Genomic DNA, 72,089 nt, shown 5'->3' on the forward strand with positions numbered 1-72,089 from the left:
ATAGTAAAAACAAAGAAGGGCATGACATAATAAAGGGGTCAATACAACAAGAACCTAAGTTTTTATACACCCAACATAGAAGAACCTAAATAAAGCAATTATTAATTGAAGCAAAGGGAGAAATTGACAAGTATATAGTAATAGCAGGGGACTTTAACACGCTACATGTCCGTGTGTCAGTGATCATCCAATTATCAAGGAAACATTGGCCCTGAGTGACGAACAAGATGGACTTTTTGGATAGAATGTTCTGTATATAAACAATGTATATTAAGTGCACCTGGAACATTCTCCAGGACAGATGATAGGCCACAAAACAAGACTACACCTAAGATTGAGACCTCAAACTTTTCTGAGCACAAAAAAAGTCTGAAAGTAGAAAGTTATCTGAAAATCAGGAAATACACAAAATATGTGAAGATTAAATATGCTACTAAACCAAGGAGTCCAAGAAGAAATCAAGAGTCAAATACCATTAAGTGGAAAAAGACCAAAACCTATGGGATACAGCAAAAGCAGCTTCAAGAGGGAAATTCATAGCCATAAGTACTATTTCAAGGAATAGGAAATAAAACCTCAACCTAACTTTACACCTCAAGGAACAAGATGAAGTCAATATCTAAAAGTAAACATCCAAGCAGAAGTAAAACTAGGAATAGAAAATACCAGTGAAACCAAGAGCTTTTTCTATTCGAAGAAATAAAAATTAACACCTTTAGCTAAACTCCAAAACCAACAAACAAAAAAGTTTCAAAATGGCAAAAATTACAACCCACACCAAAGTACAAAGGATCATAAGAGGTCACTATGAAAAGTTATATAGTAACAAACTGAACATTCTAGGAGAGAAGGAGATTCCTAGAAACCTACCCACTTCCAGGACTGAATCAGAGAATTTGAGTAGACCAGTTACTAATAAGGGGACTGAAATGAGTCATCAAAAACCTTCTAACAAAAGATGCCCAGGAGCAGAAGTCTTTTTGGGTGAAATTTCCCTGAACATTCAGAAAGTTAATGTTTCTTAAATGCTTCCAAAAAAGAGGAGCATTTCCAAACTTATAGGAGGCCAGAATTACGACAAAAACTGGACATAGATGTTAAGTACAGTTCACTATCCCTGTGATCATAGGTGCCAAACTCCTCAGATTAGTGACCAAGCCCAACAATGCATTACAGGGATACAAGGATGCATCCCAACGATATAAGGAACCAGGGTTCTACATCCACAAGTCAGTTTGATAGACCACTAGCAAAATTAAGGATAACAAATTGTATCTCAGTAGATGCAGAAAAAGCATTTTATAGAATTCAACATCTGTTCGTAAGAACAAATCGGGTATAAAGGGAAAATGCAGCCCATATAGCACAAGCATACAGTAAACTTACTCACTGAGGAGCCCTAAAGTTTTCCTCCAAGAGCACCAAGACAAGGATGCCATGCTCTACTTTTAAACATAGAATTTTAAGTTCCCCAGCCCAAGCAATGAGGCAAGAAAGAGCACCCGGATTAGGAAGTAAAATTCACTATTTACAGAGGACGTGGTGTTTTATCTAGAAAATCCTAAGGACTCGGTCCAAAAAAAAAAAAAAAAAAAGTGTTCAAGGAACACTCAGTAAAGTTGCAGGATACAATGGCAATATGCAATAACCCTCTGCGTTTCTATGCACTGAAATGATCAGCAACTAATCCCCCTTACAACTGCATAGAAAATACCTAAGAAAAATAGATAAGGGAAAATACATTTATAGAAGAATATGTATATTTATTGAAAAAAATCTGGGTATAAGTGGACCCAAGCAGTTCAAACCTATTATTCAAGGGTCAACTCTATTTGGGAAGTGTAGCAGATGCAGTCAGCACCCCACCCTCAAATCCCTCAGATCCGAACACCTCAGAACCTGCGAGACAATGTCCAGAGAGTTGCTACGCCTACAACCCATTAAGCCAGAAATGCAAAGAAATTAATGTCCATCTCACCCCAAAGCAGCTCTCAACCAATAACTTTCAGAAGTTGGAATATAAATACCCTAGCTTCCTCGCACATTAGGTGGGGGTAATTCTGAGGTATATTTTTCATGGTTTCCCAGCATTTTCCCTCTGGATTAAGGTCCAGTCACCCACTGAGGTAGCTGACTTAATGCACCCTTTGTACAAAGTTTTAGTTATAAAGGATCAATAAATTCTGGAGATTTAATGTACAGCATGGTGACTGTAGTTAATAATGTGATGTTATACTTGAAGCCTGTTGAGAGTAAATCTTTAATGTTCTCACCAAAAAAAAAAAAAAAAGCTATGAGAGAGGTGCCTGGCTGGCTCAGTCAGAGTGCCATGCAGCTCTTGATCTTGGGGTCATGGGTTTGGGTCCGGAGTTGGATGTAGAGATTACTTAAATACACTTAAAAAAAAAATGACATGAGATTATGGATGTTAATTAGCTTGATTGTGGTAATCATTTTACAATGTATACATATATGAAAACATCTGTACACCCTAAATACACGCAATTTTTATTTATCAACTATACCTCAATAAAGCTGGAGAAAAAAAAATAAAAGAATATATAACAAGGAGATGGAAGACATTACCCCAAGCTTTTTAAGACTGATGAAACTGGAGTAACAAATGAAGTTCTTACGTGCTCATGGGTTGCAAGAATCTCCTTCATGCTGTCTGCCCCACCCAGAACAGTCTAAGCTTCTAAGATTCAGTGCAATTCCTCCTACAATCTCAGTGGCATTTTTCACAAAATAGATCCTAAGATTTGTGTGGAAGCACAGAAGATAGGGAACAGCCAGAACAATCTTAAAGCTGGAGGCATCATGCTCCCGGACTTAAAACTTGATGACAAAACTGTCCTGAGACAGGAACTATACTAGAATTGGCCTGAAACACACTGCTCAATGGCGTACAGGGCCCAGAAAGAAACCCACGCGTTCACAGTCGGTTTCCAACCAAGGAAACAAAGTACAACTGGGAAGGAGCACTTCAGTGAACGATGCTACGAACACTGGACAGCCACGTGCAGGGGGAGGTGACCGGCCCAGTGTTAGACAACACACGAAATTGTTCCAAGTGGATTAGAGCCCTAAAACCATACAACTCCCTGAAGAATACAGATGGTAAACTCCTTGATGGCGGTTTGGCCAGGGTTTTTGTTTTTGTTTTCTCATTTGGTGCCAAAGGCAATAACAAAAATGAGTGGGATCACATCCAACAAAAGCTGTGCACAAAGACGACTCCATCCTAAAAAGGCAAACCACTGAATGGACAGGAAATAATTTACCAGTCCTATCTGACAGGGTTAGTATCAGAAACACGTACAACTCCTAACATGTAGCAGGAGATTAAAAGTGGGCAGAGTGTCTGCATATTTTCCCCTAAAAGCCACACATAGATGGCGACAGGTACCCTGGGAAAGGGCTCACTGTTACTAACCAAGAAAACCAATCAAAACCACAAAGAGGTAGCACCCCTCTTAGACCACCCAAGGGACAGGAAACAAGAGCTGGAGATTGGTAGAAAAAGGACCTTGTGAGCTGCTGTTGAAAATGTAATTTGTGCAGCCCCTAGGAAACACAATATTGAGCCCCCCCCCAAAAAAAGACCGCCTCCAGCATGTTCACCTCTAGGTATCTGAAAATGAAAGCATGAATGAGAAGTAGGCACCTCCGTTTCACTGCAAGTCTCCAGTAGCAAGACCTAGCAACAGCCTGAACGTCCCCTGGTGGATAAGTGGGTAGAAGTGTATCTATGTATACATGCCAAAGTTTTTCAATAAAGGAAACCTTCCCATTTGACACGGCCTGATCTAGAGGGCGTGAAGTCAGAACAAGGCAGATAGCAGATCTAACTCCTGTTAAGCAGCAGCTCCTAAATACAGACTACATTGGGGGTCACCAGCAGTAGAGGCAGGAGAAAGCTAAAGGGCTTCTTCCAGTTCTAAGGTACAGAGATGCCACAGACAGCAGGATCTGTATTGCAAGGTGCTGGGAATAGATCTTAAAAGCCCAGATCACCAGGAATATGTATGGGGATGAACCTGAACGGGACTATCTTTTTTCTCAACGTAGACACTGATTGTGTTGTAGAGATACAAACCCGTGCAGGTCCGTTATACCTCAGAAGAGGACCCGTGACAGGGAGACAAGATTGTTGAAAATCCTGTATCTCAGACATACACAAATTCAGTGGAATGAGGCATTAATGTTAACCAAGTTTTCTTCTCCTTCAGAAGGTATAGAAGGGCATATGCACAGGCCAAGGTCACAGGTTAAAAAAAAAAGCCAAAATATTTGGGTTTGAGAATGTTGGTATCATCTCTCCCATTTTTCTTTTTAAGAGCAGCAAGAGGGACAGAGGAAGAGGAAGAGAAAATCCTAAGTGGGCTCCAGGCCCAGGGCAAAGCCCCACATTTCACTCAATCCCACAACCCTGAGATCATGACCTAAGCTAAAATCAAGAGCTGGCCGCTTAACCAAAGGCGCCACCCAGATGCACGCCCCCGCCCCCATGCTTGTTCTACTAGTACAGTATTTCAAGAAGCATGTACCTGAGTTCAGCATCACCAGACGTGCACTGCAAGGAAACTACTACTTTACACAAAACAAACCCAAGAAAAGCTTCTTGTAAGGTGTAAAGAGATACAGCCTAATGAGAAAATCAGCAAAGTGATTTGAAATTGTGACCACTCATGGCCCCAGGAGAACATAGCCAGGATTATTTCCCAGTGAGGATGGTAGAACCCAGTTCTGCTGGGCACCGACTCAGCTTCGCAGTGTTGTTTGTCCAGACTCCCTCACTCTGTCAACAAACTCTCAAAATGCCAGGACAGGACACCAGCAGTTCAAACAAATCATGGGTCCACAGTGTCCAATTACCCCTAACATGGAGCATTTGTCAAGTGACAAGTTACCAAGACCTTGGTTTTAAGTTTTCTAAGTTCCTATGAACAAGGGGATTATACCATGAGAATTCATAGCAATCATGGAGAGAATAAGACTGATTACTTCCAAGTATTTTAAGTTTGTGTGATGGTGCGGTCGCTTCAAATTCCAAATATATAAAGGCAACTAGCTCACATATCAATGAAAATTCCCATCTTCAAGCTATCAGAGTAATTAAGGGAAAAAGTCCTGTACAGTATCACAAGAGAAGGGAAGAAAAAACCAGTGTCGATCTATAATCGCAATATTAGGACAATCTACACATTCCAGAAGAAAAAAAAAAAGATCCAATAGGACATTTATGGGAAATCCATGTTTGGCCCAAGGAAAACATAACTGCAGATTACGTTCCCCCTTTCAAAAAAAGTCTCCCCTACGCCCCCTATAAGCCCACTTAGTAAATAGGTCCACCAGCATGTCTGATCCTGGTCCTGCCCTGAGCCGTGCAACGCTGTCCGAGCCTGTGACTGCGGCGGTCGGCGGCGGTGGGGGAGGCTCGCGGTCTCCCCAGTACTCAGCCCGTGGAACTCCTGTGGGCATGTCGTTTCTCTGCTCTTTGCTGGCAGCTGTCAGACTTGCACTTCCGCGGCAGCCGGCAGCACGTTATTGTTCCCCAGGAAAGGAGCGGCACATCGGACATTGCGAGCTCTGACCCACTGCTTTAATTAGCATTTTGTTTTTTCGTTTTTACAGAAATGTGAGAGGACAGCCGATCTTCCCCCCACCCCCCCCATTCTGGCTTGCAGGTAGCATTCGAAACTAGGTGTGGAGCCAAATTAATGGAAACCGTGACTCCTGGATGATGAAGGTATTTGTAAAGGGTGGCATTTTAAGATTCTGACAAAGCATGAAGTCAAATTTCCCTGGACACAATATGAAAAGAAACTCATCTGGACAAGATAGAGAGGCTAGATAGATTCTTAGTTTGCCAGTTTTTAAATGCCTCCTGGAATGGTCTACTGCTTTTCATAATTAAGTCCATTACACATGGTACTAACAAAGAGCTCGCTCAACACAGCGGACACCACATCGGTGCCCCGTGTCTACCAGGTAGCACCCATGTTACCCTGGTCTTCGATCCAAGCGTACCCACAGCTCTGCCTTTGAAGGAGCAGACTCCGTTTTCATCATTCTAGCAAAACAGCGGTGACGTGATGCGGCAGGAAGAGGGCACATTGCCTTGTAGCCCGGATGAGAACCACCACTTTTCCTCCTTCAGATCACTCTAAGTTGGCAAAAGCCAATCCCAGCAGCCTAAGTTTAGGAGGATCCGTTATTACCAAGATCTTTTAATTTGCAGCGAGTTTCTTCGAGCTAACCAATACCTCCGGCCCCCACTTGATGAGATGTGAGAACAGAGGAGCAAGAAGGCTAATGGTTTTGGTCCCATTAGGACATCGGCATTAGTGGGGAGCAATTCTAGAAGTAATTGACTATACTTTACCGGCATCAGGAGGGGGTCATCTTGAAGACCCATCGTGCCCCGGGTTAGTGCCGATATCATTCATCTTCTCGCTGTGTGCCCATGTGTTGTGTTTTCATTCCTCGGAGGCATTCAGCACTGGAGACTGAAAGCACAGCAAAAGACCCATCTCGGAGGGTCGGTTACCACTGCTGACAATTTACTGTTCACCCCCTGCTCAGGCGGGGAAGCCAAGTAGGTGGTTTCCATCTTGACATGGTTTAGGATTATTATCATGAAAGGCTCATATTGCCTCCGGTGCTGTGTAACTTAGCGACCCCAGTGTTTCCAGTAAAGCTTTTTACTGTTGATAGAGATTAATTCATACGATGCACCTAAGGTTTAGAGTAGGAGGAACAGGACACAATGTGGAGTTCCAGAAGCTTTTGGTTTCAAAAAACCTGGAAAATTCTGAGTTCCCATGTACTCCGCAACCCATCACTGAAGACGTTATATTACGGTATATTTGTCACAAGTAGGAAATGAACATTGATAAAGTCTTTACCAACATCCATAGTGGCTTCCTATCTCGCTCCCCAAGAATCTCACGACGGACACATTACACTTAGGCATCCTCTTCCTAAGCTGTTCTCGGGGGTGAGTTCCCACGCTCTGGGTTCCGAGGGCCACGCCAGTTTCGCCGAGTGCTGCTCAGGTACATGGTAAACCATCATTCACAGAAGTCGGAGGTCTCAGACTCCATTAAAGACTTCTGGAAGCCCAGAGAAAGGGCCCTTTAATCACCAGGGGACAGGAGGTCACCAGGACTGGTCACTGTGTGGACCCGGCCAGGGCCTTGGTGGTCACTGTTCCCCCCTGCATTTCTCTTTCCAAAGAACCTCCCACCCCCACCCCCGCCTCGCCTGGCTGAGGGGCCGTTCCCACAGGGTATAGATCGCTGCACGGGCTCCGCATCGGTGCTACAACGGCTTATCTACAACCCTTAGAACTCGCGGATTCTGACATTCTACTACAGTTCTGGATCTAGCTGCCCAGATTATTCCAGATTTGCCAAGATTCCACTTGGCTACCTTGCCCCATGGACCTATTTAATGCCTTTTAGCGCTTTTCCTGACCCTGCAGGAGGCTCTGTCCAGCACGTGTATGCTCCCTTCTCCAGTGTCAGGGCCCATCGTTTCTGAAAGAACCCCAGGATCCTTGGATCAGAGAATGGTACTGGGGAGGGCACGGACTGCCTGGAGCACTGGGTGTGGTGCATAAACAGTCTTGGAACACTGACCCAACAAAACAAAGTGTACGGAGGTCTGAGCCCTGAATGGGCTCCCTGCTCCTGGGTGTTGCTTCTAGGTCTTGTCAACGGACCGGACAATCGATCTGTTCTCATCCCGGGACATTCGAGTGCCGCGGAGTACTTTGTAACAGGCACAGTAAGCAGAAGGACCGCATACTGAGCTCTCCAACTCCGATATGGTCCACGCATCATATAGGGGTCCTTTACAGAGGGAGTTTTCACCATCACCGGGCCTGCTCCCTGGGGACAGATCGGCAAGATACCCGAGCTTAGAGTCCCGTGGCTGCCCTGGGCATATCCCGCCATATCTGACATTACTTAAACGAGCACCTCCCCCACAAGCTTTCACGGAGGTCGGTTCAAACACAGCACACGTTTGTGTAAGCTTCCGCCCCAGGCTTCAGTCCGTTCTGGGACTCCCCAAACTCTCGGGTCATTTTTCCAGACAAGAAACCTGTGTACCAGGCAGCCACAAGGACAGTGACATGTAGGCTATCGTCACAGCCCACTTCAAACATGCTCTATGCTGTATCATCAGAAATGGAGCTAAGACCAGACTTTCCTATACCCACTGTTGCAGGACCCCCTCAAGCCAGTCGAAGGGCCGAGTGTCTCAGGGTGGACGAGGCCTGATCGGGTTCTGTCTGTAGAACACAGCAACACAGTAACTGGGAATCCCCAAGGGGGTGAAGGACCCATGCGTGGAGAATTCCATACAAAAACAGGCATGGAGAACACACATGGACGACAACACACGTGGAAAGCAATTCTGTGCTCCAGGATTAGAACACTGTCCCGGTATCCGTATTACCCAACGTGATTTTTACAGTCAATGCAATCCCTACACAAAATTCCAATAGCATCTTTCAGAAATACAACAATCCTGGAGTTTGTATAGAACCCAAATGACCCTTACGCATAGATCAAGACAAAGGAGGTGGCATCATGCCCCCCGATACCAACCTGCATTATGAAGCTTCAGTCAGTGGTATAGGTATCAGCATAAACCAGAGCTCTGGAACAGAGACCCCAGAAATAAACCCACATTACTCGATTTTAGGAGAAAGGAGCCAGGAACACACCATGAGGAAGACTCAACAGATGAAGTGGCAGACTCTGGCCAAGGGCAAATGCAAGAGGACCATGATTACAGCACATGCAAAAATGAAGTCAAACTGGGTAACAAATGAGACTACATCCAAGTATAAAGATCCGGCACAGCAGAGTAAAAAAAGGCAACCTACAGAACGGGAATATTTGAAGACCTTATCTGATAAGGGGTTAATAGCCAAAACGTGTACAGAACTACAGCTCAACAGCAGAGTCGGATTTAAAATGAGCAGAGGGACGCCTGGGTGGCTCAGTGAAGTATCTGCCTTTGGCTCAGGTCATGATCTCGGGGTCCCGGGCTCGAGTCTGGCATGGTGTTGGGCTCCCTGTTCGGTGGGGAGTCTGCTTCTCCCTCCCTTCTTCCTGCTCATGCTGTTCCCATCTTTAAGAAAATAGAAGTCTAAAGTGGGCAGAGGACCTCCTAAGCCTTTTCCCAGAGACCTACAAACGGCCAATACTTACATGAAAAGACGCACAAAAATCACTAATGAGGAAGACGCAAGTCAACCACAATGAGAGATCACTGGGTCAATAGCTAGAATCAAGTGGTAAAATGCAGGCAAGTTAAGGAAAAAGGACCCCCTCACGCACTGCTGGTGGGAACCACCGTCGGTACAGCCACCACGGAAAACCACGTGGAGGTGACTTAACAGTCCAACAGTTCCACTAACAGGTATTCAAGAAAAATAAAGCTTGACCTACACACCCCCATATTCTCATGTACAACAGCCAACATCCAGAAATAACGTAAGCATCTGCTAGGTGAATGGACAAAGACGTGGCGTACACACATCAGAACACTCAGCCGCAAAAACCAGACATCGGTGACATGGGGGACTGTGAAGACATCACGTGAAAGGTGTTCAAGATCGTATCATCTCAATTATACGTGGGACCTAAAATACGTTGGGCAGGGAACAAACCCCAAACTCCAGACTGGTGTTGCCATACACGGGGGCTGGGAGAAATGGCTAAAGGGAGTCAAAAGGCACAATTTGAAATAAGTGTGGCTTTACAGAGGTCATGGGGATGCAGCGTGCAGCACAGTAACTACAGTTACGGTGTTATCTGAAATTCGGTAGATTCAAGTTGTCACGATGTCAGGTCCGTTATTAACCAAACTGATTGTGATTCAAGTATCAGATCGTTGTGCTGAACACCTGAAATGGATATCCTAGGTCAGTTACACCTCAAAAAGTCATTTTTAAACTACAAAACATCAACAGCAATTATCCTCAATGCAACTTTAGTGATTTTCTTCACGCTCTATTTTTACTAATTTTTTATGTCACCAAAAGCTATTTTAAGATAGCCCTTTATGTCAAAAATCCCAAATATAAAGACAGTAACTTGAAAGGGATTAATGCTAACTCGTTTAAAAAATGGAATTACCCATACTAACTTCAGAAGCAGACTGTAAAACATGGAAAGTTAGGGACAAAGTGGGACTTCCTAATCATGAAAAGGTCAACTAACATTCCCAAAGGTTTATGCACCCGAGAGCTCCAAAATACACGGGAGAAAAACCATCAGGACCAAAAGAAACAGGCTCCTCCACTCTCCCAGCTGGAGACTTGAACACATAACCAACAGGTTTCACAAAAATGAAGTTGGCCTCATGAGAACAAGGGGAGGAGTCCCTAGGATCGTCCCGATGGCTTACAATTACTTAAGCATAACTTGCCCAGTCTATCAGAACCTCAGGGAACTAGTCTTTAATGCTACCAAAAAAGCTAGCATGTAATAGGCATCATTCCTGGGATTTGGGAACATAATTCCAGATCAATGCTTTCCTGCATAGCAAGTTGGTTGTACCCAATTCTAGAATATCTAGCAGGAAACTGGGAAGGGAGGTGAAGCCTAGACCTTAGAAGGCAGGCCAACATGAAGTCCCTCTGGGGACGCTCCTGTAGACCTAATTAGTCCCAGGAGTGTCCCATTACTCAAGAAGCCAATGCAGATGGAGAAGGCAGGCTGTGGCCAAGGCTTCACTGACCAGCAGGGCGGGTGTGACCAGACCTCAAACGTTTCTCCAGCAGTCCGGGGACCAAGCACAGGAGGTGATGGGGAAAGTCCCTCTGTGCATACCCATGGTGATGGGAACCTTCTAGAACTGGAGGTAGTGGACATGTAGCCTTGCAAGTTTAAGGGGTGCTAGGGGACAGGATACAAGTTTGTGTTACCTTCACTGAGACAGTCACTGGACACCTTTTACTTTATGTAGCTTCTTCACAGGGAGAATACGAAAGCTCCACTTCAGCTCGCAGAGCAGCAGAGCTCTTGCCCATGTCCAGGACGGTACATGTAAGCCAACCCTGGGCCCGAGACTAGAATCTTAACCACAAAGTCCTTCCTTGAAGGTCCATCTTGGAGACAAGGGGGTGGGGGGCACGGCGCGGGAGCTGGTAGGTTTTACACGGAGCTTAGCTTTGTGCTGGTAACTGAAGTCATTTTCCTCATAGGGTTAAGTGGCACGTGAAGGGTAACTTCTTGGTTCAGAGCAAACCGCCCATATACATCAGTGGAGACGTGGGGGGGGGGGCAGAAACTGGGAGGGGTGAGAGCCCCAGCTCCTTGTCCGCAGGCTTCCTCCAGGTCTGAAACTAGGTACACTGGCCAGTTACTGAAGGGAGCCCAAAGGTAGCACCCCAGGCTGTGGAGCTCCGGGCTTTGGTCAGCCCAGAGCGTCCCTCTCACCCCTATGCACACAGGCTCTCAGATCCTCGACTGTCCCACACTCTGCCCCAAGCCTTAATTACTCCATGCTTAGAGGAACCTGAGCTCTTAGAACTCACCCCACCTTTCTCTAAACTCCGGACATGCAGTTTTGAGCAGGATTGGCTTTTTTCCTGCTTAGATGGGCCTCTACATTTCAGAGGACAAGGGCAAGTCGATAGAATAGGCAGTTAACTATAGGGCTTCCGACAAATTTCGAGTAAATCAAACGCCAGAGGCTGGAACCAGAGAATAAATGCGGGGAAGGGGCACGGGTCAGCAGGGCCCTGAGCTCAGGAGGGTCTGGTTTTCAGCAAGGCCCACCGGAGTCGCCTGCGGGGCCCTAATGACCCATTTCCTTCGCCTGTGCCCGGGTCGTCCCAGCGCTTCAGAGGCTCCACCTGGGGTCCCACACCCGGGGGCAGGCCTGAGGCTCTCCATTAACTAGGAGGAAGGGAGCAGGGGTGGGAGAGAAGGGGGGGCACCCCGGAGTGCGTCCAACAACGCCGCCCAGAAGTAGACCGCGGGTACCGTACCGGGTTCCAGGGCCCCGGGCGTCCGCACAGCGCCGCGGGCCTGCGGACGCTGCAGCAGGGGCGGAGCGACGCGGCTGGAGCGTCTCTGCCTCAGTATCCCCCGCATCCGAGGTTCCCAGCCCGGGAGGGAGGAGCGGGGGCGCCAGCTTAGCGGGAAAGCCGGAGGGGCAGACAGGTCGGGAGCGAGCGAGCAGCCCGGGGCCGGGGAGAGGAAGCGAAGCGCCCAGTCACAGGGGCAGGCGCGAACCGTAACTCCCAGCCCCGGGAGCTTCCTGGGCTCACGTCCTGCCCGGGGGTTGTGTCCGCGTTTTGGGGCGACGGTCTCCACCTGAGGAAGTCACGAGACTCCGGGGTAAGCGCTTGAGGGTTTGCGAGGCCGCCCCAGTGCAGTTCCCGGGTAGGGGCTTCGCCAAGGACCCGCGGGAAGTTCCCCCGTCGGGGCTGCAGAGCGGGGAGACCAAAGGCACAGGAAGACCCTCGGGCCCCTCACCGGGGCTGGTGCTCCCGGCCTGGGCGCCCCCCACCCCGCGCCTTGGAGCCGTGCAAGGCCCCCACTGTGGACCACACGGACCCGGGGCGTCAGCTGGAGAACCCCCTGCTCCAGCCCAGCCCCTGTGGGGCTTCCCGGCCACAGGCCCCCCGAAGTCTAGGTGGCTGGAGAGGCAGGAGCGAGACCCGCTCAGAGAGGCCTGGGCAAGGCTGCATCCAGCCCCCGACCAGCCGTCCTCTCCGCACGCTGGGGGCCTGGTTCATCCTGGGAGAGACCCGCTCGGCACCGGCTTCGCTTTTATCAGCGTCCGCACGCGCCCCGGGGCCCCGCCCGCCCCGCGCTCACGTCCACGGCCCCGCGCTGCGGCCCCCGCCACCTGCGGGCAGTTCGGACTCGGTGCGCGCGGGGCGCGAGCCTTCCCTCCGCGGTGCGGCCGGTCTGAAGGCGGCTCTGGTTCAGAGGAAACCACATCCCTCGAAACCCTACGAAGTTCGTCTTCGACACCCATTCTCCTGAGAATGGCACACACTGAAACTTAAAAAATTAATCAGGGATATGGGCGGTGTGTTCCCAATAAAGTCGGTCTGACCCCAGAATCCTCCCCAGAAACGTGGGTATGAGGGAGCCCCCGGCCGCCGGGGAAGGCCAGCGGGCGGGCTGGAACGCACGGGGGTGGTGACATTTCGCCTGGCACAGGACGAATCTGCAGGTTACTGTCACCTCGAGAACCGAGGACATTTAATTATGCGCGAATGTGGGTAAATCATGTTCATAGTGTGTCAGACTAAAGCCACGGCTTCTTGTAGGCACTTAAACGTACTCCCCTGACCCTGGTAGTGTTGGTTAATCCGGTTGTTGGGGACTTGTTGATTCCGTCACCTGGTACCACTCTGCAGCTTTTCTAGAAGGCTCCGATGAGGGAACATGTGAGAAGTGTATATGGCTTTTTACTCATTAGTCTGTTTTTTTCTTTTATAACCTGGTCTGAAGGTCATACTGTGCAATTTAGGGGTAAACACCTTAATCTAGCTCTTTGGATACCCTCATTCTACAGAAATAGAGGTAAGACTCGGCCATTTCCAAGAAAAGCAGTAAACACGGTGTAGTGCTTCCTAAAGCACATGACACTTAACTGGAACGTGGGGCAGGATGGTCGGCACCTGGGAGCTTGGCTTGGAGCCAGCCCGGGAGGCAGGCAGGGCTGGGCCCTGGAGGACCGGCCCTGCGAAGGGGCACATGCTGACTCTGTGGGCCGCCCGTCCTCCACACTCACCTACAAAATAGGATCTGAATCGAGGATTTTGTGAGGATTGAGTGAGGGACTTTTGAAACGTGTGTGTCCATAAAACATCCCTAAAACAGCATCACAAAAGTCGATACGTATTTCATCTTGACAGATAGGAAGACAGTGACTCAGGAGCTAAGGCCATTTTCAAGGTCACGCAAGAAGATGACAGTGGACATTCACCAGGCATGGGCACCTCCAAAGCCTGACTCTTCCACACCTTACGGCTGCTTCCGACCTTGCCCAGATTCTACCCTCGAATGTCTGTACACGTCGGAAAGTTCCAAAGTTTGGGCGTAGTGATAACACAGCACATGGCTCCCGTCATAAAAAAGAACACTTTTACTTTGATTTTCTCCTGCTACACAGAATAACATTTTTTTCCTCCACAATGACAATTTTAAAGGTGACTATGTGTGGGAGAGTAATTTGAAAGATAATATCAGCGTCTGGAGGTTCAAACGTAGCAATTATGCATGCAGTACTTTTTAAGAAACTCTGAATATGAGGATAATATTGGCAGCAAATCTATCTCCCTGACATTGCTTTGTAAGTGTTGGAGTTGCCCTGTACAGTAGCCTCTAGTAGAGGACGACCCTGTTTTCTAAGTGCGAACATCTGAGTGGTCAGATGGGGAGCCCGGGGTCCCAGTGCTCTGCTCAGCCCCACCCTTGGACGTGGAGCTTCTACAAACACCGTTGGGTGTGAGCATGTCACATGCAAAGTTTGCCACCTTGCTGAGCTACCACGATCCCTCATCCCTGGTATTTCCCAGGGCTGATTAGCAATTATCGCAGCCTTTAATTAATTAATACAGGTTGTTCTGGTCAAGGGACTTCACTTTTTAAATTCCCCCCAGTGAAGGGATATTCAGTCCCTTCAAGGTCATGCTGACAATTCATGTGACGATTACGTCCAAGCGCAGGCAGCAACTTGGCAAAAACAGCAGGAGAGCTGTGGCCAGGATATACGGGAGGGTATACCAAGCTGGCCCTCGCCTTCGGGTGTGATGAAGCCATGGGCTAATTTCTATAAAGTCGCCTCTCAAAACCCCATTTTTAAAATATTTTCCATGAAAAGACCAGGAAACAACATCGGGACTTCAAACAATATCCCTTTTTACCATAAACAAGCAATTATCTTTTGTGATTTTTTCCCAAACATGAGATAAAAATATCCGGATAATCAAAATGTTCAAAAGCCCCGAGCCGACGACCCCACCTCTTTTTTCCAGATCATGTGCCGTCGAAAGACGCTTCCTCCTGCAGTTTTCAGTTGGCAGTCGTTGCACAGTGTACTGGCTCGCGGTGACTTAGACTCGTACGTCCCAGCTGTGGTCATTAAGAACCTCATGACCCCACTGTTTCAGTTGCTAAGTTGAGTTACGTAAAACACTTAGAGAAAACATGTTAAGAGGCACGTTCTTAAATGAATTTTTAATCTTTGTTGTATTTGAGTCTCGATTTACTGCAAAAAGCAGTGACATTTTCAGATTTTTAAGTTTACCAGTGAGTAGTCGGCCGACAGACACAAAACCCCATGCTCGAAAGTCTTGCAAAGACTGGAATCTTTTTTTTTTTAACTTCTCACCAGTTGAGCTATGGTGAACGCTGCTTTCTTTATTACCATTTTTGCTTAAGTGGCCAGATCTGGATGCTTTTCATGATTAAATCTGATTTGTGAGCAGAGCCTGCCTTGTTAGTGTAGCTGTCACGGACCGCTGCCAGGGGGGCCACGTGGGAGTGAAACCCCCCAGCAGTGGCCTGAGGCCGGTCAGTACCACCAACGCTCAGAAGCCGCCACACCTGCTTTCCATCCATCCTGACTAACAAGCCCAAAGCAAAGACACAAGGGGTAGAAAACAAACTAACCATTACCAGCTGGTACTTGCAGATGTCAGAACGAACGGTTGTCATGGGTGGGGGGGGGGACACCTGAATTCTAGATAACTTGCAAATGTGTGTGCTGAGAGTCTGGAGCTTTCCTCTCTTCATGATGTTGGGACCGAGAGGCTTGTATTCTCAACACGCAACAGGTGACCACGGTTTCTGAAGGGAGAGACGCAAAATTTATAAAAGCAAGTTGAACGGTCAAAGTAAGTGCTTTTCGTGTTTCAGGAACTTTGTGTATCCCTGACCCAGTCTCTAGAGATAAATGAGTTTCCATGTCTCCTCTTTGATTAGGGTTTGGAACAGGCCAATTTGCTTTGGAAGAGCCACGAGCAACGGCACCCACTGTCTCCCCAGCTGCGAGGGCCGGCGTTCATTATCTGAGGGAACAATGACATGCGGAAGCGACAGGGCTGCGTTAAAAATGCTCACAGCCGTATCTGCTGCTCACATTTCAATATTTTCTCAATTGAGACAGACCTTCAGAGGGAGAGACAGGAAGGCACGGTATCGACCGGTCTTATTTTGCAGCTCACAAACCGGTTTGCTTGCCAGGGCAACGGACATTCTCTGAAATAAGGTGTTTTGCTCAACAAAACGTGCTCAATAATATCACAGGATCTATTGAAGGAACAGCATGAACCCAAGGGAAGAAACAGCAGAGGGTTAAATAAGACCAGACTGATTAATTACACACTGGTGATTCCTTACAGGTTTGAGTCCAGAAAATAGAAATCTTCCAGAAATAGTTTCGTTGGATTCTGTGATTCTCTTAGATGGACAGGGCTACTTCAGCTCATACTTTATTCTGTTCCAGAAGGGAAGAATTGGTGACGGTAGAAACTGTGCGCGTGCGCCTGTGTGTGTGCATCTCCGCGGGGTGTGTGAGTGTGCACGAGTGTGTGTGTGAACGTGTGTGTGTGCACGTCTGCGTGCAAGCACCCATAATTGCATACTTGTTCGTGAAAAACAAGAAATATGCTCCCGTTCTAGAAGTCTTTAAAACCCCAGTGTCCAGACTACATTACAGCCGCTCATAAACAACCGACTAAAATTAGTTTTCACAAATCCATTTTCACAGGAAAAGTGAAGAGGAAACAGTATTGAGAAGGTTTTTAAAAAAAGTGAAGGAAGTGTTCATGGGGAAAATCCAGAAAGTTAAAAGACATTGGGACTAAGAGGAGCCGAATATTTCTATTTTTACTTCATGGCTTCATGTTGAAAGGCTGTCTCTTCTGGGAAGCCTTCCAGGATTACCGCCTTTGAAAGAGCAAACTCCTCACTCAGCACGACTTCTTTATTTGCCTTCCTCCCCATCATCACTTTCTGGCTGCAGACAATCGTTTTTGTTTTGTTCTGTTTTCAGATGGTTGGTGGTCCGTCTTGCCCCCCAGAAGCCAACTAGGAGATGCGTCCTTTTCATCACGGTGTCTCTAGACTCAGGAGAGCCAGAAACATACTAACTCCATGAAATGAGGAAGAGTAACTGGTACAAGCCCAAACATCCTTCTACAGATTCGTATCTACAACCGAGGGAGCGTCGTTTTCCACGTGTGAACAAACAAAGCATGGAAACTTCCTGTCTCTGCTAAAAATACATCTGCCACTTATAAATGCTGTAAATCTCACACCAATTATTTTTGGTACTTGTCACTGACCAAGGGTTAAATTGAAAGCATGGATTCACCAGGGTCCCCCATTACTTTTAGGGGAAAAGCAATTTCATCATTTTGGTGGTGGCTTTGCAATGGGAATTTGCATGTCCTTGTTAAAACCCAAGACACATGGAGACCAGCTTGGAGAAGTTCCATGAGCGGACGAGAGTTTAGTCACACCAAGTTTAATTTTGCTTATTTTGCAAGTCTAACTTGACCTGGGTCACCCGTTGTTCATGCCACTGGAAATCATATGCCAAACTGAGATTGTTTCCCAAGGCAGGTCTAAGGTAACCGCCAACCGACTCCCTGTCATTTAAGAACACTCTTACATTGTGACCCGTCACTGTGAAGACAGCACCATTTCTGCCTGCTGTGCGCCTGAGCTGTGCGTGACCGTGTATACCCCGGGCCCGTTCCAGGTGTGACTGCAGCGTTCGCCAGCTGCCTGTGTGGGGTGTGCGCCGCGAACCCGCACACATTAGCCCCGCCCTGAGTCACTGGTGTTCCTTCTGTCTTTGCTGGACTTTTGCACCTTTTTAAGCTACTTTCAGTTACTGATTTTTCCTTAAATCTGAACATGCAATTACTACCATTTATACCATCTCAAAAATAGAGAACTAAGCCCACTAAGTCCATTATTTTTTAGAAGAATGAGTCATTGGTAATCAGGATGCCATGACAGAAAGTATGTATAGGAATTTTACCAAAGAACTCTTATTTTCCTACATTATAGTACAGCTAGAAAGAATTTGGTCTGTCCCTCTATTTTGTTTCCATAACATTTGACTTAACTAACCATTTAAAACCTTTTTGAAACTGAGATCATTAAGGAATCAATATCTAATGCTGAAAGGAAGTACAAGTGTTAAGTTGACTTGAACATTGTAATTAAATCCTTTAAAGACTACTTTAATAAAATATAATAAAGTGATGATGATGATGATATAAGCTAACAGCACGTGTAGGATCTCTGCCCCACACTACCTTTTTCTCATGCTTGTTATGTGCCTGTGTTTACATAGGAGCCTCTGTCCCTGGGTGTGTCCGTGTCTGTCTGTGTGTGTATGTCACTGTGTGTGTGCACATGATCTGAGACTATCTGCTAAGGTTAAATCTTAAAGTCATGGGTTCTAAGGAATCTGGCTTAATAAGGGCTTCCAGAAGGCAACATTATAGAATGTTGGTTTATATTCTCCTCTACAACATTTATGGTACTCATTACTGCTCTTGGAGTTTAGTTCTGAAAACTGAATTTGGTGAGGATCTCCCATTCTTGCCTAACTGGATACTCCTGGTCTCCTGAATAGGCCACCCTTACCGCAACGGATCAGAAATACTACTTTATCCAGGCGTCATCTCTGGATTATTCTGGATTATTATAATCATCATCTCGGGATTATTCCGTGTCCTGGTACAATCCATCATACCACAAAGGTACAACACGTTCTCACTCTGTCATTCTTCTCCTCCTGAAACAGGACGGAGACCTCCAAAGAAGAAGAAACAGAAACAAGCGGGAAAGGAACAGGAGGAAGCGACGAGGGCCTGCATTTCTTGAGAACCTATTCTCAGCCAGAATTTTTGCTGAGTGAAACACAACTCCACGAAGTTAAGGTGTTTTCTCCATCCTCAGCGGGATCAGCCACTGAATTACAATCATTTTTTCTTCCCCCGCGGAAGATTAGTATGTGGTAGGTGGCTGTGGTAGAGTAAGTTTTAGGTTTCTAGCGAGAATGCCTGAGTTCCAAAAGGGCCTCCCCCCTGCCCCTAGGTAGAGCTTCAGTGAGGCCCGGATAAGATGTCTTATATGTGTGCATAAGAGCAAGAAATTTCCATATGGGAATGGGTAGCCATGCATTTTTCGTTTTAAAGATGACCAAATATGTGTATTACATTCCCATTTTAAACGTCACTGAGATTAATATATATTTTTTTAATTTTGTGAACATACTCATGCGTTCTACACATTGAGTTTAAATGCTGCACATGAGCTGGGCCCCAGTGACTCTTTTTTTTTTTTTTTTTTAATATGGAATGCTTCACAGATTTGCGTGTCATCCTTGTGCAGGGGCCGGTCCGGGCTAATCTTCTCTGCATCGTTACAATTTTAGTATACGTGCTGCCGAAGCGAGCACCCCAGTGACTCTTGATGGGGCGCTAGACTGGGCTCCATCTGAGGAAAGAGAGGGCATGTGGAAGGAGATTAAACCAAGCTGAGCAAACAGGTCCCACGGTAGGACCCCCTTTCCCAATGCATCTGAGCAGGTAGTTAAAAGCTTCAGGATTGGGGAGAGGAATAGCCAGGAAGACCTATCATCACTCTGTAATGCGCCATAAATGCTAAAAATAGAAACCTTAATTCAAAACGTGAGTTCAAATTTACATGTAAATACATTCTATAATATAAAATAATCCTATCACACATCTGACATATATTACTCCGTCTAAATTATTTATATTTTGTGCACAAACAGTCCATATTCATAAATATCATATTTGGATTGATTTATTTTTGTCTTTATACACAGTCTGTTCTCTGAGCTCCAGGCTTTTAATTAATCTGGATTTCGGGTATAAATTCTTTGTGCCTTGATTAATACCAAACAGGCTTTATTTAATTAAAGAGACAGACTGGTGAAAGACATTTTAATCAAAAATTTCATATGCATACAGTACATCTGTATTTAATACTTGCAAAGGAAAAAACCTGATTTATTGTATTTATTTTTTAAATGTTTTGAATAAAGCGATAGTTCCGGTGATGAATGCCTTTGTGTACCTACTTCGTCTTGAAGCCGTCGGCACCGAGGAGAGGAAGAACGTGGAGACCCAGAGAACGTCTCTGACATCGTGACACGCCGGATGAGGTGTTCCGGCATATCTCGAAGGAAGACAAGAAAACAGACTTTCTGGAGGCTTTCTTTGTCGGTACCGGGCACCTGGGTTCAGACCCCCTGAGGGCTGCTGCTCTTCATAACAGGTGGGCGAGCAAGTGGAACGGAATCCTAAAGCATTAGAAGCTCATGTTTTTAGAAATTTCTGATATATGCTCCCAAAAATGGGCCTCCTTTTGGAAAGTTGTGCAGTGCACGCACGGCCCGCTGTCACTGGACATGGTCGACGGTGGTCAGCAAGGCAACATTTCATCTCACGGAAATGCCCGACTCTATGGCTGGTGGCATCTCAGGGCCGAAGGCAGGGGACAGTCACAGCTCACAGGAGCTGTGAGCCGTCAAGGGAACTTTCTGCTAACAGCTCACAAGGTACGTCCCTCGCAGCGAAAAGCAGGGAGCTCCTGAGAGCAGTGGTTCGTGCTCGTGGTAGCTGTGTGGAGGGAACGCTTTCTGGCGCTCTGTGCTAGAAGACCCTTAGACTTGAAAACTCCAGCCTTGACCAACATGGCCACGTTTCTCCATGGTGCCTCCTCGCCAGGGGAGGTGGCCACCCAAGACCTAGGACAGGGAACTGAGGAAGATCAGGTAACAGAAATATACTAGATTTTAAAAAATAGTTTCCTCGGGGCATCTGGGGGACTCAGTTGGTTTTAGCTTCTGCCTTCAGCTCAGGGCCGGGTCCTGGGGTCCTGGGGTCGAGTCCTATATCGGGGTCCCTGCTGAGCTCAGTGGGGAGTCCGCTTCTCCGCCTCCCTCTCCCCCTGCTCCTGTTCTCTCTCTCTCTGTCTCAAATAAATAAAATTAAAAAAAAAAACAATTTTTTTAATGAATTAACTTAGATTAGCTATATGATAGTTGGGGAGACACCAAAACAAATCAACCTGAAATTTAAGAAATGAGAGCTCTAATGGCCAGGTTTAAGACCCCTGTCCCTGTGAAGGCATGGTATCTTCTGTAAAACCGAACTCAGAGCAGTGTAGAAAGTATCAAAGCAGCATTGCCTTGCAACTTGCAGACCTAAGTTGAAACAACCATGTGAATGTCAAACTCGACCTACTTCCTTCGCGTAAACATGTATTTTATTGTCTTTGACCATAGACCGCTCTTGAAACAGCTTCTGTATTTCTTCCCTAGTCCTGTTTTAAGGGAAACCCAAATTGGGTGTGGCAGTCCCTCCCCAGCTACACAGGTGAAGGCACCGCAAGGACCAGGAACAGTGCAGATCTGTCTGTCACCCCTTGCGTCGTGGACGGTGTGGACAGTTGCCAGGAGCAAACCCTCCAGGACAGTCCGTGGACAGTGACGTACGAGTCTCTAAACGGAACCCCGGTGCTGAAGCTTGTTATACGGTAGAAGGTGTGGTTTGGGGAAAGGGAATGGCTCTCGGCAGCTCAAAGTCTGCAAGTCCTTCCTGGTCTGTCCCTTCCATGGGTGTGTGCGTGTCGTGCGTGTGTGTACTTCCCGCCCCACAGCTGTTTTGTCCGATTCCGCAAGGTGCTTGCTCAAGCACTTACCCCTCATTAGACTAATTCATCCTTCATGGAGAAGTAATTATTTCCAAAATCAAAATTCTGAGGGAATTCCAGAGAAAAGAAACCACTTAGGACTCAAATATTTATAAAGCACTGGAAAAGATGAAGCCAGTTGTGTGAAATTACAGGAATTAAAATATTTGTGTAAAGCTTCTTTCTTTGTGAGTTTAATGTACTCAGGGAGTATCGGTGTTGCATCCTGAGTAGCATCAAGATGAAATAAAAAGAAAAGGAGATACAAGACTTTTGCCATTTTCTGTGGATTTTCTATGTGAAAATGTGAATTACTGGGACATAAAATATCAATAAAATCTCGTTTTTCTGTACAAATGTTGAAATAAAGGATATCTATGTATTTTTCATTGATGAAGATGGCACAGTTTCTAATCTGGCGATTAAAATGTTTCCTCTATTTCTGTGCCTTCTCTATGGCCATACAGTAGTACTTTGGCTCGTGAACTGAAATATTCACTCCATTATGCTTACGTTTCTCTCTGGCTGGTGTGATTTGCCTTTAAATTTGTTGTCCGAAGAAGGAGGAACTATCTGATTGTGTTTCAGGAGCAAGAAAGGCGATGAGCCATGGGAAAGTGTGCAGCTCTGTGTCTGTCTCGCTGAGCCGCGTATCGTTATCAACACTTTGGGCTGTCTGGCTGGAAGAGAAAATCTGACATGCGCCAACTAAAACAATATTTAATGTTTCCACATAACGACGTTGGGATAAATGCCTTCTGTGGTGGGTTCCATGCATCGAATCTCAGGTTGATTTTCCCAGATGTTCCCAAGGAGCTTCTGCAGCTCCCAACAGGGGCTCCGTGTTCAGGGCAGGAGCAGAGGGATGAGTGCAGTGGTACCCGTCCCGTCCGTCCCTGCGCATCAAAGGAAAGCTTCCCCGGAAACCGCCATCAGACACGCACTAGGCTCGTGCTCTGGGCTGGGTCTCGTGGGTGGGCATCCAGCTGTAAACGAGACTGGAGAGTCAGCGTCCACCTTCTCTGTCCTTCGTCACGGGGACGTGAAGGGCTTGGGGGCTGGAGGAGAATCGGCGCTCTGGACAACAGACTTTGCCTCGCGAGCCCTGATGCAGCAGGGCCAGGACCTCCACGACGCCCCACTGAAGAGGCAGAGAAATGGCAGAGCACAGTCGGTGCTGGGATCCGAGGCAAAGGGCTGTGGGGTTTCCCCACCATGAAGTCCTCGACAGACGCGGGTTCTGCTCTCTGGGAGGAATGCCTCGTCCGTCTTCCTCTGGGGCCTTCAGGAGGAGCCTTCCCTCTCATCCTCCGCGGCCGCCTCCTGGGAAGGCTTGGGAATTGTGCCCAGCTTGGGCAAGACGCACGAAAGGTGTGGATGCAGGGGTTATCTTAAGTCTCAAATAGGTAAAAGTGTTATTCCTTGAGGCTTTTAATGTCCCTGGCAAGTTTTGCCTTCAAAATTTTATATATTTGATTCACTGCAGGTGTCAGTCCCCACACCCAGCATGTACCCTAGAAACATGTTGGCTCTGCTTCAGGTCAGCACTTGGGACCCCACGTGTTAACGTTCTGGCTGGAGGATCACGGTCCAAGCCTCGGTGTGTCTGGATGCAGGGCTGGGTCCTTCCCACATATCGTGTCCTCTGCGTGAGTTCTCACGTCCTAGACACTGATCTCTGGAGTCTCTGCTTGCAGATGAGCCTGTCTCTGGAGTCTCTGCTTGCAGATGAGCCTGTCTCCTGGAAGTCCAGAAAACACACAAGCAGAGGACTTGGATTCTTTTGATGATTTCCGCCATCCTGGGCAGGTCAGTGGGACCCCGGTCCGTATGCATTGTCAGAGGGAGCATTTCTGTCCATGCCTGCCACTGCACGATGCAGTCTCCATCTCTTTAACTTTTAACTCCAGAATAACCTCAACCTCACTTTTTTTTTTTTTAAGATTTTATTTATTGATTTGACAGAGAGAGACAGATCACAAGTCAGCAGAGAGGCAGGCAGAGAGAGAGGAGGAAGCAGGTTCCCTGCTGAGCAGAGAGCCCGATACAAGGCTTGATCCCAGGACCCTGTTGATCATGACCCGAGCTGAAGGCAGAGGCTTAACCCACTGAACCATCCAGGTGCCCCAAGCTCACATTTTAAAGAAGTTTTCTTATTACAGCACACTCCCCTTTTATGTTTCAATTCTGTGCTCATCAGGGTAACAAATTCTGGTTCTTGAAATAAATGAGCCCCAGACACAACCATACTCCTGGCTTGCATCAAAATCCCATGGGAGCTGGCTGGGACTCGGGGGCTTGCCCGCACCAGTGCTTGGTAACCGGGTACGTTGTGTGTTGTCTCTTCAATCACCCGCACCTTCACAAGATTCCATGGAACCTTTGCCTCTACGATCTCTCACCGTATTCGTGAGGCTTGGGGCAGGAGGAATGTCCATATACTCTACATCTAAATATTGAAAGTTATGAATCAAGATAACTAACTGTCCTGCGTCTTCTTATTCCCCTACCTGGACAGACACACAGCTAGAACGTTTTAAAGGACAGATTTAAATGCAAATTCTCTGACCCCTTCCATTTCCATGCCAAAATGTGGCCACGAATGGGGGACCAGCCCTTGGCCCCAGTACCCGGTCCTCACCTCTGCACCCAGCCCAGGCTCCCCTTCTCTCCCCATGTCCCTAGATTTGATCAGCATCACAAAGGGCCATGTCGCCAGTATGCTCACATTCAGGTTTGAGCACGCGCAGTCCCCTGTGCCTGCTCCCAGCACTGTCTCTGATCCCCAGATCCCGGCCCCGAGTGTGGCTGCTGGCCCCTCGTTGTGCCTCCAGAAAATGCACTGGAGGAGAAAGAGGCCGCTGCGGGTCCTGCAAATGTGCCCCGGTCTCAGGGCAGGAAATGCCAGGGCTCCAGCCCCCGGCAGTGACTTTGCTTCACGTAGAAGCAATTATCTGCAAAGGAGCCTGACTGGGAGTCTTTACAGCCGGGCCCTCGGGGTCTGTGGTGGTTTAGGGAGGACACACAGGTACACGGAGCGTGCAATGTCCCTGGGCATCTGGAGGAGAGGGACCTCCTGGCAGCATCCCTCACTTCCACTTCTGCTTCCACCGTGACTCAGCCACGCGGCCTGACCCCGCTGAGGGGATGCCCGGGAAGCCTGTTCTCTCTCTGTGCCCAGAGGGCGGAGGACCAGGCCGGCTGCACACACAGGATGTCCCGATCTCATGGGGCCAGGCCAACGGCCCGCCCTGCCATGCTGTTAGAAGGGTGGCGTTTGAGGCAAATGAAAGTCCTCGAGTGGAAACGCCACAAGGAAGCACTGGACAAGAGCGTGTGCTGCCCCGTGTGCCCCACTGCTGGGTGTGCTCCCGCCACCACCGTCGCCGCTACTGCTGGGTTTTTGAGTTGTTTTGTTTAAGACTTTATCTATTTTTTTGACAGAGAGACAGTGAGAGAGAGCAGGAGAGAGAGGTCAGAGGGAGAAGCCGACTCCACAGAACTGGAAGCCCAGTGCAGGCCTCGATCGCGTGACTCTGGGATCGTGACCTGAGCCAGCCGGGCGCCCTATTATGGGATTTTTAAGAGACTTTCCTTCACTACCTGTCTTAGCTTGGGCTGCTATAACGGAATGCCGTTGCCTACGGGGCTTGCGAACAAGGGATGTCATCCCTCCCCAACCTGAAGGTGAGCCCAGGATTCGGGCACCGGCAGACGCAGGGTCTGGGGAGGCTGACAGACAGCGTCTTCTCGCCGCGTCCTCGCAGGCTGGGAGGGGCGAGGGGCTCCCGCTGTCTCTCTCACGGGGACGCTAATCGCATCATGGGGTCCTGCCCTCCTGACCTCCGCGCCTCCCAAAAACCCCACCTCCTCATGCCGCCGGCTCGGGGGTCAATTCCAACACGGGAATTTGGAGGCACACATAGGCAGACCACAGCAATTCCCAAGTCACATTTTACTGAATTTTAGAGTTTTCTTGAAGCTCTCCTTTCTTACCATTTAGATACAACTCACAGCATGAACCCTAACACCGTGAGTGTGTATGTGAGTCTCTGCGGATCTACGTACACAGATGCAACATATGACCGTGTTCGTAGAATCTCCCGCATCAGGAAATCAACATGTGTGCACCTGGAGAATGGATGTTTGTGCTTTGACTTTTACTGCCATGTGAATTGATTCTATCTGACCTTGGCGTGTTAGATGTCATCCTCCCAAGAATTTCTGTGCTGGGGCAACGGACGGGGGGTGGGAAGTGCACTGACCACGCACTCGGGAGCCCAGGTCCACAGAGGCGGCTCTGCAGAGTCCACAGCCAGAGTCGGAAGTCCAACACACACTCAGGGCAGCGGGTCCTGGGCTCCTCGAGAGCCTCCGGGAGGGCGAGTGGGGTTTTCACGGTGGAGACGTCGTGGCCCACACGCAGGCCTGGGAGGGATGGAAAAGGAGGTAGTTGTGCAGCCAGAGGTGAGAGTGGCGTTGTTGTAATCTCCCAGAGGACCTCCCGGCGCACGACGCTCCTGTCCAAACAAAGAGTCTTAACACACTGTTTAACCAGAAGGATTGTGTCTGCTCTTACCTCAGGCAGGGACCAGAGCTCAAGCAGCCTGACAACCATGGTCCAAACAGCTTCAGGCCCCACCAGCCCCACGTGGCTTCCTTCCCGGGTCGTGGTCGGGAGGAGACTGCGGGAAACGGCAGCAGGAGCTCCCAGCCTGTGTCCGGCGCTGTCCAACCCCGCCACGTGTGTCTGTGCATCCCACCATCACGGTCAGGTCTGTGACCACGGCGATCTTACCCCCACCACGGCGCAGACTCGATGCCCCGGGCATCCTGCTGCTGAAATGTTCCCGCCACACGGCTGTACCCTCCAGAAATGCACTCAGCACCTGCCGTAAGCTCCAATCCGACGTCAGGCCACGAAAATGCCCTGCGCCCTGTGCTCACCGCCGTTGAGAACTCCGTGCTCAGATCAGAGAGGCCAAGGCTCCTCATCGTCACCCTCCATGGTTAAGGAATGCGGAAACGGCTTGAAAGTCGTGTCTACGCCTAAAGGGAGTAAGGTGTGAACGGCGGCCCGGGCGGGAGAGGAAGAGAGGGAGCTGAGCGCCGTGGGCTGACTCAGACGGCCGCGTGACGGGCGCTGCCATTCACGTCTGGACCTAACACGGGGACACACGGCAGCCGGCACAGCTTCACTGAGATTGTGTGTGTGTGTGTTCATGTGCGTGTGCGTGTGCATGTGCGTGTAGAGGTGGGGCAGGATTACAGGTTATGTCCTGACGGGGGTTCTCTAGTGTGGAGAAAAAACAGACGACACAAACAGGGAACTGTCTCACAGCCGTGTTTGCGATGACCCACCGTGGATGCAGGGCTCGGTGCTGGACCGGAGTAGAGTCGCTTCCAGCATCCAGACGGAAATGGCAGCGCGTGTAGACAGGTGAATGGAAAGCCTCTGAAAGGCATTTCTGCTCGCTCTGTTTTCTGAATGAGGATCTCGGAGCTGAGCAGCCGGCGGTGAGGACACGGAGAGATGCTGGGAGTGAACCGACCGGATGGAGTGTGGCCGCAGGCTCCACGGTGGGCCGGCAGCCACGGGTGGGATGGGAGACCCCTGCGTCGACGCTGGGGTTCCCTCCAGCCATGGGCACACCCAGGCCTGGGGTAGGTGGGGAGTGAGCTCTTCTCGGCGGCGGGGCTGGTTGGTGTGGACGGGACGGTGGGCGCGTGTGCGTGTGGGAGAGCGGAGACGCAGCAGGGGAGTGTGAGGAGAGGCGTGAGTCTCACTGAGCCAGAGGGGAAGGGTAAGAGGGAGCCGGAAGGGTGGGGCTCCACATTGCCAAGGTCATCCGGGTCACATGGAGACATTAGGGAGCGGCTGTAACGTCCCATGACATGTGCAGGCGGGAAAGGAGGCTATGGCACCTGGGACGTGCCCCCACCGCCCCCTGTGCCTCCCCCATGCCTGGTGGCCACGCCACGGAGAACCCCACAGAGAGCGGCCGGGGAAGACGTGGAGCGGAGGGAACAGCAGGTTCGGCGGCCCAGAGCACATGCTCCCACATTGCCCCGTGAGTAAGACACGTGTGTTTACACGATAAAGAGCTCTGTGTGCTTGCACAGGTCGATGCATGTCTGGGTCTACTCCCACCAACAGCACATGCCCAGCGCTCGGACACAGACGATACAAAATGTCGCCGAAGAGCCTGGGGTCTCCTTTCGTCATCCGATGGGAGGAGGTGCGCGCGGCCTTGAAGTCATTCCTGATGTGCGCGGACGGTCTGCAGGTGTGGCCGGGCCAGGGACACTGCCCCTTCCGGGCCCCACCCCACAGTGGTCCCTGTGGGCTCTGGTGTCCCTCATGGGGTAAACGTGCAGTGGGGGGACACGATGCAAGACGGGCACCTCAGCGGTCGCCGGTGCTCACTGTTCCGGGACTGAGAGTCAGCGGCCTGCGGCGCGTGTGCCAGCAGCCAGAGGGGGGAGTGAGGAGGAGGGGTGGGGGGGCAGGGGCCAGAGAGCGGGGGGGGCACAGGGAGGGGCAGGCAGTGGGTACGGAGGATCAGAGAGGGGGCAGAAGGGCGGGCTCTGGGTGCACCAGCTCCGTGGTCTCCGCCTTCTGCAGGGAGACCCAGTGTCCCCAGGGTGAAGGCCGTCTTTACTCCGAGACAGAGAAACTGTTCCCCTGTCACTTGCCGTCACAGGAGTCCTACGAATGCAGCCCATTTACTAAGGAAACAAAAACAAAGGTGTCACAACACTCAGAAAAGAAAAATCATCTCAGAGATTTAAGCCCTCTTAAATCAGAGCAGATAGCTGGCTGATGAAAATGAAACATCAGTTTCTAAAAATTCATTTTTATGAAGACAGTGTTAAGGTTCTCCCAGTGTCTCTTGACATTCCCGTGAGGCCAGGGCCTGCGCGGGCTGAGCCGGACCCCAGCGCCGAGTTCCCGCGTCGGTGCTCACGAAGGTGCAGCTGGCCCTCGAGAGCCAGCACAGGCCGTCGCCACAGGTAGACACGCGCACGCCCAGCGTCCAGCCCGCACGCAGGTGCACACACATCCCCGGGAAATGTGTGAGGGGTTCGGGTTCCTGGGGAGCCCAGAGAACGGTGTTCCCTGAGGCCTTTCAGAACCTTCTGGCAAGGAAGTCGGTGGGCCGTGTAGCCAATGGAAGCAGGTGTAAGCATGGATCTGTACATCCCCAGACGGGGGCATCCAGACCAGCACCGCAGGACACCAATAGCTAAGCCGCGTCATCTCCTCCCTGGCCAGCGGCCGGCCCCAGGATGCCGGACGCCCCTGCAGGAGCAGTGTGCACTGAGGGCTCATTTTTCTGTGTCCACTGATGGCATCAGGAGGTGCCCAGCTCTCTGCACAGGCTCTTCTGGGTGTGTCTGCGGGGGTGCATCAGTGGATTCAGTAAAGCAGACCCCCTCCCCCATGCAGGGGCTTCATCCCGTCCACTGCCGGCCTGGACAGAACCAAGGAGAGGCAGGAGGGACTTGCGCACGTGCACACACACACACACACACACACACACAGCCTTCTGCGCAACCACGTGCACTGGGACTTATGCCATCGGCTGGCCCGGATCTCGGGCCTTCAGCCAGGAGCAGTCACACCACTGGCGTTCTGGGGTCTCCAGCCTGCCCAGGGAACCTTGCTAGAAAAACATTCTGGCTCTCCTGAGCGTATGACACAGGATATTTACCCCACACTCGGACAGGTGTCACCTCAAGAGTCCGGCCAAGGAAAGGAGCTGGTGTGTCCGGGAGCCTGCACTAGGCACACAGACGTCGGAATCTCGTGGGCCTTCTCGGTAACACCCCCTTCTCACGCAGAAGGAAAAATGACCAAACATGCACTTACTTAATTGCAAGGAAAGGCCCCAGGAAAGGTGTTCCTGTGAGAGTTCACCCCTCCGGGGAGTTTCACGGTCTGTGTCGCACACCTCCGAGGTTTTGCATGCGGTTCCTTCATTTCCTCCCTGCTCTGACTTTGTTGGGATGAATGACATTTCCCCTTGGGCGGGGTTTGGTTTGAGTATTGCCGTAACCTAACCCACTTCACTGCAAGGATTGTTGGAGTCTCTTCATGGAATACTTTGATTAAACAGTTCCTACTCTTTGGACTGAAATGCAACAGAAAAAATCAGACTTCCTATTTCTGAGTAATCATAATACCAACAACAGTAATGGTGAGAAAAACGCTCCTGTTGCAGGAAACTCGGAAAGCCATAGCGTTACCTCCCGGGGGTTGCACACGCCTCCCCCCACGTGTGCAGAGATGCCGCCCTGGGATTTCGGGGTGCCGCTGATGCCGGAAGGTTCGCATCCTGGGCTCACATAGCAGGAACTCCACTCTGTCAGCGGGATCCCGCCTGCTGCCCAGGGTGTCGCTGCATCAGGAAATGGTGTCGGAAGAGCCACTCTGTGTCGCGGCTTGTCATTCGGATTACCCGTGTATTGAAGTGACATGTCCCCCAACTATAATGAAAGGCCACAGGCTGAGTGGCTCAAGCCCTAGACAGTGATTTCTCACAGCTCCGAAGGCTGGGAAGTCCTAGGTCAAGGTGCCTGCAGATTCGGGTCCCGGCGAGACCGTCTCCCCAGCGTGCAGGCGGCTGGCTTCCCGCTGCGACCTCAGTCCAAGAGGAGAGTGAGCGCCAGCCTCGTCCTCGTCTTCCAGGGCCGCCAACCCATCGTGGGGGCCCTGCCTTCATGGCTTCGCCCAATCCTACACTCCTGCCAGCAGACGCCCCTCCAAACCCCATCACGGGGTAGGGGTTAGACTCCCACACAGGAATCTCGGCGCTGGGGAATCGCGCTCTCAGCCTAAAACAAGTGAGATCGCACTTTCCTCTTACGGATTTTAGTGGTAGATTTGGAGAGGACAATTTGGAGGTTCTGCAAGCCTGCCCTGGGTGATTACAATATGCCCTTGGCACTCGGTGCTAACCTCGAGGTATCGGCATGCACGGTAAACCGCCTGCTGTGTTCGGGAACCGAGAACAAACGGGGTTTGCGTCCGGGTGCCCAGGAAGCGGGGTCACCACAGACTGCTGTCCAGCAGGGCGAGGAGGTGTCCTGTGCCCCGAGGAAAACCCAGCACAACTCCTCGGGCTGAGGGAAAGCAGAATTCAGGATCACAAGCACCGTTTCCGAAGCGGGAGTCGGTGCTAACGGACTCTGGCTGAGTGATGGGGACGATCCGCGGGAGGCTTCGCAGGCACCAGACAAACCCTAAGGCCTTTAAAATAACCATCTGGTGCTCGCTTCGGCAGCACATATACTAAAATAACCATCTGAACGCACTACGGAGATTAAAAACAAACACAGGGTTGACTTTCCAAACCTGAGCATAACCGGCCAAGCCAGTCCCTCCCGTGTGGACACTGGGCTGCAGATTTGAGAAGAAACCGTGAGCCGGGCTTCATCAGTTTTCTTGGTCTCCTGTGGCTTTTCTCAATTCTGGAAATTCAGTTTAAGCACAGTGTATACGACCACAATGTCTTCATCTGCACAGCCGCGGGGGTGGTCCCCGGTCTGGGCTCCCGTGAGCAGAGCTGCCGGGAGCACGGGCGCGCAGAGCCTTCCGGGTGCTGACGCCCCTTCTGCGGGATGTGCGCCCCGTCGTGCGATTGCTGGGCCGTAGGGCGGCTCTGGTTTTAACGTTCTGTGGACGCTCCGTACTGGTTTCCAGAGGGCCGGCCCCAGCTTGCATTCCCAGCAGCAGGGCAGGAGGTTCCCCTTTCTCCACGTCCTCACCGGCACCTGTCGTTTCCTTAGTAATAGCCGTTGGGACTGGGGTGAGGGGCTCTATCTGCAACGCAGCGGTGCTCAGCCTGCTGCTAACACTGTCGCGAACACGGCTCGTCTGCAGCCGCACAAACGGGCCTGGAGGATGTCATGCTAAGTGACACAAGTCAGGCACGAAAGAAAAAAGAAAGAAGTGCTCTCAACCTGGCATCTAAAAACTCAAATCCAAGGAAGCAGGGCAGGAAGGCTGGTTACTAGGGCGAGGAGGCGGGATATGGGGAGGTGGGCACGAGTTTCCAGCTCTGCAGGATGAGGGAGCCCAGGGATCTCACGCACAACAGCAGGACGGCAGCTGGCAATCCTGTACCGAAAGCTGGAAATGTCAGGTGCGCTCAACCCATACACAAGAAGTGTATGTCAGTGCATCACGCTGTACACTTAACTCTACAGCTTTTATTGAAAAGTGAAATGCAGTGAGCATCTGCCTTCAGCTCAGGTCATGATCTCAGGGTCCTGGGATCGAGTCCCATGTCGGGCTCCCTGCTCAGCAGAGAGCCTGCCTCTTTCTCTCTCCCTCTGCCCCTTCCTCCTGCTCACTCTCCCCTCTCTGTCTCTCCAGATAAATAAATAAAATCTTTTAAAAAAATAAAATATAATAGAGCAATTTTACAAGGGCAACAGAAAAAGAAAATAAAAGTGTTAATAGCTAAACAATTAACTACATTTTAAATGCATTCCTTGGTCCTTTGATAGCAATAATTTGTTTTAGTTTAGATTACATTTTCCAATTTAATGGAGAAGAAAATTCAGATTTTGCAAGGGCAACGTATGTTGATGATATTCCTGAAGAATCTTGCCAGGATTTCAGGGGAGAAGAGAAATTACACATATCAAAGCAATCCACGTTTCCTTGAGTGGAAATCCTGGGGAGAGCTTTCCTTTCGTATTTGTCTCTACTCGTGGCTGTGCAGATCGGAGTCTCCTGATGTAATCAGAGCTATTCTGCGTCAGTGTCCCGGAGCGAGCAGAAGTCACAGGAGCAGCCCTGGACGAGGGTGTGCGGAGGGTGGTGGCGCTTCCCGGCCCTGCCTCTCCCTCGAGTCACTCCCCTGCCCAAACTTGCGCAGCCCAGCCGTAACTGCGTGAGTTACGCCTCCGGCCCCGCTTCTGTGTGGAGCTCCAGATGCACGTCCTGTTACAAACTCAACATTCCCGTCTGGACTTGGGCAGAAGCTTCAGATCCGCGCGCTCCGAAGGGAAGCTCTCTCCTCTTTTCCGCTTGCTCTGCCCCATTGTTAGCGTCCTGGTTCTTCGAGTTCGACCTTTACATTCCCTGAGCCTCCCCCACCCCAAACAAAAATCTGTTTTCTTTCTTTCTCTCACAATCTTTCAGGAAAGACTCTTTTGCTTGCTCTTCAGCATACGCCCAGAATCTGGTCACTGATCTAAACGCCACCGTCCTGTGTCAGCGGAGGGGCTGCAGCAGCTTCTCCGGACGGTCCTTCTCCCGCTGACCACGCATTCTCTCCAGACAGCAGCCAGGGTGGTCACAATGGCCCCCATGTTGTCTTCAGGATGGACCAGTGGCCGCCCGGGTCACCTTGCCCTGCCGACTGTCCTCAGAGCCCATCTCCTGGTGCTCTTGTGTGCCCTGCTTCCCTGCTGTTCCTCAAACACACCAGAACTTTTCCCTCCGGCCTGCCTGTGTGGCTGGGCTGTGTCCTGTTCCAGGAACCCCTCCCTCCAGATGTCCAGTGGTTGATTCCCTTCTCTTCCTTAAATCTTTCAAGTCACAACTTCCCAGGAGTCCCATGCTAACCATTCTACTTAATATGAAGATGTTCCTTTTCCCAACGCTACATCCCTAATCCTTCCAACTTTACTCTGCTTTAATTTTGCATGACACTTCGACTGTTCTAACATCGTTTACAAGTGACGTATCGATCACATGCAGCATCCGTTACATGTCTGCCCTCCTAAAATACAACGTTCTTGGAGAGCTCAGGCCTTTTATGATAATTTCACCAATACTGCTCAAATGCTTAAGACAACGTTCAGCACACTGGAGGAGCTCAGCAAATATATTTGTAGAAGAGGATTGGCAAAATGAGCGAATGAGTGGATTTGTCTAGAATTAGCGGTCTCACTCAGATGACTTCTCTTTCTTCCAAGTAAAGAAAGAAATAAAAAAAATATAATTAACTGAAAACACGTTTAGGCTTAACAAAATAGTTAGGTAAGCGATTTGAAAATTTTAAGGAAAATACAATAAAAACGTAGGTTTTTACAGCCCACTCCCATATTTAGTATGGCCCCATGTTCACAAGCTCTAAACGTCATAAGGAAAATTTTAGATTGGTTAAACCATGAGGAGGTGTCGTGGCGCGACCACGTCGAGGTTTGGATGACCTGAAGTAGGGGCAAGCTTCAACATTAACAACCACACATAGAACTTTAAAATTCTGTTGGTGCGGCTAAATCCTCAACCCATAAACATCCGTAATTATGGTTGAACCTAACCTCAATCTACCATCTTTAACTCTGGTATTCATTTAGGAGTTTTTCAATAAGCTTCGTGTTTTAGAATAGTTTTATATCTATTTAATTAATTTATTTAGTAGGATTAAATAATCCTATTTATTTAATAGGATTATTGTGGCTATATTATGGAGTCTTCATGTACCCTACAGCCAGGTTCCTCTGTTGTTAACATCTTATGTTAGCAGGTACACCTGCTAAAATTAGGTAACAAAAATTAATATATTATTATTCAATGATGTTAGTGATTTATTCAAATTACCTCTGTTCATTCATAATTTCCCTTTTCTGTCCCTGGTTCCCACCCAGGACAGCACCCACATTTCCAAGTTGCATGGCAGTTTCTCAGACTTTCCTTGATTTGGACAACCTTGACAGTTTGGAGGAATGCTGGCCAGTTCTTCTGTTGGAATCTGTCTGATGTTTCCCAAGGTTAGACCAGGGCAACGCTCAGGGAGGTAATCGCAATGGTGAAGGGCTGACATCGTCATCTTGCCTATTTCCTTCCCCAAACTGGAGCCCTTCCTTCTTGGATCCCTGTTCTTTTCTGTGGAGAATGGTATTAGAGACCAAGATCTGGGAGCCGGGGTGCTCGCTGCTACTGGCGTCCTGACTTCTAGGCCTTCAGCTGACAAAGCAGGGAGCTAAGTCTCTCTAGGACCCCGGAACACACACATATCTAACCATTTTGATTTATAAACATCTGTGTGCACACTAAGCTAAAGGAGTGTTCATACTGACATCTGCAACTTCATTGGTTGCCACATGGAGCGTTCTGGCTCTTCCCCTGTCTTACCTGTAACTTCCCACTCTAACACTGGAAGCCTGGCTCATACCCTCCCCCAACCACATACTTCCCCTTCAATTCCAGCATGCGTGGATAGTGTTTCCTGAACTGTTCATCCCTGTTCTCATGGCAAAGAACTTCCCAGAGTGCAGACTTTATGCCTAGCTCCTTTTGCCTTTACTCGCATGAACCCCACACTTTTCCAAAGCTGCCAAGATCACATCACTTCCCCCACAAACACAATGCTGTTTTATGCCTTGTAACTCCTCTAGACTTGCTACCTTCTACAATCTACCCACTCGTTCCTAAATGATTTTTTATTTGCACTCATTAAGATTTGCTCTTGCTGCTTTATAGTTCTATGAATTTTGCCAAGTGCTCCTCTACATCTTGAATTCATCATTACGGCGACCTGCAAAATGGTTCACCCACAATTTTCCCCCGTGCTTCACCCATCCATCTCAGAACCCCTACAAACACGGATATATTTTTTTACCATCATTATAGTTTTACCTTTTAGAATGACATACAATTGGAAACATCAGTATGTCTCTTTTTAAAGATTGGCTTCTTTCACTTAGAAATAGGCATTTAAGATTCGTTATTTTTTTTTTTCATGGCTTGCTAGCTCATTCCTTTTTATCACTGAATAATATCCATTGTACAGACATAACACAGCTTGAAATCAACTCACTGACTGAATTCTGTTTGCTTCCTGTTTGGAGCTCTTATGAATAAAGCTTCAATAAACATTTATGTGCAGGGTTTTGTGTAGACATAAGTTTTCAAATCAGCTGGGCAAATCTCTAAGAGCCTGAGTAATGGATCATGTAAGACTCTATTCAATTTTATAAGAAACTGCAAGACTCTCTTCCAAAGTCACTGCACCATCTTGCATTCCTTCCCGCAGTGAGCGTTCCACACCCTGACCAAGAGTCGGCATTGACAGTTTTTTTAGATATCAGCCTTCTAATACATATGTCAACAGAAATATCTAATGAAATTTCTAATAGATATGCCATTGTTGTTTCAATTTGGTATTTTCTAAGCATAGGCTGGTATATGAAAGTGTTCAATCATTGTATTGTATACCTGAAACTGATATAACTCTGTTGTTAACTAGCTAGAATTAAAATAAAAATGTAAAAGAAATGGAATTCTCTAATGACAAATGATGTTAAGCATCTTTTCATACACTTATTTTTCATCTGTACATCTTCTGTAAGGAATCTGTTCAGACCTCTTGCCTATTTTTAATTGGATTATTTGTTGTAATACAGTTGAAGTTTAATTACTGGTATAATTTGAACATATGTCCTTTATCAGATTTTTCTTCTGCAAAGATTTTTTCCAAGTCTGCTGCTGTCTTTCCATTCTCAGATACTCACCTCCTCAATGCTGACATTTTTATTTTCATTACCTAACAAATTATCAGTGTTTTCTTTCATAGATTCAGTTTTTGGTGACATGTCTAAAAAATATATCACCAGAACCAAACTCACCTAGATCTTCCCATATATATATATATATATATATATATATATACATATATGATAGTATATTATAGTTTATATGCCAATTACAGTAAAATATTACTAGCCCCTAATTAAGTACATATACATATACATACATATATGATTATGTATATATATATATTTTAGAGCTTTTATAATTTTGTATTTTATATTTTGGTCTTTGGTCTACTTTGAGTTAATTTTTAAGAACAGTCTATGCCCAGTTGTTTTTCTCCCCCTTATAGATGTTATTCTAATACCATTTGTTAAAAACACTATGTTTCCTCTGTTAAATTGCCTTTGCTTCTCTGCAAAGGTCAGAGCTCAGTTGACTATCAACTCTATTGTGTGGGTTCATTTCCAGGCTCTCTATATTGTACCAGGGGTCTGGGGGCTCATTCTCTCAGCATTGCCCACTGCTTTGATTATGGGAGCTTCATGGTAATTGTCCAGAAAGAACTGACAATGCAGACTCTGATTATGGTAGCTTCCTGGCCCTTGGTGTGAAGCTGTCCAACCTTGGAGTTATAGAACTTTGTTCTAACACACTGGTCATTCTGGGTCACTCACCAACACTTCCTAGTTGCCTCCTGTGGCTTCTCATAGCATTTGGTCTCTTGTGAATTTTTTCTCTTGGACTGGAGCCGATCATCTGAAATACATATAAGGACAAAGTTTGTTGATTCACCTAAACATCTATTTTGAATTATTGAAGAAACTCAATTTTCTTCTTAAAAGTAAGCAAATCAGATCCCTTCTCTTCAATTACACCAGGAAGTAATGAACCTAATTAATCACCAGTTAATGTATCTTATGATCAGACTGATAAAAGTCAACATTTGTCAGGGGGGTGTTTATATGCCAATTACAGTAAAATATTACTAGCCCCTAATTAAGTTGTTTGTTTTGAATAAGCTGGGTTTGGTCTCTAGGCTTCCCTCATAAATTACTTGCACATTTGAGTCACGGAAAACCTAATCATCACTGTAACACTCAAAGAGTACACTCTCTCACTACCATAAATACTGAAATATAAACTCTCTTTTTACCCCTGTTAAATTGTTACAGTTCCAATAATTAAGATGTAATGTTTATTTAGTGTGTTTCTTTTAATGAAAACTTAGATCCCATTAATAACTTAAATACTGTAATTTTAAGAAATGTGTTCAGGATGCCATCATAATATTTTAACTAGTATCTCTTTGTTATTATACTTATTATTTTGGAAACCACATATTCGTTATTTGCATAATAATGAATTAGATTGTATCCCAAAATAATGGCATTCTTGGTTATCACTCCTTGGAAATCTTTATCTAGGAAACTATTATAATTAAGAATTTGGTAATCCAATAATGGAATCCCCCTTTGACTTATCCATGATAATATAAATGTACTTTGAACCATGCCCTACACTTATGGAAGATATAGAGGATATTAAACAAAACTATTTTGTATGCAGGTACACACTCTACTACTTATGCTCTGTAAACACACTGAATGTGCTCTAAATGAACAAAAGTCATACTAAACAAATTTAGAGTCTCATGTGTTTTACTTATTTTGGTTTTGTGACTTGGTGAAACTAAGACTCTGGACTTTAATTAGAAAAACAGAAAATAATAATATTGTCACCCATTTCACTGTGTTGCTTTAACAGTAGACATTAGGTAAAGGACCTTTCATAGTGTCTAGCCAGGGGAAATGCTAAATTTATATTTGGTATCACCTATTGGTTTTCATTGTTAATACTGGAATTAATACTACCTTTAGTTTTTTCTTATTATTTATGACAATCCTTTCACTATCTTCTTAGGGTAAAGCAAATAAGATTTTGAAAGATGTGCATCATCTTATAAGCTCTTCCGTCCAGAGCAAAACCAGGGAATCTCTATAAGAATTGTAAGAGCTGAGGAAGTCATCCTTGTGCTGCATATTTGGGGACTGGAAAAACCGCTCATTGAAGGGAGGTCACAAAGACCCCCCTGGCACTTTTCTCTCTCTCTCTTATGGGGAAAAGAATCTATGATCTTCAGGTATGGTTATCTACCTAAAAGTTCCCAAAGAATCCTTGAAAAAAATCAGTCATCTATGGACATAAACATTGTCCCTTTGAGGAGACTAATGGAACCCGTTTCAGCTAGGACAGTGGAGCAGGAGAAATGCCCTCCAGGCCCTGAAAGAAAGGCAGGCATACATGTGCGGTTGGACCCGTCCTGGCAGAAGGGTTGGGACACCAGGGAGGCAGCAGAGCCACAATCCAGGAAGGTGTGCCTTCCCAAGAGGAGAATAGACTCCACAGACTAATGGATACAAAAATAATAATAATAAGCCTAAAAATTCAACAATGTAGATGAAATTGACCAAGTCCTTGAAAGACACAACTACCAAAACTCATTCAGGAAGAAACAGACCACCAACATAGTCCTACATCTACCAAAGAACGTGATTGCCTGGTTAAAAGTCTTCTGGTAAAACTCTGAGTCATAAGGTCATCACTGGTGAACAATGACAAATGCTTAAGAATCATTAGCAGGTTGACACTCTCTCTTCCCCAACACAGGAAAGAGACAGACTGTAGAAAACCAGTTCAACATTGCTCTAATATGGAAACCAGAGATAATACAAGATAAGCCAACTAGAGAACAGTATCTCCCATGAATACACACACAACTGTCCCCAACTAAATACCAGCAAATCAACCCCAGTAAAGTTCGAAGAGGACAATGCTATGGGGTGTTATCGAATGGGGTGTTTATCCCCTGGCTACAGAGCAGCCTATCAATGCAAGCAATTCACTGTATTAGTGAGATAAGTCACAGTAGATTCAGGAAAAGTATTTGACCAAAGACAGATAATCTTCATTCATGATATGCATTCTCAGTAAATTGGGAATAGATGGAAATCTCCATAATGTGCTGACTGGCATCTATGGAAAACCTGGACCTGGCATTCTGGCTAACGATGGACGCCTGAGTGATTGCCCGTCAGACTGAACACCAGGCAACACTTCCTCTCTCACCACTGTAGTTCGACAGCGTATCGTGGGCTATAAACCGGAGGTCTCTCTGTATAGAAAGCCTGGTTATCCACCTAGAAACTCCCGAAGAGTCTTTCAAAAAGAGGACTCTAGCGATAGAAGATGAATTCCACAATACTGTAGAATAGAATCGTACTAGATCTATAAAAGATCATTCGTATTTGTACATGCTGGACATGAATAATTGGTACAAAAAATCGTATTTGCCATAGCAACAAAAAAAGGTGCTTAGGTATAAATCTCAGAAAATATGCGCAAGGTCCATGAGCTTAAATCTACAAAGTGCTGATGAAATAAATCAAGGGACCTCAATCAATGGAGATACACTCCGCACTCATACTCAGACATATCGATATTGTTAAAATGTCGATTCTCCCCAGTTTAGCATACAGATTGAATATAACATCAATCAAAATGCCAGCAGGCCTTTAGGAATACGTTGGCAAGCCTCTTCTAAAATCTCAACGGAAAGCAGATGGGCAGCAAGAGACAAAACCATCTTGGAAGACAATAACACAGTTTTGGGCTGCAAAGGCAAGGCAGGCCCTAGACGAGACAGTAGAGCAGCAGTAGTGTTAATAGCCCTTCACCAGTGCTGGATTCTTCTTTTCTGGAATGGTACCAACGTACGTAAGACGTTATATTGTGCAAATCGGGTGAAACGTATGTATGAATTCTGTATACAATTTTCTAGATAAATTTTACTCTCCTGTATGTCTAGTCCTGTTTCAGAATGAAAGGTCTTACATGAAAGATGTCTCAGATGCCGTGCTTCCCGTAGGAGGCGTCCATCCATCTGTAAGTAGGGAGAGCGGGAAAGCTATGCCAGGGGCTACTAACATGGTCCAGGGCCACGGTGGGCAGTGTCAGATGCCATTCCACTTTCAGAGTTGAACAAGATAAAAAGGCCCCATGTGAGCATTCAGCGTGCCACCTGAAGCCATACTGAGGAACTCTGTGTACAGACAAGAACGGGCATCATCGAAAAGACAGACTTCTACGCATTGGTGAGGATGAGGAGCCCGGGAGACTCTTTCATTCACGGTCTGCGGGGGTGCAAAATGGGGGAGCCACTTTTGGAAGACAGTTTGGTGGCGTGTCTAAAAGTTAAACATAAACTTAATATTCAGCTGGAAATTCTACCCCTATGTATCTACCTACGATGAACAGAAATGTGCAAATATTCAAAACAGCAATTATTCACAATAGCCAAAAAGTAGAAATGACCCGGCTGTCTGTAAACTGATGAATGGATAAACAAAATAGGACATCTCTTGCAATGGAATGCTGTCGAGTATTTAAGACATGAAATGTGGATGGATCCACACTACGGACAAACCTCAAAGGTGCTAGGCTGAGTGAAGGAAGCCAGACACTGGACACGAAAGACTGTGTATTCTGTGATTCCTCTTACAGAACATACGCAGCGTGAGTAACAGATAAATTTATAAAACGAGCAGATCAGGGTCTGCCTGGGGCTGGGGACAGCGTGGGGATCTCCTGCAAACAGGCTCGAGGGTCTGGGGTGATGGAAATGTCCTGAAACTGGGTTGGGTGATGGCTGACCCATCGAAGACCTCCCACAAAAATCACAGCACTGTACTCTTACCATGGTGAAGTTCGTGCTGTACATCATTCCCTATTAAGGCTGTTACATCCTTTTGCTCAGAGAAGGCAATGATCAGGGTCAGGCATCCCTGGGTGTCTCTGTCGTGTCTCCGTCCCAAGTTAATGTAGAGAACACATCTGAGCTCGCCCTTCAAACATGTCGTGGTTTCCTGGAGAAATTCCCAGGATGAGCTCCGGAAACATGCAAGTGATACAGTGAGAGAAGCAGGAAGCTGGGGGCTGGAAGACCAGTGTCAGCCTGTGTGCTGATGCTTATTGGCTTTGTGATTTAAGTGGAGAAGACGGGAGGGGCTTCCCTGAGCTCCTTGTTCAGGCTACACCTGCCACCACGCCTGCCACCACGCCTGCCACCACACCTGCCACACCTGCCACCCACCTGCTACCCACCTGCCACCACACCTGCTATGCACCTGCTATGCACCTGCTCCCCTCCTCACTCAGGCCGCACCTGCCACAGCTTCACCCAGCTCTTTGAGTTCCTGTCTCGGTAGTAGGTGATCACTACACATCCTAACCTTGAGAGCAGGAGTTGTGTCTTTTCATCTTCCCTCTAGTCCCAAGACATTACATTATTTCATGAATGAGGTGGATGGCCTGATTTCCTCTGTAAAAGAGAAACAACCATTGATTCACGGGGATATTTACTGTTATTACTGAGGGTATCACGTGGGCTGTGATGCTTGCCTACATTAGATCAGACACCCTCTCCTCTCGGCCTGAGAGCAACGACAGAAAGGAAACCCTAAATTAGGCTCATGCCCACCATTGACAAAGTATCCACAGAAGGGCCAAATTAGCCACAGGGCCATCGGATGGCGGCTGGCAGGGCCAGTGCTGGAACCAGACAGCCTGATTCCCCACATGGGCTTAACTGCCCCTCTCGACACCAGACCACGGATGGCCTTCGGTGGCCCTGGGGGAGGGCCACCAGCTGCCAGGACGCACCTGGGGGTGAGCATCCAGTTACCAAGGACACGATGCGCAGCTTCTCCGGACACCCTTATTTGTCCGACAAACCGCAGGCCGATCTCATGCACCCCTCTCCAACTCTGCCCTTCTGGAACACCGGGAGAGCCCAGATGAGGCCTCTGGGGCCGCTAAAGTCACGAAGGGATAGAAACTAACTTTGATAAAAGGTTCCTTAATGAATGAGTCTTGACAGAGAAAATGAAAGAGAGAAAGAGAGAGAGAGGGGGAGAGAGAGACCAGGTATCTGGTTGGAAGATCTGACTGACATTTACCAGGTTTGATGCAAACTTTGAATTCAGGGAAATAAAATCTGCGCGCGCTCAGCGTGGCGGCCTCGCCATGGCCCATGGGTGGCACAGGATTATCGTCCACGGCCACACACGCACCTGGGCCACAAGAAGTCACACTCCGCTGTCCTCGCCGCGCTGCTCTGCCGCACTCCCCGAATCCCGCTCTCACACCCTCAGACAGCCAGGGAGGTGCTGGGGAGGGGGATGGCGTGGGGGCGCCGGCCCTGCAAAGCTCTGGGCTGGAGAGAAGACTGACACATTATCTGATAGCACGGAGAGCCCGGCGCAGACAAGCCCGATCCTATCAGTGAGGGGACTTGATAACTGTGTTCCTCCTTAAAAGAGAAGACAGCGACTTTGAAGTCACCTTAATGCAGACCTTTTATCTGAGCTTTTACTCACCTAAACCCAAAACTGAAAATCATTTTCAAAATCTCAAGGCTCCCTTTGTGAACAGCATGCTTTGGATTTTTAATTACCAGCCTTTTGGGGGGTTGCTCCCTGTGACTAGAGAAGAGTTGCTAAGACAACCTTTCTGTCCCCCTGCAGCCCAAGCCAGAGCTCCCCGCCGCGCTCTCCGGTGACTCAGCCCACCAGTCCCGTCCTCTCAGCTCGTCTCCGGTTGAACCACTCTGGTCCCTGAGCTCCGATGTCTGCATTCGCCCATTTCTGGGATGATCCTGGCAAAGAAACCCACGTCTCTCTGAGCCAGACAAGAAGGACAGAGGCCCCCATGCCTCCTGAATCTCTGGGGATGAAACCGTTTTGGGAAAACCGTTAGACCCTGTATTCTAATGTCCTAGAATCCAGGGCGGGAGGCGTCCTCTAGGCTGACTCAAAGTATTGTGCTGTGCCGGGTACGGACATGCAACCAGGGACTTGGAATTGTCCAACAAACATTTTTTTTTTCTCTTTAAGGAATGATTAAGATCTCAGGGATGAAATGACTACATATTTCATGATTCCAACTCTGTGACATTTTGGAAAGGCAAAACTATGGCAATCATGAGAGACGGGTGGTTGCCCGGCGGGGAGTTCGTAGGGCAGCGAAATTACTCTGTACGAGACCATGACAGCAGACGCGTGTCCCTAGACGCCTGCCTGAACCCACAGGACGTGCGGCCCAGAGTGGTCCCGCTGTGAACTGTGGATTTTAGGTGATGACAACGGGTCAGTCGTCATCAGTCTCGTCAGTCGTAATGAACGCGTCATTGAGGGGAGGGGGCGGATCGTGGGAGAAGCCGTGCGTGCGGGGCTGCAGAGGGCGTGTGGTCAATGCTGAACCTTCCTCTCAATTTTGCTGTGAACCTGAAACTGCTCTAACAACATAAACCCTTAAATCAGTTGTATCTTATTTTATTAGACATTTTATTTATTTTTATTGGTGAATGAGAGAGAGAGCATGAGTGGGGGAAGCGGCAAAGGGAGAGGGATAAACAGACTCTCCGCTGAGCAGGGACCCCCCTCCCCGACGCGGGACATTCCCAGGACCGTGAGATCATGACCCGAGCTGAAGGCAGATGCCTAAGTGGCTGAGCCACCCAGGCACCCCAAAGAAAAAGGAAGAAGGAAGGAATGTAAGTCCAAACCAAATAAAATTGAGGTATAAAACAATAAAAGAAAGAAAGAAAGAGAGAGAGAAGGAAGGAAAGAAAATCTAAAGGTTGTGGTCAGAGGTTTTAGTTTTGAGGCTTAGCTTTGGCCCCAAACTCCATCTCCTGTGTCCTCTGACGGCGCGTTTCTTCCTGGAGCTCCTTCTCCGCTCTGTAACATAGAGCTACTATGTAGTTGCTCTGAAATAGTAAAAGGTCAGGGCATTCTGGAAATTCCCAGCCTAAAGAAAGCCAGGCTGCCCGGCTGCCTCGTTCTGCCGCCAGGCCCTCACCACGGAGCCCCATGAAAACCTTCAGGGGGAGGCCCCCGCTGGGGTGCAGCCGGGACAGGACTGGGGGAGCACGTAGAGCTGTGTTGCTTCGGTCTGGCGCAGGCGACAGACAGAACTTCCTCCGACGTTCCCGAGGGAAGCCAGCCCCGTTCTTCCCAGAGCAGAAGTTCTTGACCGGCTCAGGGGCCCAGAAAACAGGCCCCTGCAGGGCCCTCAGAGCCGGAGAGATGGAGAAGGAGCCGCGAAGCACTGCTGTGCTCGCTCCCGTCCAGGCCACCATCACGGTGTGACCCACACATTAACCCCAAAGAAGAGGGCTGTCAAAGTCGCCGCGGACACGGTTTCCTCTGACACAAACTCACTCTCGGCTCACCAATTTCGATTTTGGTAAAAGCTCAGCAAAAGAAAGGTGATAGCAGATAACAGAGATTTAAAGAGATCTTACAAAAAGAACAAACACCAAATGAAGAAAATATCACCCATTGAATTCTCTGCAAAATGGGGGGAAAGGGCTATTTTACAATTTCTGTAGGAAGACACCCTGGGCACAGCTCTCAGAAAGCCCGGAGCATAATTGGAGAGCCTCAGTGGGAGCGTGTGTGCTGGTTTTGTGCAGACCACTCGGAGACCTCTGGAGGATGACAGTAATTCCCGAGGAGCAGGGGAGGACGGACAGGCGGCCGTCTGCGTGCTGGGAGCTCCTGGCAGGTGGCCTGACTCCTCCCTTTACTCTTTGTTGGGTCAGGGCCGGGTGTTTACAGGCTGTTTCTTCTCAAACCCATCTTTCTTTGCCTCTTTTTAAAAAACTTTAAAAACTTGTCTTAGGTATAAAAACACATAGTACAGGGCACACATCTCTGTGAACTCTGCCAACATACAGACCCTCCCAGACTCTGCTGATGGAGGCAGAGAAGGTTCCAGCAACCCTGAGCTCTCCCCGGGGGGCCCTCGTGGCCCTCAGAGCCCTGGCAGCGCCCCTGGGGGCCACCATCGGGGTTCCAGTCCGAGGTTTCCTTCCTTTTGCTTGGAGTGCAACAAGAGTGGCATTCTACAACGACTTCACTCAGCAATGACACTCAAGGTGGATTCGCACGGGGATGATGAAGGCCGGGCCTTTCCTTCACGAAGGGCAGATGCTGTGTGCGAGCCCAGCGTTCGGTGCACAGAAGCCAACATGCAGACAGGCGTAGTGACCAGAAGTGGCCACATCACGGCTCCCGGTTGCCGCTCCCTTCATGCAGACCCTGCCTGTGCCGCTGGCCGGCAAGACCCCCTCCGCTGTCAGCTGCCGAGGGACAGCGCGGAGCACAGCAGACCCTCGGGGTCCAGCAGCGACTGCGAGATGCTCGTCCCCACGGCAGCTCCGTGGTCACTATGGCTGTCCGTTCTGCTTACTCTTAGATGCAGCAGAATGGACTTGACCCCGGGGAGGTCATCTTCTCGGAAACATACCTTGAAATTGACGAGGAGGGCTAATTTGAGTTTATTTTAACTCGTGGGGATATAAGCAATAATTTCAGGGGAAAAATAAGAAAATAGAATCCCACGCTGAGTGACTTCCTGTGCGTGCACGCGAGGGCCTGCAGGAACAGGCCACAGAGCAATTTCTGGGTCGGAATAAATTAGAGTTTGTAATGCATTTGCCTATATTGAGAAAGCATAAAAAGAAATGAGGTAATTTTGTCAGGGTTTGATGCTCATTGTTCACTGAAACATAATGCAAGTTATGTCTGCGGCTATAAAATAAAATAATGAGGCAATAGATTCCAAGTCGTTCCCATAGATTATAAGCTCAATATTCCAACTGTGTGTATTTAATGACTCCACAGTGCTGATCACTTACTTTCAAATGGTATTTGGAGATAATAAGGCCGAGTTTTCAGAGTGTGCTGTGGAATCTACTTTCCCAAAATGAAGGGGGAGAAGAAATCCGCTTCCTTCCACCACCCCGGGGTGAGCCCCCCAGCCAGGCCCTCCTCCCCACGCCGGCTTCCAGAACGGCGAGAAACCCTCCGTCGTCTTTCCGGCTGGGTCACCTCCTCCGTAAGTTCATTAACTGCTCTTAATTGTTGAACAGTAATTGGCTTCTGAACCTCAACACAGACAACCAGGCTCAGTGATACGGCCGATGATAAAGAAAAACACAAGAACGATGAACTCGATGAATGATAAATATCACCGCATTTCTGCACTGTTTATAACAAAGGAAGGGCAGGAAGAGATCACATTTGAAAGGTCCCCAGGAAACGACAACCGTCTTCACTTCTCTAAGACTCGACGGAGTCCAGTGAGGCTTTTCCTTCCCAAAGAGTGTTCGAAGGGTTGGGAAGAGAAATGATAAGAAAGTCGCTCCAAGGAGCCCGTGGGAAAGCAGACAAACACGGGAGTTGGGGCCACAAGGCCCCCGCCGGGAGGGCACTTGGGATGACAGCGGCGGCCATCCTGCGCCACTTACGAGCCGTGAGGACGTCCCTCGGCGACAGAAGAGCACTGGATTTTTAAGAAAGAGAGAAAAATGTCGTTTTTAGAAAATTAATTCTGATGAAGCAAGGACGCGCGGGACTGAGAACGGGAACACGCGTTCGGCTCGCTCTGCCGGAGAATGGGGTGCAGAACGGAAGGGAGAAGGGGTGTCCTGTGCCCTGAGCACACAGGCGTGTGCTGGCACGCTCTGTAGCTTCGAGACCGGAGAAGACAGAGCCGGCGTCTTCTGTTGGGATCAAACCCTCTGCTGGAAGTCATGCTAGTCTGTAAGGCGGTTTCCATGCATACGATCTGGATTTGTCGACTATACCTCAGCAAAGAGGGAAATCCATGATTTCATCGGATAAAATAAACAGAGCTCCTTGAAACTTATTTCCGTGTTCTCTCCATGACTTAGAAACTCCGTGGGCGAGACAGGAGAGCGGGCGGTCTGGGTATCTCCCGCTTCTCACTGTGGAATGTCCATCCCCCAACCCCCCCCAGCTCCGGGGGACGGGGACAGGGAGAGCTGGGGAGGAGGGAGAGCTGGGAGGAGGGAGAGCTGGGGAGGAGGGAGAGCAGGGAGGAGGGAGAGCTGGGAGGAGGGAGAGCGGGGAGGAGGGAGAGCTGGGGAGGAGAGAGAGCTGGGAGGAGGAGAGCTGGGGAGGAGAGATCTGGGGAGGAGGAGAGCGGGGAGGAGGGAGAGGAGGGGGAGGGAGAGGAGAGGGGGGGAGGAGAGAGATCTGGGAGGAGGGAGAGCTGGGAGGAGGGAGATCTGGGGAGGAGGGAGATCTGGGGAGGAGGGAGAGCTGGGAGGAGGGAGATCTGGGAGGAGGGAGAGAGCTGGGAGGAGGGAGAGGGAGAGGGGAGGAGGGAGAGGGGGGGAGGAGGGAGAGCTGGGAGGAGGGAGAGCGGGGAGGAGGGAGAGCTGGGGAGGAGAGAGAGCTGGGAGAGGAGAGAGATCTGGGGAGGAGGGAGAGAGAGGGAGGAGGAGGGGAGAGGGGGGAGGAGAGAGATCTGGGGGAGGAGGGAGAGCTGGGAGGAGGGAGATCTGGGGAGGAGGGAGAGATCTGGGGAGGAGGGAGAGCTGGGGAGGAGGGAGAGATCTGGGAGGAGGGAGAGCTGGGAGGAGGGAGGCTGGGAGGAGGGAGAGCTGGGGGAGGAGGGGGGAGAGGGGGGAGGGGGAGAGCTGGGAGGAGGGAGAGCGGGGAGGAGGGGAGGGGGAGGAGAGAGGGGAGCTGGGGAGGAGGAGAGAGAGCTGGGAGGAGGAGAGAGATCGGGAGGGGAGGAGGGAGAGCGGGGAGGAAGGAGAGCGGGGAGGAGAGAGATCTGGGGAGGAGGGAGAGCTGGGAGGAGGGAGATCTGGGAGGAGGGAGAGCTGGGAGGAGGGAGAGCTGGGGAGGAGAGAGAGCTGGGAGGAGAGAGATCTGGGGAGGAGGGAGAGCTGGGAGGAGGGAGAGCTGGGGAGGAGAGAGAGCTGGGAGGAGAGAGATCTGGGGAGGAGGGAGAGCTGGGAGGAGGGAGATCTGGGGAGGAGGGAGAGCTGGGGAGGAGGGAGATCTGGGGAGGAGGGAGAGCTGGGAGGAGGGAGAGCTGGGAGGAGAGAGAGCTGGGAGGAGAGAGATCTGGGGAGGAGGGAGAGCTGGGAGGAGGGAGATCTGGGGAGGAGGGAGAGCTGGGGAGGAGGGAGATCTGGGGAGGAGGGAGAGCTGGGAGGAGGGAGATCTGGGAGGAGGGAGAGCTGGGGAGGAGAGAGATCTGGGGAGGAGGGAGAGCTGGGAGGAGGGAGAGCTGGGAGGAGGGAGAGCTGGGAGAGGGAGAGCTGGGAGGAAAGCGAACTTGCTCCTTTTATCCACGTTGACCCAAAAGCCCCGCAGAAGATGACTTATCATTTCTCTAGCTTCCATGCTCTGCGTTATTTACTCCTATCGGGGCCTGAAGCTTTTATCCATCTTCCCACTCTCCAAATCCCCGCGCTATCACCCACCATCTTCTAAGTCCAGAATGACATTTTCTACGCCAGCTGCTTTCTGCCAATAACGTGTTTCCATTAAAATAAACATACCCCAAGTACGAATTGCTTTATCGGTGCTTAAGAAACGCGGTGTGTGTTTGGTTTTCATGGTACATTAATGTAAAAAGAGAATTTAATCTTAATATATTATTTTATTGAGCCCCCAAAGCACAAGAAACAGATAACCTTGGCCCAGAGGAAAAGAAAGAAAGCTCTGAGATCCCTCGGTCAATGGAATTAGATCTGCATTGATCACATTCAATGGACTTTGGCACCTCCTTTAAGTGCTATTTATATGAAGGCGTCACACCTAAGACAACCTTCAATTGTGTTAGTCTATTTTTTTAACATTTTTAAGTAACTCCATTTTTCATTAAAACATATTTTAACTCCCCAAATTTGTTTCTGTTAATTATTATTCGTTCTTTAAACCTAGTGAGGGGATGTCCCAAGAATCACCGTTACTAGGAACCCCGCTTCCAAGTTCTTCCCATGTCTTATGAAGTCATCCCACAAATGCTGTTTAAGACCTGTGAGCCACGCACGGGTGCTCGCCATTAGGACAAAAGACACAGCCCCGCAGGCATCACGGTCTAGTGCAGGAGAAGGGACTGGCAGCAGGTCCTGTCGAGACAGTGTGGGAAGTGCTCAAAAGGGTGACATTAGCGTGCCTCGGACCTGGACCCACAGCCTGGGGACTTGCTGGAATGTGTCATCCCGGACCTGCTCCCACACCCACGGCTCCGGAAGCCCGGGGCAGCGTCCGCAGCCGGTGGAGTAAAGAGCCCCCAGGGTAGCCTGCATGCTACAGTTTGGGAATCATGATCTCAACAGACAGAACATTATTCCCAGCCAGTCTCCGCGTCGCAAAGGGGACACATTGATAAGCGAGAAAATGACATTGATCTGACAGGGTTCATTGTCAGAGAATGAAGTTGCTTGGGGAAAAAAATTCTCAGAATAGTTCATGCAAAAGCATCACTGCACAGAAGTGCTCACATTATCTTCTCCAAGAAAGAGGACAGATGCCGGTCACCTCGGGAACGGAACTCTGACCTCAGAGCCAAGGGTTACTTGATCTCCTCTTTAGTTTGGAAAATGTCCCCTCTTATGAGGATAAGGTTAGGGTACTGAGAGATGACTTTATTATTACTTATTGAGATGATATTGAGAAACAACAGTTTTGGGTTTGTTTGTTTCAGTTTGTTATAAAAAATAACTACAAAGGGACCCCTGAGGAGGCTCAGTGGGTTAAGCCTCTGCCTTCGGCTCAGGTCATGATCTCAGGATCCTGGGATCGAGTCCCGCATCGGGCTCTCTGCTCAGCAGGGGAGCCTGCTTCCCTCTCTCTGCCTGCCTCTCTGCCTGCTTGTGGTCTCTGTCTGTCAAATAAATAAATAAAACATTTTAAAAGAATAACTTAAAAGTCTTCATATGGGGCACAAAATTGCTAATAGTAATGAAGACGATACACTAATACTATCCTATCATTACCAGCCTTACGCATCCTCAAGTAAGTATCATTTACGCGACGTCTTTTCATGTCTACATTTGGAATACATAATAGATAAGTTATTCTTTGCATTTCTATTCTAGATTTATTTCTTACATAAAACTCATCTTAATGAAATACATCATAGTTCCAGATATGCATATACTTAACAGGGATAACTGAGTTTAAATGGGGAGCGATACATACAAATATGTTTTTAAAAGAGCAGATGAGTTGCTTATTACAAGGAAAAAAAAGATTATCACAGAGAAAAATGCGGCTTCATGATAAAGTCACTGTAGTTTTTGATTTGGCATTTTCAGCCTCAGACAATACATCGTTATCAATCACTTTTATAAGCAACGTGCTGTACAGGCTACGGGTTTTGAAATCGTGAACTTAACACGGGGAAGACGCGTGCAAGAGACATATTCTTGTGCTTACCTCTCAAATCAAGTTAAAGAGTCTCTTAAATATTCGATTAATCACGAAATGGGAATGGTGTCATTGAGAGGTAGAACATCTATCATATGGTTCAGACAAATGATACAATGACTTTTCCCCTACAAGTTGTTATAGAGGAGAAACAAGGAAGGATCCTGACATTCACAAAGAAGGGAAGGGGTTTTTTTATACAATTAACGTCCCAGTCCTCATGTTTCGTAAGCTGACCCTCAGGAATGGGCATTCAGCCTCCAAAAGCAAGGCAAGTCTTTCTGGGGTCTGCCCCAAACTGGGCGCCTTCCAACCCAGACTAGACGAAAACTAGGGGGAGTCTTACTTACCTACGAAGTTAGGGGAGGATTCCCTGCCACTGGCAGAAGTGAGGACACGCTGCGTCTCCTGTGCAAGAATCCACTCCAAGAGAAAGTCCGCACACACTTCTGAGATGCAAATAAATGTGAAAGCGGCAGCGTCCCCCAGGTGGGGCAGTGGAACCTCCTCCTCATGCTGACCCGCTGTGCTCCTCCCTTTTCCTTAAATGTTCCAGCACGTGTCCCCCTCTGTCAACCTGACTTCTAGCCCCTTCAGTGTTGCTGCCTCCCGGAGGAGTAACTCACAGACAGGTTCCATGTGCAGAAGGGGACGATAAGTGTCATTCTCAAAGTCAGCCTACCGAGTGCCAACAGAGCCGGTGTGAGCCGCTCATGGGGCCCGCAGGCTCTCCGGACACGCGGGCTCCGGACATGCCCACGCCGAGCTCCGGGGCGGAGGGAGTGCCAGCGCGGCCCCGGCGGTCGTCGCTCAGTCTTCTTAGGAAGAGCAGGTGTTTTCGGAAAAGTCTTACCGAGCCAGTATGGCTTTTGGAATCTGCAGGCTCACAGGCGCCGCACATGTCTGGGTCCCCAGGGTCACCCTATTCCTCAACAAAACGCACTCGCTGAAACTCCCGGAAATGTGTCTAAGAAGGGGGACTTTCCCTGAATGCAAACTGTGCCCTACGCTTTTAAATCCAGGTGTTGCCAGGTACAGCTGATAGAAAGTAAGGGGTTAAATTAATGCATTTCCAAGAATATTCCCCAAAGAGCTGTAGTTCCCTTGATGAACCGATGGCTCAGAACACAGTCTGGCAGCCGGTGATCTGATGTGCCCCATGGAGAGAAGCTACCGTTCACACCTGTAGTCACATGTCACCTTCTATTTCTTTTTTTTTTTTTTAAGATTTTATTTATTTATTTGACAGACAGAGATCACAAGCAGGCAGAGAGGCAGGCAGAGAGAGAGGAGGAAGCAGGCTCCCTGCTGAGCAGAGAGCCCGATGTGGGGCTCGAGCCCAGGACCCTGAGATCATGACCTGAGCCGAGGGCAGAGGCTTTAACCCACTGAGCCACCCAGGCGCCCCTTATGTGCTCTTTCAACAGCGGACAGCTGACTAGTTCTGCGTTCAAGAACAAACACACCCAAAGGAGGAAAGCAGAGGGTTTGATAGGGTTGTTAATGCTATCGTTCTTAACGAAATATTTGAAGTCCTGTGCTCGCTGCTGATTAAGTAGCTTAGGAATTTCAGAGGACGTATGTGTAATTAATAATATTTACATAAAAAATGTGGACAGGTTTGTCACACCTCATTCAACCCCAGTTACTGTTTCTGGTAATGTCTTTGATGTCCCTGAAAGCCAGACACTTGAGGATTATTCTTGAGAGGGCAACAGCTGCGGTTGTGCGTCTCTTATCTTGTCTGAGAAGCAAATACTGCGCAGAGGACTGGGGCTGGCAGGAGCATCTGCGGTGAAGCCCGCCTGCAGGTAAAGTATGTCGTGCTTTCTGTCCAAAAAAATGGGCCACGTCTTCCCTACTGGAAAATCTGCCCTAAACGACTGTGAACTTTAAATAGGCTTCCTGGCCATTCTCGTGACGCTGCGTCACAGCGCACACACCTCACGGACCTGCCGCAGTCTGACCGCACCTTTATCGCGGACTCAGCCTGTGCCCACAGGACTGCGGGGCTCCAGCGCCCATTCCAACTGCTGGGGCGACAGCGGGTGGGACAGAGCCTCCCCCCACCGACCCACGGAGGTTCCGTTTAGATCCGCACCTGCCCTCAGACGTGGGGTTTGTGACAGAACTATTACTTCTGAGACTTTACAGGACGCTTTTCAAGTGTTCCTTGGAAGGGCCATAACTTTCCAGCCTCGGGTAAAGCGGAAGAGCCGTTCGACGCAGCCCCGAAGTCTGATCACTCAAAATTCACTACGTTTTGCAACTATGTGATTGGTTCTTTATGAGGAGCTGTAATATCCAGGCCTCATTCTTGGGAAGAATTCACCGCCTCAGGGTGCCTGGTGGCTCAGTCGGCGAGGCATCCCCCTCGTGGTGTCCGCTCGGGTCATGACCTCATGAGACGGAGCCCCGCGTCGGGCTCCCCGTGTAGCAGGGGGTCTGCTTGAGGCTCTCTCTGCCTCTCCCTCTGCACCCCGGCCCCATGCCAGTTCTCTGAAATAAATAAATACTTTTTTTTAAAAGTCTTCACTATTTGTGTGGAGAGTTTTTGCTTAATTCTGCAACTAATACAAAGGAGAGAAATCCAGAGTATCACTGAGTTTCTTTGCTATTGTAATATTGTCAGTTTTTAGTAAATGGATTTTTTTGTAAGATAAATACCACATATATTCATGGAAAAATAAAAACAAATAAATGAATGAATGAATGAATGAATGAATAACCTAGTACTTCCTTTTCCATTAGGGAGTTAACATAGTTAAGTACAATCACTGCATTTATGTTAAATTCTTAGAATAAGCCCTACGTGGAGATGCTGTCTTATCTCTCACCTGTGTTGCTGTGTACAATCCATTGGTAGTTTTACCCCAAAGAATAGAATGGCCCCCGGAGTACTGAAGGAGGAGCCTAGGATGCTGAGCCGGAGATGAGGTAGGAGAAAGGGGGGGCGGCGCCAGGGGGGCTCAGCGGGTTGAGCCTCTGCTTTCATGATCTCAGGGTCCTGGGATCGAGCCCCGCATCGGGCTCTCTGCTAGGCAGGGAGTCTGCTTCCCTCTCTCTCTCTGCCTGCGTCTCTGTCAAATAAGTAAATAAAAGCTCAAGGAAAAAAGAGAGAGAGAGAGAGAGGCTGGAAATACCTGCTGTTACCCCAGAGGTATTTTAATTGTATTTTTGCGTGTATGTGTTCAGGACTATTTATCACGAAATATGCATGTTTGAGAAGAAGGAAGAGGACAAATGAATTAATCTGCAGTCACGCTCTGTTTAAAGTGTCGCTTTAGGATTTATGTATTAACATGGAAATATTTCCTGATACATAATTAGAAGAAGAAAAAAGATGATCACAAAGCAACATGTCAAGAGTGGTCTCATTTTATTTAAAGATCTCCCGGTAACAGCTGAACTCAGAGTCTACGGAATCTGTGGGGAGAATACGATTCTCCTGCTCCCCGCAACCCCCTACCCTCACGCATGGACACAGAAACACTCTTCCTGTGCCGCTGCTTCGTGGGCCCACCTGCGATTGCCCTCCGACCGGTATGGCCGGACCAAGGCCGGTCTATCCCTTGTTAGTTTTCTTTTCTGACAATTCTGTTTGGAGCAGCTCTGTCGCGCGGCAACTTCCCCGCACGGATGTCCGGCAGCGAGGAAAACATGCAAAAAATGGACTGTCCCAGGTTAGACCTTGTATTCTAGTGGTGATAATTGCTACAGGGAAAAGAAAAAAAAAAAAAAGACCAAGGTGGGGGGAGAGGTAGGGGATGCTGTGAAGTGGGGGGAGGCGGGAAAAGACGGGAAGTTGAGCAGGTCTGCGGGGAGAGAGAGGAGAGAGCGTGAGAACGAGCCCAGTGGGACAGCACGTCCCAGGAGCCCAGTGGGACAGCACGTCCCAGGAGCCCAGTGGGACAGCACGTCCCAGGAGCCCAGTGGGACAGCACGTCCCAGGAGCCCAGGCAGGCCCCTCGGAGCGAGGATGGAGGCCCACGTGAGGGGAGCGGCGTGTGGGAGGTGAGGTGCCGCGCATAAGAGGAGATGACATGTGCTACGGCTGAGTGGGGTCCCCTCAGATGCAAACGTGGGGGCCTCACCCTCCCCAGGATGGCATTTAGAAATGAGGACATTGGGAAGGCTGAGGGATGGAGGAGGTCATGAGGGGGGGGCCCCAGGGATGAGTGCCCTTGTCAGAGGCCACAGCAGAGATCCCCCTCTCTGTCCTCCGTGTGAGGACATAGCGAGGGGGCAGCCGTGCCCAAGCCGGGTGGGGGGCCCGACCCCGCCGCACGCTGATCTCAGCTCCCAGCCTCCGGAGCCATGACTAACTAGTGTCTGAGCTATTTTGTTGGGGTCACCGGAGCGAAGACACGGTTTGGGAATTTACATAGTGGAATTGTGGGGAGCTCCAAGGTAAGTGACTATATGCCCCAGTGTGTTTGGGGGGCCCAGCCCGTGTCTCTTATTCCAATGTAATTATTGATAACGCCCTATTTTCCCCTCAGTAGTGAGCCGGCTTTGGACCATAAAGGATATGGTCATGTCCTGGCCGTCATAAGAACTGGGCCAGAAATACAAGAACATGAATTCAAAAAGGGGTCTAGAACCGCATGTTCACTGCCGCATTATTCACAGTAGCCAAGACCAGGACACAGCCTGAGTGCCCGTCAGTGGATGACAAGAAGTGGAATGTTACATACATACATAAAATAATCTAATGTATAACATATTCATATAACATAACCTACATGACGTTGTATTACTTGGCCCTAAGAAAGAGTAACTATGGACTCTGAAAACAATCTGAAGGTTTTAAAGGGGCGGGCGTGGGAGGTTGGGGGAACCAGGTGGTGGGTATTATAGAGGGCACGGATTGCATGGGGCACTGGGTGTGGTGCAAAAACAATGAATACCGTTATGCTGAAAAGAAATTAAAAAATTAAAAAAAAGAAAAAGAAAGAAAGAGACATTGCCATTTGAGACAACATGGATGGCCTGAGCCATGCTGAGTGACATGAGTCCAAGGAGGACGCTACCATTCTGCTCCCCCTTCTGTGTGGAATCTCTCCTAGAAACAAACCAGCCAACCCAAAACAGGAAGCTCACAGAGGCAGAGACCGGGAGGTGCCAGAGCCGGGGTGGGGGAAGGTCCATGGGCGAGGGGTCGAACTTCCAACCAGAGCTAAGTCCGTCCTCGGGATGTGACGCTCAGCGTGGTGGCCGCTAACGTCGTGCTGCGCGCTTGGAAGCTGCTAAGAGTCGGTCTCATGAGCTCCCGTCGCAAGAAAAACGCGGGACTCTGTGGGCAGCCGGACATTAACTAGACTTGCTGCGCTGATCATTTCACGATGCGCACAGGTACCGCATCATTCCAGGGTATACCTGACACCGATACGATGTCACATGTCAGTCGTAGCTCAGGGAAGGGAGGAGGGACGGGGGGAAGGAAAAAGGGAAGGAAAAGAAAAACCCAGCAAGAGAAGGGACGCGTCTTTCTTGAGGTGCGGTGACGAATGGTTTGGAGAAGGCAGGGGGCATGATTTGTCCTTTGTTTTGGCAGGATCCTTCCCGGTGACAGAACAATAGACAGAAACAGTATCCATGTGGTCAAAGACAGTAACAGAGAGAACAATGATAGAAATTGGGACAGGAGGCAGCAATCTTGTCTCTTTCTGCTCTTTACGGGGACCAGAGAGTGAATGTTTCAGATTTGTCCTTTCTGTCTGTCAAGACACCTCAGGCCTGTTTGGGGACAGGACAGACAGCCACCTGCCGTATGTCAACAAATGGCCGTGGCTCCATTCCGATGAAACGGATTCCTTGACACAACAACTTAGATTTCAGACGTGGGTGTGCACTAAATATTCTTATTTTGATAATTAAAAATAATCCTGAGCTCAAGGGCTGAACACAAGTGGGCAGCAGGCTGGGTTTGGCCCACGGACCATAGATTGTCTCCCTGGATCGGAGGGAAGGGAGGAAGCGGAGTCAGAAGGACCAGAGAGAGGCTGTTCAGGAACTGACATGAGGACGATGGAGGTTGGGGCTTGGGTAGGAGTAGAAAAGGCTCTGTATAGGGTTTGAAGATTGAGGATTTTTGTGGGAGTGTGGAAAGGAGGAACAGGAGGAGGAGCGCTCCAGGGTCGGAGCACCTGGACACAGGGACCTCCACGGACAGCGGTCAGCACAGCCGAATACAAGCTTGGACACGTCCATGTGTCCATCGCGGTTGGCCGTGCAATTGGGGGGGATTCAGGGCAGGCAGCTGGAGGTCTGGATCAATCATTAGGAGGTCCAGTCTGGCGACATCCACTTAGAAGTCTTCAGCATGGACGTGATCTGGCTCTGGGTGACCCAACAGGGAGAGAATATAGCCAGAAAGTGAGGCACACCAAGGCTGGAGCCCTGAGACACTCCCACTCCCCCGGGGCCAGCTGCAGGAGAACGAGCCAGCCCTCGAGCTCTGGAAAGTGGTTTGAGATTGATGAGCCCCACGCTGCTTTGGGTCTGACGCCGTGGAATTCGCAGCGTGGAAATCTCTGGAGTCTGCCACCAGCGCCGTCCGTGCAGCGCGCTGGGTGGACGAGTGGGTTCCAGAAGGAGCGGGAGGGGGCAGCGGAGGGTACTGTATGCGGGCAGCCCTTCAGACGAAATCTCCTGTGGCTTGAAGGAGAAAGGTGTTGGCTGGAAGACTGTGCGGAATGAAGATGTTTTAGGTTTATTTGTTATGAGGTCAAAACAACAGTGCAAAAAACCAAAACAAACAAACGAAAAAACCCACCAAAAACCTTATGAGCCTATCACCTAGGTTGAATAGTTATCACCATTTGGCTGCATTTGTTTCTTTTATCTTGTTTTCAAAAGTGTCTGGAGTAATTTAAAGCAAGTCCTTGACCTTATTATTTTACACACAAATATTTCAGAATGCTCATCCAAAAAGTATGGACGACTGTTACAGACACAATGCTTTACCAGCCCGATGGCAGTGAAACGTGTCCCTGGTCCCATGGACTACTCCATCAACACAGAAGGTTTTCATTTTTCTCTGGTGCTGGGAGAAAGTCTGGGAGCTTCCAATGGGAAGGAAGCCCTACAGATGGAAAACGGAAGATTCTGGGGTCAGAAGCGGCCAAGGGTGTGGAGTCCAGCACGCCAGGCAGGAGCGCGGTCTTTGAGAAGAGCACACTGGGGTATTTTGTTTTTGTTTTTGTTTTTTTAATATTTTAGTTATTTATTCGAGACAGAGATAGAAAGAGGGCAGGAACGGGGAAGCGGGGGAAGAGGGAGAGGCAGGCTCCCCGCGGAGCAGCGAGCCCGATGCAGGACTCGATCCCAGGACCCTGAGTTCACAGCCTGAGCTGAAGGCAGACGCTTCACCAATGGAGCCCCCCAGGTGCTCTGTTTTTGTTCTTAATAATAACAAGAGAGATTTTTTAAAAAATGGCATCTGGAAGGGAACCGGACACGGTGCTCGTCATGCATGGCACACACGCAGGATTCTCTCCAGCTGTAGCTGCAGACTTCCAAATTCTTGTTTCAGGAGGAAAGGATTGTCAAGCAAATGCCGAAGATCTCAAAAGCGCCATTTGGCTAGTTCTTATGCAGAGGACAAATGGTAACATTAATACAGTTTCTTAAAAGTTCAAAACCTCTGTCGAGGAATCGGTTGTATAGAAAGCTGACACAGTTGCACGGTTTCCCGATGGTGATGCTATTTTCTTACTTCAGGAGAAGCTGTCAAGCAATGTCAAGTGCAAACCGAAGGAAGTAATTTGATATTTTGTGCGGTGGTGGTGGCGTCTCTTCACCTTAGCTTGAAATGTGATTTCCTTGTTCCGTCTGATGGGTCATTCTGGTGCCTGTCCTCTGTCTTAGCGAGGAGCGGGTTATGGCCAGGATTAAATTTATTAAAAAATTATGACGGCTTTCAGGGCAAAGATTATGAAACTGATGTTTCTCTTTCCTTTAGTCTGAAACACTGTATCGAAACCAGGTCGGCAAATGCCTTACTGGCTCAGTCTCAGGGCAGCGGAATGGGATTTCAGGACAGTCTTCCCGAGGATGGACGCAATTAGGACCGGCAGCTCACGCCCCTTAGACCCCTGACATATTAAGCATCACGAACGACCCTCGATCGGCTCTAACTAAGGGTGGTGGTGATGCAAATAATAGTTTTCTTTCTTTTGAAATTCTTTTGTAAAAATAATTATGTTTTTATAATATGTGTGAAGGGAGAAATGTAGAGGATAAACTAGTAAAGTACAAGAAAGAGGGTTAAAATCACATTAAAATCCCACAATCTGGAAGAGGTAGTACCGACGCTGAGACTAATGAATTGTACCCCCGCAACCCTGACTGGAGTCCACATGCGTTTCCACAAATGCGTGAGTGTATATAGTCTTGCATAAGTGAAACAAAGCTTACTACATTCTCTGTAATGTTTCTTATGTACCCAGTGACATGTTACAGACATTGTCCCAAATCATTAATTATCCTATTTTTAAAATTTATTTTGATTGCAATTGCTCGGTTTCTTGTTTGCCAGTGGTGTCTGTTTCTATTTTTTTTCTTTTTGATCGTCAACTCTAACTTCTTCTCTTCTGTATTTCTGAAAAATTACTGAACTCTTCCTCCATATCTTATTTTAGTGATTTTAAGCGCTACTCTTCAAAACTGAAGTCTTTATTCCGTCTGTAACTTCTTAACTATAATAAGTAAGTCAGGAAGCCACTGTCATTTTCCCAAATTACCAGTCCATTATTTAAACTACACTTGTTGAAAATTTTGACTTTATTGCCACTTACTGAGGTAAACTGTGTAGCATTCAACACATCCGTATCTCTCATAATGTCGTAGGAGATGAAAAATATTTGTTCTAAGCTCTTTACGTTCAAGAGCTGGGTCCTGTGAATCAAACTGAGAAAACCCTGATCAACAGAAGAGGTATTTCGTACACAGAGGCAGGGCACCAAGGAGAGAAGGAGGCAGCTGCTTAGGTGGAGGAGGGTGACGGCTTACACCCCTAACTTAGCAGCAAACGGGGAGAAGGGAGACACGGCTCCTCTGGGAACAACAGTGGGCTTCTTTGGGAAAGACGATGGGATTTCAGGAGAACAGAGAGGAGATCAGGAAGTTCGTAGCCATGTCGTGGGTACGGTCTGGGTGGTCTTCCCGGCTTTGCCAAGTACCCCTGAGGAGCAGCACCCCCGCGTTTACCTCCGGCTTCTCTTTCCTCCCAAATCCGTGTGTGTGCGGCTGCGCACAATCCCGTTCCCTGACGGCCGCGTGGGGCGCCGAGGGGCACCGGGCTGTCCTCACACAGTCACGTCCCGAGCAAATCACTGTCTCCATGTTAAGTCGTAAACAATTCTGACGCTACTAAGTCAACTCACTGAATCTGAGGAGGTCTAGTGCACCTCCCCGCACAAGGACACATTTTTTGTTTGTTGCTTTTGTGTTCGTCTCTTTCCACTTTTGATTTTCCATGAAGAATTTTACGTGTGTCTTTACGTAGATATGCCACTTTACGAAAACTTTACTGCTGGGAATGTTAGTGTTTTTATTGCCATTATGAATGGAATCTTATACATTATCACACTTTGTAATCACCTGTGGGGATGTGTACAGGAATACTTGAGAGTACAGTTCATTCCCCTAATGTCTTCTAAATCACTTTATGTTGTTCATAAAGGTTTTGCCATCATTATCCTGGGTTTTACAGCCAGAACTTTTTCTGTTACTGAAAATAATTGCAATTCCTTCTCCTTTCTGTTTTTAGACTTTTTTTTTTCCCTTCTTCAGACAATGTCGCCTAAAACTTACCAAATACGGTGGATCTTAGTAGGCAATACTGCATTCTCATTATGATGGAGAAGAGCAAGCTTAAGTTTCAGGAATCATATCATATTTTGGTTTGGGAGATGTTTTTTTACACGGTACTGTTAGTAAAGGAGACGTCCACCGGCTGCCAACTATACACAAGAAATGTACTCGCTTCTTCAAGGACAAACAACATGAACATTTTGCTCCATTAACGGAAAGTATGGTGTGATTCAGAGGACAAATTGGCCTCTTCTCTCAGACTCATAAATGCGGAGAATAAACGGATGGTTGCCAGAGGGCAAGGGGGGTGAGCGGAGTGGGGGAAGGGGCATGGGGCGCACCGGCTTCTCGCTCCGGAATGGATCATCAGAGGAATAAAAGGCGGATCATCGGGAATCTGTCAACCGTATTGTAATCACATCGTAGCAACAGATGGCAGCGTGATGTAGAGACCTGTCCGACGACCACGGTGTACACCTGAAGACGACATGACACTGGGTGTCAACTCCACTAACAAAATAATACAATTAAAAATTAAAAAAACAACTCATCATTATTCTAAAACAAACAACCACAAGAACTAAGGGTGTTCACAGGAATGTGGACCACGGAGGATTCAGGGGCCCACGGAAACCTCCATCAAAGGAGCCCTGGGAAGTGTGAACCGTCCGTCAGATCACACGCACAAGAGGAGCGCTGGGAAGATCCCAGGCAGAAGGACGGCGCTCGGCCACCCACAGAGACGTGGTCGCGGATCGTGTTTACTGATACACACGACCCAGTCTCCTTGGAGCGGAGGTTGTGTGTGGAGGCGGACGGGGAGGGGGCAGAGGATGGAGAACAGGAGTGCGCTGTGCCCTGGACAAGCAGTGCACAGCTCCCCTCATGGGCGCCAGCGGGCGTCACCAACTGTCTGGTGGCCCAGGTGTCTCCCTGCCACACCACGGGATCCTTGTGATCTCGGCAACGGCTCAGCCCATCCGGCAAAGGGCAGAACCGCAGCATCTTCCCTGCGGCTCTGTGCCCCGTGCATCCGAGGGTTTGGACGTGATTTAGAAATGCAAAGAGTAGGCTCGGGCTCACCCAGTCATGGCTTCTAAAGCCGAAGAGAAAGTTCTTTGTGCGTGTGTCTATGTGTGTGTGAGACTCTCCAAATCCATTTTTATGTAACGAAATACTGTATTCGTTTTATCATTCTGTCTTCCAACATTGAACTTCTTAGCGGAATTTAATCAGACGCATCTGTTTGGGGAGGACGGCAGAAGGCAGTGATGAGGAAGTAAGAGCAGCGGCGCCTGGGGCTCAGTCAGGGAAGCGTCTGCCTCCGGCTCAGGTCATGAGCCCGGGGTCCTGGGATCGAGTCCCGCATCGGGCTCCCTGCTCAGCGGGAAGCCTGCTTCTCCCTCTCCCACTCCCCCTGCTTGTGCTTCCTCTGTCACTGTGTCTCTCACTCTCTGTCAAATAAATAAACAAAACCTTTAAAAAGAAAAAAGTGAGTAAGAGCAGTAGACCCTTACTACAAGAGAAGTCCAGTGTTGCAATACTGGGGAGAGTAAGAATGAATCCACACCCGACCCAAGAGAAAAAGAGAGAGAGAAAGACTTTTCCTCTCACTCTTACAGCCTGATAGTAACACACAGTAACAAATACAGGAAAATTAGCCAGAGAGTCTGCAAACAAGAATCAGCCGTCATAAGGCAGTAACCAATATCATTAATTTTCAAAAACACTTTTACAGGATATTTTGGAAAAATGCATTTTAATTCACGGAAGTTCAGATTTTATTACTTCAATGGGGGGAACCCTGTTGTTGGAAGCACATGCTGACAATTAAGGTGTTACATATGCATCCTATTCTGGACAGGAATGGTGTATTGATAGGTTTTTATAATGGGCTACCTTTTTAGTTTGTTTTTCCCTATGTCTTTCTATTCACACTTACATTTTAATGTAAATGGAAAAGAACCAAATGCTTATCTGCTTAATGAATAATAGAGTTCTCTAAGAAAGGAGAAATAGCAAAACATTTCAGTCAGACTTAAAGCGGGTTAAATCTTAACTAACAATATAGCTTCAATATCGGCTCTGAAGTAGCTGAACACCTAGAAGTCAGCTACACTTCCAAGTGCGTTGCCGCATGAATTCACGAAAGTTTGGAATAACACTCTACTCTGATAAATTTATTAACTTTTAAAGCAACAATGAAAAGGCGTCTGAAATCCTTGTGGGGGCAGCAACCTTACCTAGTACTAGGATTTTCTGGCCGTGCGGATGGATTTTTATCAGAAAACTCTCAAATCATGATGCCTTCATCTGATCTTATATTTGAGAACATCATAATAAAGATACACATCATATGTGGAGACACACGTACGTCTACACACAGGCACGTGCACGCCCACACACACAACAGATTTAGCGGAACATTGGAGAGAAATATGACACAGCGATCATGTTATTGCTCTGCAGGTAATTATATACAAAGATGAATGCCGGGGAACACGGGTTTTCCTTATCTCGTTGAAACCAGCCTCCAGCTTCTTTAATTTCAGAAATTGGGAAATGCAGGATTCTGTACGATGAACAATATTTTTAGTGAGATAATAAAAACACTGTGTAATTACATACTGTTTTTAAGCCGAGCGCTTGGCAAACGTGGCCTGAAATCTCGCTGCGGAGCTGGTCGCGTTTTTTTGTTTGGTTAGCGAAATGCTCATTTGTATGTGCTGAAAAGAATTATAATTTTTAGCCTCTATGGCGATAAACGGAGGCAAGCAGGGGGTGAGTATAAGTCTTGCGAGGGTTTTCGGAGGAAGACCAAACATGCAATTAAGAGTTTCTTTATATAAGTAATGGTCCATATACTCTCCCTGTTCATTTATTTATATAAACATGCAACAGACTTCAAGTGGGTGTCGACCACATGCTTGAAGTGTTATCAGTGTGTGTGGCAAACAGAACAGAACAGAAGGACGCAGAAGCCCCTCATCTCCGGCTGAGTGCCCCGAAGGTCTGCTCTGCACTCACACACTCCCCGGTGCTCCCTGGCAGTCCGGGGGCCCCTGCCCTCTAGGCATCATATCATCCCCGAGGCCTCCGAGCTCTTGTTCTGCTTCCGGAGAAGACGGAAGGCTTTCTGCAGCCAGACAGAGCCCGCCGCTACCGGGACTCGCGCGGGGCCTGCCCGTGCAGCCAAGCAGGAACCAGCCTGCACGGAGAGGCCCAGGTGCGGGGCCCATAGAGCCGCAGCCGCAGGGGACGTGCACCTGCAGCTGCTGCAGAGAAGCCAGGCCGGGTTCCGCGTGCAGGTTTCTAGGACGCCCGGCACGGTGAGGGAGCAGCGTTCTCCGGGGCACGGAGCTGAGCGCTCAGTCAGGCGCCCGGATGAGGCTAACAGCCTCCCATGGCAGCTCCTGGAGCAGAGTATGTTGTGACAGCCTGTGGTATGACAAGCAGAAACGCCAGAACTGTCCGTCCAGGGAGGACGTAGAGGCAAGGGTGTGTGCTGCGGGGGTGCTGTGTACATCAGCTCCGCGGCGGCAGCAGAGAGGATGAAACCCCTGGTGCCTGAAAACAACCAGCTCCGTCCCCTCTGCCCAGTTAAAGGAGGCTTCTCTCTTCACCTTCCCCCGGTGCAGGGCAGCAGCCCTCGCAGCCCCGGGGAGGGGCCCCTGTGCGTCTACAGAGCCTGCAGCCCTGCATCTCAACTGCTCGACCCCACATCGCTTCTCTCTGCAAGACCCTCCCGCTGCCTCCCTCTGATAAGGACCCTGCTGCTTCCTTTTAGGGCCCATCTGGGTAATACAAGATGATCTCCAGTTCCTTAATCACACCTGCCAAGCCCCCATTGCCATGAAAGGGAACAGTCACGGGTTCCAGGGATCAGGACCCGAGTGTCTCTGGAGGCTGTGATTCAGACCACCACCCTCGGTGGTCCATCCTATGAGGTCCCTGCGGACACTGCGTCCGTGAAAGCAAGAAGTACACAGAAAGGCAAGGGACCTTACTGGCTACTGTGTCTAGGCCGAAGCCACGTCAGCAAGGATCGATGAGAGCCGTGAACCGACAGGGTCCCCAGAGAGCAGCACATATGCTCAGCGTGTGTGGGACCTGGCCAGCACACAGCAGGGACTCATGAGCAACGCTTTTCCTGGTCCCAGAACTTGTAAAATGATAAACAGAATCAGCCCTGGGCACCGGCGGGGGCGTAAGAGCCAGGTTCAAACAGAGTGTCTGCACCTGCCTTTGTACACCCTACCCAGCCAGCACAGCAGACAGAGAACATTCCAGACTGTGGTCAGGACAGCAGCACACTCGAAGAATCACAAGGTGCAGGGTTTGGGCTTCCTTCATAGTTTCATTTTCTTCACCAGTCTGGCCCTCGAACAGCCAAATACGGATGCGTAACAGAGGTAGCCCTGACCGCCCCTGCCACACGTTGTCTGGTACGTATGCATGGGGTGGGCCGTAGCATCATGGCCCGTACGCAGCGTCGGCCCATCCCCGTCACGTACGAGCATCGGAAACATCCCCACTGTACTCCCGGTCCTGCCCACCGGCCGGGTTCACTCCCACCCAGTATCTGCTAGTACTCTGCAGGGAGAGCTGGGCGGTCTGGCCATCCTACGGAGCCCGGCACCACGCCTCCGCACTTAGGATATGATGTTAACTGGTCTAGAAGAGTAAGATGCACGGGTTGCAGAAGGTGAGAGATGAACCCTACAGATATCTGGGGGAGACATCATCATGAAGCTTTCGGGAAGTCAGTGGTCCGGGCAGGATGCACCTTCCAAGGACAGACAAATTATTTCATCTCGCACGTCCCACCAGGAAGCCTGGCAGGTTCTCTGGCTTGCATGCAGCAAACTCCACAAAGAAACCTGCTTCCGTCCGTATTCCAGGAGGAAGGACAGGCCCCAGCTTCCCGTGCAGGGAAACCTGTGTGTGAGGTCCAGGAATCAATGCAAGCGCTCCTGCGGCCTTGGGCACGGCAACGCAGCACACTCTGTGACATGGGCTCTACTGTGGGGGAGGGTACCACAAGCCCTGGCGAGTTCATCTCCACACAGGCCCGTGGGTTCTGGAGCAAGGCCACACCATCTGCGTTGCAGAATGATATCCCTTTCAGAAAATGGCCTAAGTCGTCCAGAAGGCACAAGAAGGTTGAGCAATCAGGTGGCCTGCCCGCCTGTAAGTCACTGCATCACCACCGCTGGGTCCCCACGCCTTGCTCAGCCCATGCCTGTGGCCACACAGGACCCACAGGCATCGCCTGACCAAGGGAGAAAAGCATGAGAATGGTGTTCGCTGAATAAGGACTGTGCTCCCCGCCAGGGTGGCCCTGAGCACAGGAGTGAGGAGACATCTCCACACCCAGCAGAGCTCGGGACACACACCTTCTGCGGGAGGAGACACAACCGGTGGGAGATACGTACACACTAGTGGTCAGCAGTGGGTGAGCTGAGCCGCTGACGGAAAGACAGGATGAAGGGGACCAGGCACACAGACGGACCGGGAGGTGGGAACCGAGCCGGAAGATGTCCACAGTATGAGCGCACACAGAGCGCGTGCCATGGACAGGGGGTCCCTGGACGTGAGCCAGGCTGTCCTGGCCGCCCTGGGCTCAGGGAGCTCCTCCTGGGGCGAGTGATGAAGTACCCCCAAAAGGCACAGGGGAGAAGCAGGCCCACAGGTGTGCACCAGGGGAGACCCTCCCTACGTCAGGGAGGCCCTGGGGCTGCCCCGTCAGACACACAGAGGAGCCGGCAAAAGGGAAGGTGCAGAGCCACCCGCCCTACGTCCTGGAGACGCACCTTGGGAATTCGCACTTCCCGCACCCTGCAACCCTGGACTCGGAGATTCAGAAGCCCTGGTTCCGGTTCCGGGAGAAGGAATCCTTCGGCCGGGGGAGCGAGGGACCTCGCCATCTCCCTTGCCAGGGAGCATCTGGTCCGAAGAGCCCAGCCCCAGCCCCACGCAGAAGGGCTGACCCAGCTCCAGACCTGCCACGGATCTGCCCAAGGCTTTGCAGTTTCCTGTCCCCGCCCGGCTTCTCCCTCGGGATGATTCTGAGGCAAATACCGTCTCTCACTGTCAAATATTTCAAGTCTGTCAAATATGGCCAAAATATTTTCAAATTATCATTGTACTTTCTATCCCCTCAATGGAATATTTAAAAGTGCTTGGCTTGATACCCCAGTGTTTAGGCATGTTTTGCTTATTGTACCAGCGGTGATTTCCAGATCCGCCACGCCGTGTGGGGGCAGGAGCCGGTGCCCCACCTCCGAGCTGGTGGTTCTCTGACTGATACAGCCCGTGGTTCCCCACATCCACCTAAACCACTTTAAAAAGAGCAAAGCCCTGTGATCTGGGAGACGTCCAGCTTCTCCCGTGATCCTGTTTCAAGCAGAGCTGCTCTGTTTTCATAGTTCCAGAATGTTGGCTTTGGCAGAAGGCTTCCCTGGAGATGAGAACTCCATTTCCTCTCTGTGTGGACATCGGTGGGACGGGGACTGCCATGTCTGGTGCGTCACTCACCCGTTATTTTTGGAAGACAGGTGTGATTAGGTGACTTTAAAAATCTCTAATTGTCGACTGCTGTGATCACCCCTCTGCTTCCCATTACAGTCCACACATTGAAGACCATGGTCAAGCGTGCGCGTGAACCCGTTCGGTCAGAACGAGCCGCCTAACGCATTACGACCGCGCACGCGCGGCCTTGGAGCTGTCAGCAGGAGCTGGGGTCCCGGCTGGACCAGTGCCGCCGCTGCAAGCTCTGCACAGTTCCACAGAACCCGCGAGACAGCCACACTCTGGGAACCCTGGTCTCCAGCACAGTGCACGCCTGTGTCGGGGTCTGTGTCGGGGTCTGTGTCGGGGTCCGTGTCGGGGTCCATGTCGGGGTCCATGTTGGGGTCCGTGTCGGGGTCTGAGGGTCAGCAGGACACGCTGGAGTGCAACCTGCATCCCCAGGGTCCGACCATCCATGACATGACCCCAGATGAATGTGTTCTCTTTCTGAGCCATTTACATAATTACTTAGAAGTAGTGTATTTGTTCTCTTTAAATTCCAGGGTTGATGGATGCACTAGAAATGTGGATGGGGGATTTATGAACCATAAATAGGCTAAAAATACTAAAGGTTGTTGATATCCAGACTTCAAGCAAACTTAAGCTCACCCACCCGGAATCTTCAAAGGGCTCAGATTGGAATAAATCCAGGGAAAATTAGGGATAATTTTAATGGACATTAAGTGGGCTCATGGTCACCATCAATCCCTTTTTTAATAAGCTGAGCAGGGCGCACCGTAGCTGTGGTGGGCAGGTGCGTCTCGCCGCAGCAGTCCCATGAGAGCCGCAAAGTGGTGACGTGGCTGAGAAACCAACCTACAGCCGGAAGAGACGGGGGTTCCCACGCGGGCACAGTCCCACGCGGACCCAGGAGGCCAAGTCAACTTTCTTCCTCAACCTTTTCAACCTTTGGGCAATTTTTCTTCACCTTGAACGTCCGGACTGGTCTAAGATAGCATGCGTTCGCCGGCAGGGCTGTTCCAGTTGGTTGCTTTGCCTTGGAATTATATGTGATTTCCTCTGTAACACCTCACTCGGGGCTCCGCAAAACCCACGTCACACCTCTAGTCCCGAACCACTGCCCCTGACTTGCATGGAAAGCAGCTGAATTTTCATTAGTAGAAACACATCCTCACCATTCTGTAAAAGAAAAGTGGCCTCTAGGTAGCAAGGAGAGTATGTGTATAATGGTCGGTTTTTCTCAGTGAAGACGGTAAGGCGGCTTTTTCTTTCCCTTTCTCTATTTTGGGGAGGAAGAAATTAAAATTAAAAGGAAAAAGCCGCTCTGTTATCCATAGTGCATTGAGCGGATTTGAACAGAAAGAGGAATTCTATTTCATCCGCGGCTCTGGGTGAGGTTATCTTTACATGACAGACCATTTTTTTTTTCAAATTTTTCATCTCAGCCATCCGTCTATGAGAGGAAAGCGTAATGTTTTATGTGGCAGAAGGCAGTAATGGCTTCGGTGAATTATCTTCTCCGAGGACCTTGCCTTTTCCTGGAAGCTCAGTGATTACCACCGACGTTTCTAAAACGAATGCTGTGTCTTGGTCATTAAGCCGGAAGGCTGGGCCACCTCAGTAATTAAAAAGCTCAATTTGCTGCAGTCGAGAGGGCCGCCTTCCGCCACGCTGCCGGCCAGACGGCCCCGAGCAGGGGGGAGCGCTCCAGCTGAGAGGGGTTTTTAAAGTTTAACTTGAAAACATGCTTCGAGCCTCTGATCTCATCAGGTGGCTACTCGTCAAATATGTTCTGCCACCATTCGCTGGTCCAGGGAATAATCTGTCTGCCCTTCACAAAACGTCCGTGAGAATCCAGGGTTTCCCAGGCAGGAGGCAGCCACCCGCAGACCCCCTCGGAAATGCGAGTGGCGGGACCATGAGGGGAAAGTGAGCGATCCCCACAGCCACGGCCCCTCTTTTCCAGACTTTCAAGAAGAGACCGCCACTGCAGCTCAGTCCAACTCCGTGATTTCATTCCTAAACTCTGGAGTATGGGTATTGGATCTCCCTAATGAGGCAAGACATCTCCAGTTTCTCAATTTATGCTTGGAAGAGGCATTAAGCCGTTATCAAAAAGACGTTTCCTTGTTTTGTTTTTTTTTTTTTTGTCACCCAAGAATCCCCGTAACTCCAGCAAGATGATTCAAGAGAACATGCTTTATACCATAACACCGAGACAGGCTACACCAGGGAAATCGGGCATAACCAAGAAATACCTACTGGTTCCTGTGTCAGATGAAATGGGGAAATTGAGACATGTGAAATTCTCCCCACGAGGGACCAACAAATGAATTTAGGGACAAGGATGAACATACGGACATAACACTAAGAACACAGTAAATTCTAGAATACTGCAAAGATTTGCCTATAATTCACAGACTCTCCTGGGTGGTCCAGAGGCATGAGAGGATTTCCACAGGGAGCATGAAACAAAAGGTTTTGTCCGTCTGGTCTCCACGGCTTATCTGTCCAGAGCCCGTAGATCTCCAGCTGACTGCAGAAGATATTGTGATCCGGCTAGAACTCCGTTAGCGGAGACACCCAGCATTTCCGGTAAGAGGGAGAATTTGAACGCAGAGCAGCATGTACTGAATCCACAGCCCGCCACCATTCCTTTCTCTAAGAGCTCCAAGAGCACCTCTTAAAATGACCCCAATATCATGCGGAGAGGCATTAATCGGTATCATCGTCGAGAGAGCACTGAAGCCACCACGTACTAAGGAAATGAAATCACGGAAGGTCCAGCCTAAGAATATGATTCCTACCTTCGCAGCACATCCAAGAGCTTCTCTGAAGAATTAAACACAGCTCTATTTTAATCACTTAATTAAAGGAGCGGCATTTCACCGCGACGTCTATAGGCTGAACAGGGAGTAGTTTCCAATCCCAGCGAGTTTCTCAAAGAGCAGTAAATGTGAAGGATCGTTTCCCTAACATATGCAAATCCCCTTCCCCTCACTCGGTTTTGTTTACCTCCGTGAGGTAATTACAGACTACAGGGTCCGTCAATCATGCCTCCAGCCAGCGTTCCCTAAGTCCCAGAAGAAATGTGCTGGCATTGGATATGCAACCGTTGGTCATAATCTTTGTTCTCCGTTCACAGGCCCACACAGGGTCACCCCTCACCGCTGCCTCCCTGTCGAAGGGGAACATTGCATGTAGAATATGACCCTGGCAAGGAGCGAAGGGGAGGGACACAGAACTGGGTGTCCTGCTTTAAAAACCCACATCGTTGGCGCCCATATGCACCCCCTATGCAGCACCCCACCCCTGGATATCGTGGTCTACAACATGAAGCATTCACTTTCCTTCGAATTCTGTGGATTGGCTCCTCTTGGTTGGGCTCCGTTGGGCCGATGGGGCGGTCAGGAGAGGAGGCCCGCATTATGGGTCCCTCTCCTCCTTCTGGCATAATGGGTGGGCTGGGGACACGTTCTCTGCATGGCGACGGCAGCGTGCTGTGGGAACACGTGATGCCAAGGTTGGGAAGGAGCAGGTTGATGTTTCTTCTCACTCTACTGACCAAGTCCCAAGGCGGATGCGGGCCTCGGACGCAGGAATATCCTCTACCCCTTTGTGGGAGGAAGTAGAGTCATACAGAATAGACACGGACTTGGCGGGGGAGACACCGAGGCCACACGCCCGTGGTCTTCGCGGTGAACTTCCCGAATCAGACGTAACACCGAGTCCCATCTAACTCCTTCGGCATCTCTGCACCTTTGTTATCAGCCAGTGGTGAGGCCGTACCACCAGGGACAAAATGCTGACCCAGAGCATGTACCATGGCAGGGACGCTCTCCTGGGACACATCCCTGTGAGATCTGGCCGGGACTGGCAAGCCACAGGGCGGTAAGCCAACGCAGGCTAATGACAAGCTGCCTGTGGGGACGCATGTTTACAGAGTCTCTTACACAGAAGCTGAGGCTGCATGTCATTCCCTCTCTGTTCGTGGTCTCCAAACTAAAGGCGTGTGATCAGCTGTGGGTTTAGAAGCACGTGATGGCCTGGACATGGCCACGGGAAGAGGCCCAGCAGAGGCTCTGCCAATGCCTGTGTCAACAGGATGGGGTCGTTTCTCTCTGCGGCTCAACACCACTGTGTCTCCCGCATACTCATCTTCAGATGCAAAGAACTGAAAACCATGGGTCCGTTCTGGAATGTCTAAATTCCCAAGAAACTGGTATTTATTTTGTTTTTTGTTTGTTTTTTTGTTCTCCATTCTAGATCAAGCTGTAAGGACTTTTCCCCCAAACTGATACATGCAAGAGAGATTCTTAGAAGTTCCGGAAGTTCCAGAAGTCCCAACTCACGTTCTGTTTGCATCCTTAGCATGAAAACCGTCACCAGGGTGAGAGCACTTCTCGGAAACTCTGTTTGGTCGGACTGTCAGACAAAACGCCCACAGGGCAGGAGAGCTGCCGCGCACTCACCAGCATGTCAGGGGTGGGGGACACCCAAGGCTCCATCTTCTATCCTCACTAGTGAGCTCCTTACAGGACACGCAGGAGAAGGCGGCCCAGCGAGGCCGGTCCAGCAGTGTCCTGAGGACCCTCACTTACCTCTGCTAAAATGACATGCAGCTGCGGCTCACCCCTACAGGTTCCCAGAGACGTGGCTATTTCCGTCTCAGGCCCCTTAGGAAAGAGGAGGGAGGCTCGCGAAGGCTCCCCACTGCTGCGAGGTCTGCCTAAGACCGCGGGCCACTTCCCAAGGTGTCCGATACAGCCTGTCCCGGGACGTAGGACGGATTTCCCCAAGCTGAGAAGGGATGTCCGTGCTGCGCGGACTCGCAGCATCTCAGAGGAATGTGCCACCCCAGGAATAACGACAATTGTCCCCAGACCTTCTGCTCCAAGAGCGTCTGAGAGAAGAACACACCATTACGTTTCCATTTCATGAGCAGATCGCCGTGGAAAGAAAACTGCTCTAATTCCGAACTCGTTAGTTACTGGTGACGAACGATCTCAGGAAACACCATTTCCCTGTGGTTTAATCTCTTTCTCAGAAATGTGAATAACAAGCTCCTTGGTTTCTTCACAAGCATTTTCATCTAAGGTTACGTTATTACGTTTTAAAAGACTTCCAGTGGCTCGATGACGTTTCTTGCCGAAATGGCAGAAGGGAGTCTGGAGAGTAGAA

General features: G+C 49.2%; 1 non-coding gene across 1 annotated transcript; it reads right to left on the minus strand.

Annotated features, from left to right (window-relative positions):
• Positions 1–19,364: 19,364 nt before the first annotated feature.
• On the minus strand, positions 19,365–19,476 carry LOC123389797. Its single transcript, XR_006604453.1, has one exon. It is a non-coding gene; the product is annotated as a U6 spliceosomal RNA (small nuclear RNA).
• Positions 19,477–72,089: the final 52,613 nt, after the last annotated feature.

This window comes from Mustela putorius, unplaced genomic scaffold (genome assembly GCF_011764305.1).
Source record: "Mustela putorius furo isolate JIRA1106 unplaced genomic scaffold, ASM1176430v1.1 tig00004033_pilon_pilon_pilon, whole genome shotgun sequence".
Lineage (NCBI taxonomy): Eukaryota > Metazoa > Chordata > Mammalia > Carnivora > Mustelidae > Mustela > Mustela putorius.